This window comes from Tubulanus polymorphus, chromosome 5, assembly GCF_964204645.1.
Source record: "Tubulanus polymorphus chromosome 5, tnTubPoly1.2, whole genome shotgun sequence".
NCBI classification, from domain to species: Eukaryota; Metazoa; Nemertea; class Palaeonemertea; order Tubulaniformes; family Tubulanidae; genus Tubulanus; species Tubulanus polymorphus.
The window spans coordinates 13,441,349-13,510,085 of record NC_134029.1 but is presented as its reverse complement, the minus strand read 5'-3'; the positions used below and the strand labels follow the sequence as shown (position 1 = coordinate 13,510,085).

Here is a 68,737-nt window from a genome sequence, read left to right as displayed (position 1 = left end):
AATGGAAAAATGTTATTAAAATTATTTTTGTGGGGTTCGAGGTAATCTTTTTTGTGTAATAAATAATGGTTGAAAAGAATATAGTATAATTATATGATCATCAATACACCACAGTGTGGGGTACTAGTAAAATGCTTCACCGATTCATACACCGCACTGAGGCGGTTAGAGTCCCGACACAACGAACTGGGTGGTCAAATCTAACTCCCCCTAAGGGAACAGGGAGTCACGCATCGAAATTTCAGAGAATTCGATTATTCTTTCAAAAAACCTTAGCAAAATGATTAAAATTACAATAGAATATTAGAAAGAGTCCACAGGGGTCGAGTTTTGTTAGATTGCCTCCGCACAGCACAGTTTGAACTTACTTGCCGGGGTTGGGGCGTTTATTTAGAAATTGATTGTGGAGAAGAGAGGGAATAATTCGATATCTCTTCCACAAAAAGAAGAGAGAAATGTCGGAAGAAAACACAACATGGCTACTAATTGAACGAGGCCAAATTTTCGATGTTTACGGCTCGACAGTGATTGTATCGGCAACAGCGGTAAGGTAAGGAAGCCTTTGCACTTTTAACAAAAACTGAGTGGAAAAGGGGAAAAAATAATAATAATCACGCGAATCTCAATTTCTGTGAAGAATTAGAAAACCCTAATTATCCTCCAAAACGGTTCACAATCACGCTTATAGATTAGGCCTACCGAACCAATAAGAGACTTAATAATCTCCAGCCCCTTGAACAAAAATAAGAAACTATACGTTCCATCTGAAAAATTTATGTCTTTTATTAGGGTTTCTGCTGCCTTCGCAGAAACCCTATTGTATTCCTGCTGATTATTATTATAAGGGTTCCTGCTGATCATTATTCTAACATATTTTCCACTGAGTTTCGTCACATAAAAATCATCTTCTGTTAGATTTGACTACTAACAACTTTTAAACGAAATGTTAAACTAAATGGGTCAACTTTTTTAGAATCAACCAGACTTAATGAACAACAATTGCCAAGATATGATAGAAAAAAAGTACCCACAATGTATTTACGAGTATTTAAAAACTAGTGGGTCTCAATTTTTTTCGCTAATAATACCGTAGGTTTTTTCAGAAGTGGATAATAATAATAATAATAATAATAATATCAATGTTGATAGATTTGATATCAATGATATTTCAAAATTAACATTAGCAGTTACTTTATCTAATTTAACAATTGATTATTGAGAAAAACAAAAATATATTCCTCCTATTGAAGTTTAATTTTTTTGTTATATAAATGGCATCTGCAATTATAACTATTATAGGATCGGCAATTGTTAACGCTTTAGCATTTACTTGTGGTGGATATTTATTTAAGGATATTGATAAAAATGGCTCATTATCAGAACAAAAAAGACATAACTTAGCGTTAGAAAAATATAATAAAGCAGCTGAAGAATATAGAGAAAAGAGACAAAATTGTATGGATTATATTAATTATGAAAATATTATATTATGAATTATATAATCAAAATATTTTACATCGAGATTTTAAATCAGTCGGTGATGCAATGAGTTTATATAACGCAGTAACAAATAAAGAAAAGAAATACATCTATATAAACCTACAATATCGGATTATTATACCCCAAGTAATGAACAGAAGAAATATGAAATAATATGGATTTTAGGTGGGACAGTTATTGTTATATTTATAGCATACAAATTTACTAATTAGTAATTTTTTCATAATATAAATGGAAGATAACATTGATGGTGTTGATGTTATTCCTCAATATTTGAATAAAACAAAATTAAAAATTTATTTAGAAAAACAAATATAAGAATTCGAAAAATTAAAAATTAAAAAGAAAACATTTTTAACAAGTAAAATTATGTATTATTTTATTATTAGTGGTTCAGTTACATTTAGTTCGGTGATAACATTTTTAGCAATATTCAGTCCATTAACACCTTTAGCTATATCAATTGGCGTTTTAGGTTTAAGTTCAAGTGTTTTAACCGGAATAAGTTCAAAATTAAATATAAAAAGTAATCAAGAAAAAATAAAATCTAATATAAAAGAAATTAATAAATTGAACAATACACTCGATTATATTATTAGTTTAAATGGTAATATAACAATTGAAGAACAAGATAAATTATTAAAAGAATTAATAAATTATTAATTTTTTTATTATATAAATGGTAGATAGTTTTTCAATATAAAAAAGCTTTTCAATATAATAAATCAATTAAATATAATATTCCAGCAATAGATTTTAATATTATATATTACATACAAAAATGAAGTTTTAAATTCATTAATTAATTCAGATATTTATGTTACTGAAACTTATAATTTTAATGTAAAGATGGAAAATATATTTCATGTATACTTAATCTATTTTAAAAAATTGAATGAAGAAAAACAATGGTTATTAAAATCGAATATGATGTATTGGCAGAACCAATAATATAATCTAATAATAACAATATCTATAATAATAAATTAGGTTACGGCAAAATGGAAAACATGGATTTAAGAATATTAAATTTCAATAAATTACCGAAATTTCATGATAATTTCAAAACAAGAAAACAATAATGGTTGGATTTATTTTATTTTAAAAAAAAGTGAAGGATTTACAAAATCAGGTATACAGAGAATAAATCAATCTATAAGAATATATTTGATTTGTATATTAGGATCACAAATTGAAACAAGATTCCCAATAATTGGAAATTTGAATACACCATTTGATACACAAAAACCATTCAAATTATTATTTCAAAGTTCTATTCATAATGATAAAATAGATCGATCCCAGACAATATAGTAAGATATCAAAATTATTTAGATAAATCTCATGTAAGATTAAATTACTGTATAGGTCCTAATTTATTAATTATATCTGATGATTTAATATTAAAAATGGGAAATATAATTGGTTATAATAACCTAATTAAAACTGCAGCAATAAATAAAAAGTTTGGATAAAATGATATAAATAAACTAATTGTCACTGCTTCAAAACTAATGGAAGGTGAAAAAATTAAAAAAGAATAGACACTCAACTGAAACTAAAACTAAGAATATTAAATAAAATAATGATTCTAAAATCAAAGATTACAATACATCGGAAGATATAAAAACTAATAATATTCAACATTAAATAATTAAAAGTAATAGTGATAATAAATCACATGAAAATACTAAATCAGCTATAACTTGTATAGGAATTGTAACACGAGGAATATTATATTTAAAATTTTAATTTTTGTATTATATAAATGGAAGTAGATGGTGGAGAAGATTATTAAATGGGTACTTTTGATGAACCCAGTTTAACCGATGAACAACAACCTGAAACGAGTTTAGTAACGATAATGAAGCAGCATATAATTCTAATTTAGCAAGAAACACATTATTATTCGAAAATGGAATTATTAAATTCGTGGAATCAGTTGTAAAGCTGAAAAAAGAAATACGGTTATGATTGGGTCAGGATAAAGACAAAACAATAAGTAACCTGGCAGACTAGGTTGAGGCAAATGTATGATTCATCAGTGGAACACTGACCGAGGCTACAATATTGTAACCTAGGTCGGTTGACTTGCGCGGATTTATCTGCATACACCGACCGAGGCTACAATATTGTAACCTAGGTCGGTTGACTTGCGCGGATTTATCTGCATACACTGACCGAGGCTACAATATTGTAACCTAGGTCGGTTGACTTGCGCGGATTTATCTGCATACACTGACCGAGGCTACAATATTGTAACCTAGGTCGGTTTACTGCATTATATTTGCAGTATTCACTAATCCAAGATTAAGATCAGTCAGTTAACTTGATCAGTTTTTGAAGTTATTGCTGGTCCGATATCAGTCGGTTGATTTGTAGTTTTGACTGACGAGGAATCCAAAAGTGTTTCAGTCAAACGTCTCCTATCATTGAGGAATGACTTGAACAGTTAGGAATGTACATCGTACGCATTCCAAATTATGGGTTTAAAAGAAGTTTAAGTGCGAGCCTTATACTTATATTGCGCAATTGCCATGATTGCGATACGAAAACGTTTCTAGAATCGGATGACAATTTATATAGAATTGGAGTCAGATGTGCTTCGTTTTGGGGGTGTTCCGAACTTCGCTGAATCACTGAATCGTTGATTATTATATTAATTTCGCTGATTTGAATTTACGCTGAATCCTCGCACATTTTACATATTCTAAAGAAAATGTTTCATTTGACCGATTCATTGATAAATTTCATTACATATATTCTATAAAAATTCAGTTGGATTACGGTAACGAATGTATTTTGCGGAGAGCGGTAACGGCTTTCGGCTTACGTCATGATGATCGGTACTTCGATGTAGTCTCATGGCTTTAATAGTGACTCGCCCTGGGGACCCGAGTTTCAGATATGACAGAAAAATATACAAAAAATCGTGACGATTGTAAGTTGAGGCAGCGATTGAAATGAAATCATTTGACTGCTGGATGTAATCACAAATGACAAATAAATGACGCCGAAATAGTCTCTACCTTTCAATTAAAATTCTAAAAGTCAACTAGCGAAAAATTGACCATTTTGAGATGGCACAGTAATTTCCTGTTCAAAATAGCCACATCTGTTTAAGATTTGCTGTGATACGTGACAGGGTCAAAGGTACTGTTAAACCCCGTATGCTTTGTATACAGAACTCTAACGCAGTATCAAATGTTTTGTGACTTTCTCAAAATGTATCAAAAATTTAACTAATTTTTAGTTCATAAGTCCTCAAATATTCTCACACGCTCGAATTTATTTTTCATTTTTATGAGTTTCACTCCTAATTCAAGTAGAAATTGTAATTATTTTTATGTTTTTCATTTTTACTCACCCGCCCGTTCAACCTTTAGCTTGAAAGCCTATTATCCCTATTACTCTTAAAATATTCATATATATGAATAACATTTAAATCATTGAACTTCTAAAATCAATTTTAATAAAAAATATAGTATTAAAATGGAAGCAAATAAGTACTACTGCCCAACATGTAATATCGATATAGATAAATCCCAAAAAGCAAGACACAATAAAACTAGAACACATTTAGAGAATAAATTGAAACTAGAATATTTACAGTTATATTCAGAACAGTTAACAAAAGGAAAGAAATTTATTGAATTATGGAACACTGATCCAAATAATGAACAATACGTTGAGGATACGATGTTTATACTAGAAAATGATTCTATTTTAGCCTATATACATTCAATGTACAGAGCTATAGAATAAATCTATAAATTCACAGCTGTTACAGTTGTTACTATAACGACGAGACATTATGACACGTCATAATCAGAAACGTGTAGAATATTCTAGAACCGGAACTAGATGACGTGGCATAATCAACGACGTGTTCATTCTAGAAATCACCCCGGAAATGGACATACGCTGTAATATTGTGCTCAGGATATTCTATCTTTAGAAACGAAATTAGGAGTTTATAGTATACAATTATAAATCTAAATGTAAGTACTGTTTGTTGTAGTTATTAAGACTATTAAATATGAAACCTTTAGATATATTTAAGTGTATTTAGTATATCTTTTAGATAGCTAGAGTTACCGCTAATATCTTTTAGATTAATAAAACGTCATACGCATCAAGAAGTGATAGAGAAACTCAAGATACTCTTTCTGACTGAGGAATCAACAGCAATGGATATCGAACCAATAGAATCACCAAAAGATCGAAGAAGAAATATAATAATTTCAAAAACATTAAGACTCCAATGATTAAGTTTAACATTTGTTGATGTAGTTAAATATTTACCAGCAATTGAAAAAATGTTTGTAATTATAAATTGTATTTATAGAAATCAAATGATGTATTAGAAGAAATGACTGAACAACTTGTATAATGTATTGTGTAAATCTGATTTGTGAATTTTTATGTTCAGTCGTTTCAATAATAAATATATAATTATAATTAGCGCATGCGCATTAATCAAAAACGATCCTATAAAAGCGGTTTTACCTAGTGCGCATGCGTTTGAATTTTCTATGTTCAGTTGTTTCTATTTTACAGAATTTACAGAATGAATATATAATTATAATTAGCGCATGCGCATTAAGCAAAAACGCTCCTAATAGAGCGGTTTTGCCTAGTGCGAACACGTTTTGATATTTTATGTCGGTCGTTTCTATTTTACAGAATTTATAGAATGAATATATAATTAGGATTAACGCATGCGCAGAAGCCAACTCGCTCTCACCCGAGCGTTTTTGCCCAGTGGTATTATTTAGATATCAAGGAATTGAAACTTATCAAAAGCAGCGAGGAATGAAAAAGGATGACGTTGGTCGAAGAAATGGAAGAGGATTATAAATTATTAACCAATTTAGTAAAAAAATACGTATAATAAATGGAACCAGAACAACCACAAATTATCAATATTACAAATAACACTGGCGTTATAAACATATATTACAAGAAGTGTTCTAAATGTGAATTAGATAAATCATTAACAGAATTTAGTAAGCGTAAGACTAGCAAAGATGGTTTTCAATATTACTGTAAAACTTGCATTAAACTATATACCAAACAATATCGAGAAGATAATATAGAACATTATAATTATTATATGACAAAATATATGAAAGAAAGATATCAAACAGATCTTAATTTTAGATTGAAACAATGCTTAAGGTCTAGATTAACACAATTATTCAACAAAGAAACACATTCAGAAACACTATCTGATATATTGGGTTGTTCAGATGAATTTCTCAAATCATGGATTATATTTCAATTCGATGATAAAATGAATATAGATAATTATGGGGATCATTACCATATTGATCACGTGTTACCAATATCTAAATTTAACATGAATGATGAATACAATAAAAAACTTATTTGGGGTTGGAAAAATTTAAGACCTTTAGAAAAGAAAGAAAATCAAATCAAATCTAATAAACTAGATTTACAGTTATATTTAGAACAGTTAACAAAAGCAAAGAAATTTATTGATCAATGGAATAATAATCCAAATAATGAACAATACGTTGAGTCTTTAATGAGTGGTTAAAGAATAATAGATTTTAAATAAAATATAATAAAAATTACATACCTTCAACTATCTATTATTTCTATTTTAATTTTTAATATTTTCTTTTCAAAAAAGAATACTTTATATAACAAATAAAAAATACTAAAAAAAACAATAACTAATACTAGAATTCTTTAACTTTAACTAGCTAGTATCATTTGAAGAATACTTATAATACTATTCTTATTAAATTTCTCTAATATAAATGTCTAAGAAATCGAATAAGAATAATATTAAAGTTGAAAAAACTTTGGAAGATTTAGGTCTAACAGATGATAATGATAATGTGGCAACTAAATGTGATAATAAAATTGATAGTAATATTGATTATGAATACTATTTATATTGTAAGCATCATCTAGAACTATTGATTGCGAGTGGAAAAACTAAAGAGTTTATTGGTAAAACAATAACTTTTCAAGAATTAGATAATATGAATAAAGAAAAAGTAATAAAATATTTTAAGATTTATGAAGAAGCTCGATTAGCTAGAATAAATGATTCTATTTCAGATGGTATTGTCAAATGTTATTGTAAGTTATGTAACCAGTTAATACCAATTGATGATGAAAATAAATTATATAGTGATTTGAAAAATGACTACTTAGTTATGACTGAATTACAAAAATGGGTCGGTTATGCTTCATTCCAATTAGGATCGGTTATGACATTAATTTCTACTGGAGTTATAACATTTTCGAACATCAAACCTATGGAATATAAATCAGGTAAGAACGAAACAGATGTACTACAACAAAACAGTGAAACAGAAAATGAATCAGAACAAAAATTAACTAAAATAAATGAGTGATGGAGTTAAGAAAAAGGCTAGATCAGAGAAACAAATTAAATGGGCAAGAGAATTAGGTAAAAGATCTTCAGAATTAAAAAAAGCTAAGAAAAAGAAATTAACTGATATAAATGAATCACAGAAATTATCTGATGGTGCCGTACAGCACCCACACGGTAGTATTGATTCAAATAATAATCCATCTAATTCTTCTAATAGTGGAAGAAATAATTATTTATATATTACAATTGGATTAGTAACAGTTATTATATTATCCGGTGTAATATATAAATCAAAATTCAAATCTGATGATAAATATGATTCCAATGATGATAAACCTATTATACCAGAAAATAAGTCAAATCATAAAGTCATTGAAAATAAACCAAGATTATTATTAATGGAATAAGATAAGATGAAAAAAGAACAATATTTAAGAGCGTTATATTACAACCCAGAAAGTGAAGTTTCATATTCAAATGTTTCGGAATTATGGGATAAAATTAAATCTGATAAAGAAAAAATAAAATATAGTGAATTAAAATCATGGTTACAAAATCAACCCACATATCAAATTCATAAAAAGATGGATAAAAAATATTTAACAAGAAAAGTAATGGTTTCATATATCGATCAACAATGGCAAGCTGATTTAATTGATATGAAAAACTTAGAAGAATATAACAAAGGATATTTTTGGATACTAAATGTTATAGATATATTCAGTAGATACGCATGGAGTATCCCGATTAAAAATAAAACTGGTATAGAAGTTACAAATTCTTTCAAATTAATATTTAAAGAAGCTATCCCAGATAAAATACAATTTGATGAAGGTAAAGAATTTTATAACAAACATTTTAAAAAACTATTAACTGATAACGATGTAGAATATTTTTCAACACATTCAGATAAAAAAGCATCTGTTATAGAAAGATTTAATAAAACATTGAAAACTAGAATGTGGAAATATTTCACCGCTAATGAAACATATAAATATATCAATGTATCAGATGATTTAGTTAAAGATTATAATAATTCTAAACATAGTTCTATAAATATGAAACCTATACAAGCTAGAAAAGAAGAAAATTCAGAAATAGTTTGGAATAATTTATATGGTGCATTTGTTACACATGATTTGGAGAACCTAAATTTATAATAGGACAACATGTTAGAATTTCTAAATATCGAAAAACATTTTATAAAGGTTATACCCCTAATTTTACAGAAGAAATATTTAAAATTAAAAAGATAATATTAACTAAACCATTTGTTTATAAATTGTTTGATTTAAAAGATGAAGAAATATTAGGTTATTTTTATGAACAAGAATTATCATTAGTACCAAATCCAGATGAAATAGAATACAAAATAGAAAAGGTATTGAAAACAAAAACTCTTAAAGGAAAAAAGTATTCTTTGGTGAAATATAAAGGATATGATGATAAATTTAATGAATGGATTTTATCTAGTAAAATTAAAAGAATAAATGAATAAAGATTTATTTATATTTGAACCTCATAATATGTTAGTTACTGGAGTTACAAATTGTGGTAAAACACACTTCATATTATATTTATTAGAAACTATTTATAAGAATCATTTTGATAATATAATATTATTCTGCCCAACTTATGAAATGAATGAAACGTATAATAGAGATATAGTTTTTAAAGATAAAAAGTTTATTATATTAAATTCTAAAACAGTGAAAGATAATTTAGATAATTGTATAAAAATTGCATTAGATATTTATAAAGGATCAAATACATTATTTATTATTGATGATTGCGCAAATTTAAATGATTCTAAAATTAGAGAAAGTGAGTTATGTTATTTAGCTTTCTCTGGTAGACATTTTGGGATAACAACTTGGGTTTTAAATCAGAAATATAATTCAATTGTGAAAGATTTTAGAGAGAATATAAGATTTCTAGTTTTATTCTACAACAAAGATAGAAAATCTATGCAACAATCATTGGAAGAAAATCAAATTATACCTCCTGAATTACATGATGAATATATGAATAAATTAAAGAATAATAAAGGTTCCAAATTACTTATGAGATTACAATTTCCATATGAATATAAATTTATAAAATAATAATAATATTTGTATACCTATGTATTAGATATGTATTAGATATGTATTATATACCTCCCCCTAATGTCTTTATTATCTTTAGTACTTTAGTACTTTTAGTACATAAAGAATAAATCTTTATTTTATTAATACTTTAAAAATAAAATAGAACTACTAAACTACTAAAGATAATTAAGACATAACAAACACCATAGATTTATCATTACTGAATCAAATATATATAATAAATCTGTAAGATAAATAAATTTATGATATTTATTACATCTATATGTGTTTGTTATGTCTTTATTATCTTTAGTAGGTTTAGTACTTTTAGTACATAAAGAATAAATCTTTATTTAATTAGTACTTAGAAAAATAAATATATAAATAATTTTTATAAATTATAAATCTATGATATATATAATAAATATGTGTGATAAATAGATTTAATTATTGAAACAGTAATATATAAAATCCATCAGATGAATAAATATAATTATTGAAACAGTGTTATATATATATTTATGTCTTTATTGTCTTTAGTAGTTAAGTAGTTTTAAAAATAATTTTATTCACTACTAATAAAATAAAGATTTATTCTTTATGTACTAAAAGTACTAAACTACTAAAGACAATAAAGACACAAAGGGTATTATATTCATATTTTAAATTACTTTTCTGATTCTAATTCTGAAAACAATTTGCTCCATGCATCTCTTAATTCTTGCGATCTTCTTTCACCTAATAGTTTAAAATGATAACCATCAACCACATTCAAACCCTTAGCAAAGAATTCATAAGTTAAATAAATATATTGGTTTAATTTGTCTTCACTTATATTTTTATATTCATTTTTTGCTTCATTTCTTATTTTATTTATAACATCCTGTGAAAAATCTTCATAACTATAGTATTGAATTATTTCATCAAAGTTATCATTTATATTATCATTAGCAGCAACTTTTTTCAATTCTGTTAAAAAATCTCTCCTTTTAAATTTTATGAAATAATGTATACCCCAATAAGTTTTATTTGAAGATTCAATTTTTATACGCGTCCGACCAATTTTAATATCTGATAATACTAGTTTTGGATTATTTCTTACATAATCGATAAAAATTGATCTATATAATTTCCTATGATCATTATTTTCGATATCAAAAAATACACTTGGTACTCTATAAAGGATATTTAAATCAGCAGCTTTTATTGTATGTTCAAAAGAATTATCATGTTTAATTCTATCTTTAGGTAATACAACAACATTACACTTTTCACATATATTTCTTTCTATATTATCCAAATGTATCTGTGTTAATTTATGCTTTGAAAAATTACTACGACTTATATATTTATCACATTCTTCACAATATTTATCTTCTTTAACATTATCATTATCAATTTCACTATCATTATCCAATTCATTTAAAATCTTATTCTTATTTTTCTTATGCTTGAGTGAATTAAGATGAGTTGCCCAATTCTTATAACTTTTATACTGTTTACATACGTCACAATATTTTTCATTTGTCTTTTTTGATTCAATATCATATGTAGAGGGTATATTATAAGATATATATCCTGTTACATCTTCTATTTTATATTCAATATTATTACTATCTTCTATTTTAGTTTCAATATTATCTTCTATTTTATATTCAATATCATTCTTATCTTCTATTTTAGGTTCAATATTATCTTCTATTTTTGTTTCAATATTCTTATCTATTTTACTTATTCTATATTTGAATTGATTAAAGTAATCTCCAAAATACTTACTGTATTCATCATAAGGTAATATATAATATATATCTGATATCATTTCACTTGGAGATTGTATTTCATATATTCCACCTTCCATTTAATATAAGATTTTTTATTAAAGTTAAAATTTTAATACATAACACTATCTAATTGTGAATTTATAATATTTAATTGCGCGTCAGATATAATATAAATGTGCATTTTGAAATTTTTGATTCCCTTTTTCTTTGTCATGAATAATTGTATTCCATCTTTTGTATTTTGTAGTTTTTTTCCAGAACCGTGTAATGAATTATCTTCAGTTGTTCTAAAATCTAACCATAAAGCAAATTTATTACCGGTATAATAATCAATTTGATTAATATTACAATTTTCAGATGATTTTATTTTTTCATTCATAAAATGTTTTTTAATTTCTACCCATTGATCAATCATTCTCATTCCTTGACAAAATATTTTATTCGCTATTCCTTCGATAGTTATTTCTACTTTTGTTATTTCAGGATTATAATAATTGTCAACATTTATTGCGCCATTAGTATACGTTCCAATGGTAAAAAATATTAATATACCTTTAATAGATCTTCTAGGAAAGTTAATATTCTCATTAATTATTTCATCATTTGCATTAATAGTTACAGTTTTAAATTTATCAATATAATCATATAATAATGAAAATCCTTGATTGTATTGAGTTTGAATTATACTTGAAATATTTTCATCAGTTACTGTATCATATTCTAAACATATATTCGATAATTTATAACTCATATCTTTATTAACGCTAGATAATACAATTTCATTTACAGGAGCAAATGTTATCTCAAATATAATATCTTCTTGAATTGCGTATTTATATAAAGGTGCATTATTATTTATCAATTCAAAGTCTAATGGAATTTTATATTTGTTTCCATATATACTTTTTATCAATTTATCTACATCATTAGTTAATATTGCGCTATTAGCTTCTGATCTTAATTTATTTTGGTTTTCTGATTGAATTCCTTGAAATATCATATTATTTCTATTTTCTTTAGTTAACCATAAATCTTTATAATGCATAAATAAATTATAATCATCTAATGAAAAAACTGTTTCTGGACCAATCTTTATTGTTAACTTTTTAATCAAATATCTTCCAACATTATCAACGACATAATTATTATTATTACCGATTACTTTTATATCGGCTGATAAATAAATACTGTTTGGAACATAAAAAGTATTTTGTGTTAATCGAGGAATTCTAACGTATAAAGTTTCATCGGGACTAATATTTGAAGGGTTATGAGTAATTATATGATGTGATCTTTCTGCTTTAATAGCATTAGATATTCTATGATTCTTCGAAGGATTGATATAACTCCCACTCATTTATTTAACAAAAAAATTAATTATTTATTTTTTGATATCATGGTTTACTTGATATTTTTTGATATCATATTTACTAAACCAAATAGCACTTACAACTGTAATTAAAAATAAAATAATATGTTCAGCAGCAAAGTTAATAATGTTTCCTGCAGATTTCAATATAAAACCAACAATTGATGCAATAACTCCTGGCAATGCTGCAGCAGATTTCTTTGATAGTTCCCATAAATATTTTGCTAATTTCTTTAAACCATCTTTAACTTTATCTTGTATAGAATTATTGCTTGGAGGTTTATCTGGTTTATTGGGAGTGGGAGTAGGAGTAGATTTTAAAGCATTTGATATTGCTAAACCAATTGTTGTAAATAACATAGTTACAGCTGTTACAATTGAAAGAATTGTTATTCCTTCAAACTTAAATAATAATTTTATTCTATCTTTCAATGATATGTCAGAATTTGGTTTTAATATTAATGTCTGCTTAGGTTTATCACCGACATACCGTGAAAAAAGCAACAGTGAGTTTGGTGAACTGTGTAAACAAAGTGAACAGTAAATGAACGACGCATTTATAAGAAATCATTCCTTTGCGAAATAAGCATTGCGTTTATCAATCACGAAAAGTACAATTCATTGGCCATGTGGCCAAAAGAAAAAACGTTTGAGACGCTGAAGCAAGAGTTTCGGTGGGCTGCAATCAAACCCACGCAAGTATGGCGCCAGAGAGGCGATCCGATGGTTATTGGACAGTGTCTGTCATCGAGAGGATTTCCGAGGTTGCGCCAGACGTGATGACACGATCAACTGGGACTATCGTAGCTACGTCACCAAGCAATGATGCTGACCTACTATTTTGATATCGGAAAAGCTGACCGTGTGAAGAAATTGATATCTGTTATCACTCATCACCGCTCAATGAGATACGCGTGAGAATCCCACCTGTTGCTGACGCACTGTTGCCGGGGCACCGCTCCAGGGGAAATTAGTACGTATGATCACAAATGTGAAAATGCAGTGTTAAGTATTATAGCAATACAAGACGACAAGTTTATCGCTTTTCTAGCAATCAATAAATGCTCCCTATTGTGCGTACTGATCACGCCGCTTAAAGCGTATGTATGTTTCAATGCGCGAAATTAAATAGTTCCAATTGTCACCTAATTTTACTTTGCTTTCCGGAAGAAATTCAGATGTGTCGTTACTTTTACGCAAAGAGTGTAAACATGTAACAATTAATTATTGGAAATAATACGATAGTTTTGTGCTTGAAGATAAGATACTGCCCGCGCGCATCAATCGACCGCGCTTTACTACAAGTATTCAAATAGGCCTGCAACTGCTGTATCGAATCGATGATGTGTGTTGCATTGTATTTATCTCTCTCTAAATCGCAAATTTTTCTCTGGCTTTGCGCATAGTTTATTTCAAGTAGTGAGAAAAAATGGTACGGTTAGCTTTGGTGCTACTGATGTCGATTTCTATTCTTTTATCTCATCATTCCAGAGAGCAGTGGAAATATGTAGAGATTTAGGGGGGATGAGGGTTATTGAGGCTTGGGTCACATAATTTTTCTGAGATCGGTAGATCACATTTTGCGGCCGTAAAAGCGCTGCGAACCGTAAAAGCGTTCATTGTTCGTGTTTTCCCGATCTCCGTTTACCTTATGTTGTACATGTTTTATATATAAGTGTAACACGGAAAATCGCAATGCCGGGTATTGATGTGCAGTCGCGGCCATGGCCATGTTTCAGAAGGTACCAGTATAATACCACGGAATATAAATGTTCTAAACTCGAAAGGGGGACACCTTTAGATGTATATGAATCCAATGGGTAATATGTAAATAGTATGTTCCGTAAATAATGTTTGTTATGTTTTAAGATACGTTTTCATTTACCTCCTAAATGAATGCTGTTTTCCCTCCTCCATATACCATAGAAGTGATTGGAGTGTAATGAATATTCGTATTCGTATTAAAAGTATTGAGAGCAATCTGATCGAATAGTATTAAAACATGTGTGTAACTGAAGCTTATATATATATATATATATATATACGTAAAAACAAGAATTTATTTATTGAATCTAAAAAATTTTTATTATCCGTTCACCACGTTTGAGTGTGGTTATCGTTCTATCCTGAAGTGAAGCTACGGCTGACCGCTCTCGCGGTCGCATACGCAATCGTGTTTAGACGTCTGGATTGGCTCGCGCCATCACCTGGCGATTTGTTGTCAAGGTCGAGGTCGAGTTTGTTTATCAGCAGAGTAGACATAGTTACGTAAAATGTCTGGACTACGGCATAGTGTATACCAGCGCCACCTGGCGAATAAGTAACAGCGAGAAAATCTGACTTGTTCCTTATTGGGAGATGAATTCTCAATAAGTAACAAGAAAATCTGAACCGGTAAAGACGAAAATCTGAATAAGGAAGAAGGAAGAAGGAACATGTAACATGTTACTTGTTCCTTATTGGGAGACGAATTCTCAATAAGTAACGAAAATTGAACCGGTAAAGACGAAATCTGAATAAGGAACAAGGAACAAACAAGTAATGAACTTCAGTGGGGCCACTGAACGTGGCTGATTAGCATATCAGTTTAATTACGTATCGAATCCAGACGTCCGTCACCATTGCGTAACTGTGTTTGTTAGCTGTAACCTCGACCTTAACCGAGCTAGACAATTGAGACGTCTTAGCAACCACTATGTGTGATGTCAGTGAGATCTCAATGCAACTGTAGTAAATATGTAGTAGAATCTTGGATTAATCATTTGAATGTAGGGTTAGTATTTTTGTATGCAGGGAACATACTGTAAAGCTGAACATAAGATGAAGGCAATTCTTTATCTTTTAAAAATTTATTCTCTTTTGATTTCAAACAAACTTTGTATACCGTACTAAGAGTGGTTTGCATAGCTCTCAACGAGGACCGCATGAAACGTTATTGGTCGGTTTGAAATGTATTGCCATTTGTGGGAAATACAACTGTGACCCATCACCGTCAGCTCCATTTATTTAACAACCTAAATGTGAACACGTCTCTGTCGAATTATAATTCTGATTTGTTTTGTTGATGTCTGCAGCAGTTCGTCACAGTCGGCAAAACATGTTATTTGCTCTAGCAAAAGTAATAAGTTCAGTGTTCCAATTATTCTACGAAACATAGGCACAAAAGTACTTAGTAGAACCAGGGAAGTGTGATGTGTCATCACACTACCCTGGTAGAACCATGTCAGCAAGACCATATTCTTTCTTGTCGATTTCGTTTTCCCCAGGGTATCAACTCCATTGACTGTGTGTAATGAAAATCACAGCGCAAACGAGCTACCCCAGTTACACATACACCTTAAACCAATTTCAATGGAATCTGTTATACTCAAAAACCACAATCCGACATCTGTATTGTGTGAATATGCTACTAGCCTGAGGTAACGATGTACTGGACAATTGTTGTTTGAGATATTATCGCAATGAAATATGCAATGAATCAATGCACACTTGCTATAAAATAAAAATGCTATAATACTAACATTTCAAAATATCAATCATTCATAAACCTTATATAAAAAATATCTGAACATGTGGAATTTTTTAATTTGAAATATCTCGGGGTTAAGAAATGTGGAGGTAGTCGAAAATCGTGATTAGAAATGGAATTTGAACGTCATTATATAAACTACGTGTATTGTTGCTACCATGGTAATAAAATCCGACGATTTTGCCCCTATCTCATTTCTGTCGGAAGTTCGTCGTCGGAAAATCGTCGTTAATCCTATACGTCGGTAATTAGCCGGATATTGTTTGATATCGTAGGTTGTTTAGCGGTTATTTAACCGCTAAACAACCGACGATATCAAATAGACAATTTACCACTTAATTACCATCTAATTACCGACCAATTAACCGCTCATTTACCGCAAGGGACAATACTGAGCCCTAGTAAAATCCAACCAACAAGACATCAATCTTCGGGCGGCCATCGGCATCGGGGCATCGCGATAGATATAACGGAATAGCTCATTTGCCGTTTGTTTCCATGCATTACAAGTTCGTGTTATTTTGTAGTAAATAGTCAAGGCTTTCATCTGAGATAGGCCACCAAAATTCCTGAAATAGAGCACTGAAATAGAGCACTATAAACCTGAAATAGAGCACTATAAACACCAGTGCATATACATCGCTTCTTAACCTTATATATAATCGAGTAAATATATAGGTGACTAAGTGACGGTCATTATAGGCTTCTACGGTCACCATGGGAAATAAAAATATTTCTAACGTCAGGGATTGATTCGAAACCCGATCAATAATATTCAATACAAACTATTTAGGAAATCGGGTCACAATGAAAACAAAACCACCTGATATGTTCAGGAGGAGCCTCATTGATTGGAGCACATTTCCAATGATACCATCTATGGCAATTATCACATTCAATTGAGAATGTGGACTTTTTCTTAGGATTAGCATTGCAGTTTTTGTGGCAGACAGGGCAGGTTTCAGCAACTAACTGAGAAGGGGTTTTTTCAACTTTTGATGACAAAAGATTATCTAGTTTCAATTTTGCTAGGTTTTGGAGGCCTGCATTTCCAGGTTGATCTATAAGAATTTCTAATTCTTTTTCAGAATTGGAATTATTGATTTCTGTAATAGGAGAACTGTTGAGATAATCATCTCTATTATTATAATCGATTACAATAGATTTTTTCTTATGATGATTATGTTCAATACGAATGTGCTTTTGAAGGAATGTTTCACTTGCATATGAATTAATAACCCCATCTGCCCAACAAATAGCACATGAGATAGGTTTCAAAGATGAATGAGAAGTGGATATGTGCCTATCTAGTTCCCTGCGACATGAACAAAGATATGGAGGATTTATTTTGTCTTTAATACAAAAGGAACAGACAATACTTTTTTCAAATAAAACAGACTTCGAGTCATTTTTAACAACTGGTATTGACTTAATATCTTTTGGTTTGGTATCTTTTGATTTTTTCGGTAAGGATGATTTATTCTGACTTAAAATATCTGCTGAAAATTCGATATCATTGCCAGGATCTGGATCAGTGGAGTCTATGGTTTCAATTTCTGATATTTTAGCTTTTTTACCTAGTTTGATAGCAGCATTTTCAACCATAGCAGAAAAGGATACACCTCTGTTAGCAGGTCTAATTATCTTTCGCCCTCCGTGTCTTGCATTCTCAGCATCTTTAGGCATTGTAACCTTAGGGCAGTAAGGGTCTATCACTTCAAGTTCAGGAAGGTTTATGGCAACCTGATTGTCCTTGATTGGACCCTCAGCACGCCTATGAGCCATATTGTGAGGTTGTCGTTTGGCAGGTCGTCCGCTTATTAACTTAATTCCACAGTGGCTTTCATTATGTAAAATACTTAGAATGTGCCCTTTCCGAGCAGCATTGATATCATTCGAGCTAGCAATGTGGGAATGATCTTTTAACTTATCAATGAGGGTAGATGAAACAGAACTATTTTGTCGAGTAAAATTGTAAGTTGGCAGAGGCTCCACAATGTGGAATTTATATGCATCAATTAAAGCCTTCGTTGTGGTTATATTGTTTTTTTGGGCAAAACAGGCAAAAAGATGTTTGCAAAAATATGGTTGTCCAATCATTATAAAAGCTTCACAAGTACATATACCTAGTTTCAAATTGATTAAATGGCAATTACCATCTACGTATGAAAGACAATTTTCAGGAACGATTGTAATAACGTAATTGAATAAGATACGACTGGATATTGAATCTAAATTTCCTATGTACCTTCGGCATTTTTTTGAAATGTCATATGAATGTTCCTCGGATATTGATACTTTATCGGGGAATCTTTCTTCTAAAACATCAAGCTGATTGAATGTATAGTGAGTATCACCATTGAAAAAATTATCATTATCTTCTAACCTATTTAAGTTCTTTCGTGAAGAACTCTTCACAACAAACCAATTAGTTTCTTCATCATATTCTAAAATCTCATTATTCTGTAATAAATCAAAGGCTCTTTTGCAACACTTTTCTATCTTTTCAAGGTGACGTATATTCTTAACTCGTTGGTCAATTTGCTTAAATTGGAGATTGTTCATATTTGTCGCTTTGATCTCATCATTAAAAACATTTTCAAACAGTAATCGTACAAAAGATGATATCAGTTTATTTAGGTGTCCACTTAAGTAGACATCATCTATTTGTTTGAATTTGCGCTCAGTAATATTATCAGTTAATAGCAAAGGGTTATTTCTGTTAGATTGGTCTGACTGATAAATTGATTCAGCATTGAATGCATCAGACCAAATTTGGGAATTAAACCAATTCTTCTTTAGGTAATCAATAAATAATGTTTTGTATCTTGCGACATAAGGTCTAAAGAAATATCATTCTCAATAAAACTAATAAATGAATTGGCTATATCAGTTCTAGAGGAAGCATCCCATGATCTCATAATGCATTTGAAACCAGTTTCTAGAGGCTTGCAAAATAAGCGAAGTTCTTGATTTTCATTCATGAAGCGACGAATACACTGCAGGTCATGAAAATTACATAGTACTGATTTAAGATTATTGTCAGATGCTCCTTGCTTTAGACTTGCATCTTTATCATGTTGTACAAAAGGACATAATCTAGATGTTGATGAACATGGCTTGATTCTGAAAAAACCATTGCCATCATTAAATATATAGAATTCAGATGGATGATTACATTTTTCGTCTTTACATGGTGTATTGGCTAGAACTAACTGGATGGTAGTTGCATGAGTAGCCCCCCTTCATCACTACTAATTGATGCAGCAGCAATACGTCCTTCATTTTTGTTGTCTGCAAAAGTTACAAATGAAGTTTTGAATTTCCACGAATTGAAATCATGTTTCACGTCAATACCAATGACAGATTGTCCAAAGTTGGATAAATGTTCCAGAGAACGAGGATCAGAGAGAATAATGTGATAATTACGTTTGAGTGTGGCATCCCCTCGTTGAAATAAAAGGACATATTCATAGTTACCCTCTAATAATTTTTCAGTATTTCTCCAATCAGAACTTAGAATAGGTATTTCGTCTTGAGATTTCATATGTAATTTTATCGAAGATTTATCAATATATTTCAATCTATTTGAAATTTGATCTAGGGTATGGTCATGACCGGCGCCATCATTTACATTTGATACATGAAGGTTATTGTGAGCATTGGTGGCAGAAAGAACCTTCATTGCTGTGGCTTTCATCATGACTCTATTTTCATCCCATCTATCTCTAGTAGATAAATTAGGTCGCTTTTTAATTTGTAAAGGAATATTGTCATGATATTGACCATTAAGTGGTTTGCTGAAGATTCTCCACTTGGATAAATCAGTACTAAATAATACAAGTTTCGTTGCCCAATAACACATAAAATGAGGGTGAATTAATTTTTTTGGCTCAAACTGCTGCCTTAACTTCACAGGACGATCACGTTTATTCTTCAGCTTATAGTTGTAACAGTTGGAACAAAGTGTTTCACCATCAGCATTTTTCCTCCATTAGTTAGACATGGTAATGGAGCAATGAATACATTGTTTATCATTTAAAACAACGTCAATTTGACATGAGGGACAATTAGTGATGTTACTGGACATATTCATCTTTGAAAGATAATATCCACATGATGATTTACAAACTGAAGACTTTGACGAACATTTTATGAGCATTTCTGCAGCCACAAATTGAGAAGTATCCTCAACAATTGGCTCAATAAATTCAAATTTATTATCTAATCTATGGGTTTGCCAATTCTTTTTTAATGTTAAGGAAGCTTTCATCGTTGTCTGGTTACCAACAAATGAAGGCCGCACATTCTTATGCAGACGAACTGTTTTTGTAAAATCAAAAGTGAATCTATCGAAATAATATTTTGTGTCAGCACCAGTCATTACTTCCCCATTTTCAACCCATTCATCACTAAGTGGATTCTGGTTGTTGAGGTATTTCTTGATAGTGTCAATGGCTACCTGGTCATTTGTACCTTGGTCTGTACAATGAAAACTTTTATACTTCGTCTTACTGCCAGTTGAATGAAAAGCAACTTCAAGATAATGCTTTCCTCTCCTGATGCGATGGGAGATAGTAGTTTTAGAACCATTAATATGGGAAGTTAATGGTTCAGCTGAATTTATAGTTAATGAGGATTGAGGATTCAAAATTGAGGATGTAGATTCAGGTGTAGATTCATTATTCGAAATTGGTGTAGATTCAGGTGTAGATTTAATAGTCAAAATTGGTGCAGATTCACTATTCGAAATTGGTGTAGATTCATTAGTCAAAATTGGTGCAGATTCACTATTCGAAATTGGTGTTGATTCAGGTGTTGATTCATTAGTCAAAATTGGTGCAGATTCACTATTCGAAATTGGTGTTGATTCATTAGTCAAAATTGCTGCAGATTCATAATTCGAAATTGGTGTAGATTCAAGTGTTGATTCATTATTCAAAATTGGTGTAGATTTAGATTTGGCTGTAGTTAAGACTGATTTGCTTTTTTTAGGGGCAATATAAGAGTCTGACATCTTTAATTCAGAACTAGCTAGTGTATTATTTGACTCAGTTGATCGTTTATGTCTCTGTCTGCGAGATAATCGTGATATCTTAGAGAAAGTAGTACTATTAGCAGTAGGTTGAGATGACTTTGAGAAGAGTTGAGTAATATCAATTAGATGTTTCATAAGCCAATTAATCAATATCAATCTAACAAAATCAGAATAGTTAGAAATGTTCTTAAGATAAGATAATTCATTGGGAGATGAAAATACACTTGAAATATCCTTTTCATAATAGGTTGCAATGCAAGCACCAATTAATGTAGCAGGGCCACAGACAGATGAACATGATTCAGGGGTTCCAGTGATCTGGTCCATAAAAAAAATAGGAAGAGTGTCCAGAAATAGGAAAATTTCATAGAATATATAGGATATCCATCAGAAAATAGGACTTTAATATATCAAGAGAGGATACAACCTGCAGCATCATATTCACAGATGTCTTTGAATGAACTTCAGTAATCTGAAACTAGAAAATAAAGTTTATTTATTACATTTTTTCATTTCTTTTTTTCGAAAAAACATTTTACAATAAACTGAATGACAGCAGCAACTCATAATAAATTGCAGTGAGGTACCCGGTAGATACAAAAGGTATCAGAGTATTACTATTTAAAATCTTAACTACAGTGGAACCTCGTTATAACGAACCCTGATATAACGATTTATCAGTTAACTATATATTTTGTCCCGATTGGTGGATTTATTACAATTATCACCTGATATAACGAACTATCGGTTAAATAGCGAACATAGATTTCAGTCCCATCTACGAGCAATCATATGATTGCTCCATCTACGAGCAATCATATGATTGCTCGTAGGTCCCATGGAGTTCGTTATATCGAGGTTACACTGTATAAACTTACAAACATAATGCTAAACTTTTCATGAACTTATAAACATTATATAAACATTATTAACTCGCAACACTACAAACTATATCATAACAAACTAAACACTGATGGTGCATTATGTTTTTTCAAAACTGTTTTAAAACACCATGAAACTGGTAAATAGTACAAAATGATTAATTTCACTTAACTATAAGACAAAATTACACTTTAATAAAAGAACAATGACCAAGGGCTTATACAGTACAACGATGAATGTGTCTACACACCGTTCATATCTTAACATTTTAGCTTTTTCATGGTTTCAGCATGGTCATCATTTAATTTTCTCTTCCTTTTCTCAATTTCACCTATTCTCTGTCGATTGTCTTTCATTTCCTTCTCAAGTTTATCAAATTTATTGTGTGCCACCTCAATCATGCACTGTGCAACTTTGATTTGTGTAAGGTCCTTTTCCTTGATAGCTTTGGCCAATTTTTCATTGCCTTCCATGAGTAGTTGTTTATTTGTCGTCATTGATTCCATGGATGAATGATCAACTTCCAACAACTCTAATTTTCTAGTTTCAAGGATTTTTCTTGTATTTTCATATTCTGTCTCTACCTGCTTTGCCTCCTCGGCTCTTTTTCTATCTTCTAGAGCTTTCTTATTTGCCTTTTCAGCCATCTCTTTCTCTTTCTTAAGTCTCTCTGTATAGTTTTTATAAGACCGTCTACAGCATGATAGTAGCTCAGGTGATAATGTCATTTCACATGGCTTCTGTCCAGTGGTCTTTAATTTGTCCTTGATCATTCTCAAACCTGTAATTGCTTCAACTCCAAGACTTGCCCTTGAACCAGTAATGGTGCGTGAATTGGCAGAGAACCCTCTTTCAACCTCAGCACTACCATGAGATATAGTAAGGCATGCCATTACCAATTTGGGCAGGACAGTATATTTGCTATCACCAGAAGCAGTCTGGCGAACAAATATTTTCTCCCATGCTTTATCAATTCGTAACCTTATTCCATCTGAGTCTTTATACCAATCATCTTCAAGCAAGTCATTGCTATATATCTTCCATTCGTCTACAACTGTGGAGACTTGTGATGCAGGTATGATAGTCGGCAGATCAACCGCCAGAGCCTTAATTGACAACCCAAATCGATGAACAGACCGACGTTCCGGTTGTAAACACCTCACGTTTCGTAGGAAATTATTTCCAAGGGGAAGTTTCTGTTGGAGATATGATGCTATTTTAACATAGAATGCCCGAATGCCTTTTATTATCAGTTTTTGTTTCGAAGAATCTAGAACAGCAAGTTTATCCTTGGTGAGCTTACAAACCACTAAACAAGCATCAGAGAGCTGCTCACATTTTTCAATATCAGCAGCCAGCAACTTTGCTCCAGTCTTTTCTGGGAGAGAATCAGGCTTAATAAAGCGTAACAATATTTTATGCATTAACTCGCACATTTCTGTATACAAAATGTGAATCATCGGTTCACGCTTTTGGAAAAGAGTTTCATACCGTTGAAACATATTACCGATATCTAGGATAAATTGTATCTTCACAGGAACAGTTACGTCGAGTAGTACCTTCTGTATTCGTTTACAACATGCAGATTGAGAATCATCATTCTTAGTATTCTTTTTGAGATCACCAAAATATGCCTTCAAAGCTGGAAACTGTTCGCTGATTCTACAGAGTGCTGGAATTAGTGTCAACCAACGCGAATCAACATGTTTGAGGAATGTATTTTCCTTTACACCAACCTTTCGCTGGAACACTGCATAATCTTGTCGCCTTGTGGCATACTTGAAGAATGTGTGTATATCTCCTGCAAACTCTTCTATGTCAGCGCCAAAAGATGCTAAGCCTTTTCTAAACGCATTATGAACCATATGGAGGCTGCATGATCCAACATCTATCATCTTTCCGCCCTTTTCTATTACTTTTGCTGACATCTTACGCCAAGTTGATATATTTACATTTGGGCCATCACTACACAAAGCTATGATTTTCGATAAGTCAATGTTGAAGTCATTCATGGCACCGAGAAGCTCCCCGAGTACCATTTCAGCTGTTTTGTGACCCATCATTATCGTCTTAATGAATCGAGTTTCAATTTTCTTGGATATAGGTGAAAAATACCCCACATATATATCCAACTGGTTCAGTTTCTGCTTGTTTGGTGTTTCATCGTATGAAACACAATATCCAGTAGTACAATCCTGAATATCATTCATCAACTCATTTGTCAACTGTATTCTTATTCCATCGCTTATCGTATAAGACACTTTCCCATTTGACAACGTCATTTCATTTATAACAGCTGGATCTTTGAAGATGCATCTGAAAGTTTCACACACATCGTTGCATGACAAGAAGCTGTAGTCATTTACAGCCACATACATGGCCCATATTATTTCTGCCTTGAGTACCTTATCACTTAAGCTTTCACATTCTAAAGTGTTATCAACCGGGAAAAGTTTTTTCTGATTTTTGTTCAGTTTTATCTTGCTATTATTTTGATGCATCATTTTTGAGGCATGTTGTATTAGTTGGCCTAAACCCTGGTTATCAATAGATAGTTTTTTTTCACATATAAAGCAATATGCCTTATAAATATCGCCTTTCACTGGTTGGCACCATTCATTTATTTTGTGTCCTTGTTTATCATCTTCAATCAACCATGAATCCGAGAACTTGGTCCGGTTCGGCATTGTTCCTGTCTAAGGTTACAATATTTAAAGCAGTGGCAACAATCAAAGCAATCCATAATTGCTTTCAGTATTGTCACTGCACACAGCTAGATCACAACAGAGCATCCCTGTGGTGATACTTGGCAATGTATACCTGAGGCGGACCCAAAAGAATTAGCATTATAATCAAGAAATGTTTGGATGAAAAGATATTGACTTCTCGACCACCTCTGGTTTGTAACCCTCATATAGCCAAAGCCCAGTTGCACTGCAACATGTGACATTTGGAACAAAATCATTGGGCATGTTAGGATATAAAGATTAGAAAAGAAGTTGTATAGCCAGAACTTACCGAACATGAATGCTGCAGGTTCTACCAAACACTCAAAATGGTGTTTCACATCATATGAAAAGATATAAAGAACATTTTTGTCGATAAAAAGTCGTCGACGAGCTGGAAAATGAGAGAAAATAGGACAAATAGGACTTTTTCATATAAAAATAGGACAAAATAGGACAAGCACTAAAAAATAGGAAAAAATAGGAAAATAGGACCACTAGAAGCCCTGATGATTGGAGTGGGTAATAACTAGTACAATTATTACTACATACATGCACTGAATTTTCAGTAACAAAATGAGGATCATGGAGGTGGATATAAACAGGATCAGGGCAATTCAAACCTTTCAAAACAGATCTTAAATGATTTTTAAATTCCCTTGGACAATCCCATGCTAGTGTACCAGCATAACACAGTTTGTTACTTTTTGGGTAAAAAACTGCTAGTGCATAATGATTGGCAACAACATGTCCATAAGAATTTAGAAATACGAAATCGTTTTGGGTGCCAACATGCAGGAAAAAAATTAGTTTATCACAACTTATGAGTGGATTAGGACCGAATCTTTTATATAAATTTGAAACATATTTCTTAGCATCAAATGTAAGTGGCATCATAAATGCATGAATATTACAGTACTGTTCATTTATCATAGATGCAAAAGCATTTAACACAGATCCTTCAAACCATTTTTGATTAGTCATCGTCTGAAGTTCTGATACAGATACGCTATTATTATTACCAACTGGAAATTGTTGAGAGGGTTTTAAGGAAAAGAGCATATTTGAAAATGCTTGAATCTGTTCCCAATCGACTGAATCAGTGGGGCTTAAAGGCTTACTATTTACCCAAAGATTCATGGCAAAAAGATCTTGTTGTTTGGTTTTAGCATAATGTAAGAAAAGAAACCTATTAATCTGATCAATAGAATAGCAGCCTGTATCGAGTCTCACATGGATATTAATGGAAGGGTCACGGACAATCCTTGACTGCATCTGTGCTTTTATGTCCTCCAACTGATTTTTGTGGGGCATAGTGGGGGCATCATCAGCCAAATGACATGAATTAGACATGTCACAAATTCTGAATGACGTGACCTTTGATGGCATAACAGGTGGAATTTTCAAAAACTGATAGTCATTGAGGCACATTTCTGTTGGATTGTAACTAAAATTTCTTCTACATACATGTTCATCATCAGAATCATTCTCATCACTATCATCAATTATGATTGGTTCGATACCTCCACCACCTGTGATACTTAGCTGTTTTTTGTTTTCCATCCAGCTATCTTCCTGCATCTTTAATCTTTCTATCCTTTCTTTCGAACTATCTTCCTGCATCTTTTCTGCTTCCTCTATCGTTCCTTCCGAGAAATTGTCACAAGCCGCGTCCTTTCCTTCTTCCTCCATTGTCCGCCTGAAATACACATTATCAACTCACTTTTTTTAGACATATCAATAGATAGAGTATGAAATTACCCATATAGGCCTAACATAAAACATGGGTATCTCTGAGTCATTTGCATTAAGTCATTTAGATTTGTAGGTACTAAATTAATTGAATTATGTTGTACTTACATTTCAGTATGGTTTAAACTAACATGGTCTAGAAGATCTTTCCAATTGGTGAATTCAACTCCGCAAAAACATGTCGAGTCAGCAGGATCCGTCTGTGGATGAATAACCTAATGTGGGAGAGCACATTAATCTGTTTTTGCTTCAACATCTAAGCAAAAATAACAAAAATGAACCCGCGTCTCGCAGAAAGGGCATCAAACTTACATGTTCCACTGACTTCCTTTTTCTGTTAAATCTTTTAGTATTGTGACAACTTCTATTGTAGCATCCCTGAATATGAAAACAAAGCTTTACAGCATAAATCATACCAATACCAATGAATTTCTATAATTTCATTTCGAGAAACATATTACTCACGTTCTTAGTCTGATAAAAAGGAGTAAATAATTTAGGCTTTAAACAAATAGCAACACCAGCCACATCAATTTTAGTCATGTACTGGAAAAAAAAGACAGATTTGTGCATGCACAGCCTTTAGGTAATTGTGAAATAAAAGTGACCAAACTAATATTAAATCATAAGTTCTTGAGATGATATGTACCTGGTCGAATGTGAAAAAGGCTCTTTGATCTACACAACAGAATTGTTTCCTTGTATGATGCGCAACGTCAAAACTGCTATACTGGATTGAAGGATACAAAAAACTGTTAAAATATATCTAACTTTATAAAGATAAATCACGTACAAATCACTTAGGAAAACAACTTTACCACTATTGTTGAATCATCCCATGCTCTTGCTTGATCATCCTTCAATTTGTTTTTTGCTATCAGCTATCAATATGATTCATTAATTCAATGCAAGGATTTTGAATAAAGTGGTTTCGTATTCAAGTTATAAAAACTAATTGCAAATCATTCATTTTCTAGGGTATCAATGCTAAATGATTACCTTTCGTCGATGGACTGCTCTACTTCTTTGCATCTTTTCAATCTCATATGGAAAGTATTGAGGGCACCTGATTAAGAATCATTCATTATTTCCAGTACAATCATAAAATTTATGTAGTTTGCATACCTGGTAATTGGATAAAATAATGCAATTCTACGTACATTTCATCTTCATTTTTCAATAGCAGTAGTTCCATTATCCTGTTATTTATGAACTGATTTCCCTTACGGCTGGGGTGTAATAAGTCAGTCCTAGATCACAAAATTTAGAAAAAAACAAGTTAGTTTAAATCGCGAAAAAATGCACATAACCTACTGGGCTTATTAAAATTAAACGATTACTTATGGTGAAAGGAGATCTCTTGAGAAGTGAAAATCAACGAACTTTACACCAAGTGTAAAGCATTCGCGGTGCAGCATTTCATTGTAATGAAATATCTTTGTGTCAGCATCGAAACTTTAAAAAAGAAAGAAATTTAAAAATCATTACATCGATCATAAATATAGTACTTCAAGAAAAATCTATTCTTGATACTTACTCATCACATCGAGGAAAAAGAGCTGGTACAATGATGGTCCCAGTACATTTATAGAGCAACAATCGAATTAATTCAACGTGTCTTCGCAGAACAATCTCAAGCGGGACATCACGCGTCATATTATTTGTTCCAACATGGACGATTAGTTGTTCCACATTCAGCATCTTCACCTTTTTCAATTCTGTAATATACAACTAATCAGTTACCCAATGAAAATGAACAATATAAATCAGTACTGAACCGAGAAATTACCTTCCATCAATGTTTCAATGGTTCCTCCGGGGCACACGATCCTTGTCCATTCAAATAAGCCTACACCATCTAGCCCAGCATACTTTAAAATGCTGTCTGCTACGAGAACAATACGCTACAAAAAAGATTATTTGTCAGTCTCAGGCCAATATCACAGGGAGGTGTGAGAGAGCACACTGGTTACTGTAAGACCCTACTATATGCAAAAGAAGTGACACATATATGTATATCAATGTGATAGATTGATTGTGCATAATAGTAGCTAGTGCCCAAAAATAGAACACAGTGTTATTGAAGTGAAAATTTCTAAAATCCTCTGAAGCGGTGCTTATTTGGTAGCTACATGGGTATTCTAATTGAATAAGCATAAAGATAAGCGTGCACACACAGTAGCCTATGCATAAACAAGGGCCAGTTTCACCTTCACCTAAAAGTCCTGCAGTGTGAAGACCAACTTGTTCACCTAAACCACCTCTACCAGGCTGTGGAAGGCCTAACATCAGGCACTAAATTAAAAGATTCCTCTAAATCAAATTATCTATAAACATCCTCTTAATTGCAGGCAGACTGATTCAGGGAGGGGTGCAGCCAAAAATAGGGCATACGTATCAGTATCATATATAATTAAAAATCAAAAGGGCACCAGATCATCAGAAAACATAATACCTATATTTTGGAAGTAGGCCTACAGAGAACATGTTTTGGAATATAAGCTTTTTAAAAATACTTGTTGATATTTTTAATTTTTCCTTTAAATTTCAGTGCAACTTAAAAGTTTTAAGGGGTGTACACCCCTGTATACTCTCCTGATCTGCCCCTGAATTGCCACTTAACAAAATTTCTCAGCTTAATTGTTGGCTAACTAGCTCAGTGAAACTGGGACCAGACCTAATGCATACACCCTCAGTGGCCAGGGCCAGGATTAAACAGTTAGGCTACGTATATAAATAAAGGAATGAAAAGTACTTATCCTGAAATTGGTTAGGCTATCTATCTGCAACAAGAAATACATTTTCATTGACTCTGAATACAGGGAACTACCATTCTTCTGTTTCGAGGCCTTAAAATTTATTGTTTATTTTTTGTTGCTGGATTTGGAATGGTTGTTGGAATATTTAAGGCCTAGTAGGTGGTGACTGTGTACGGGCAACATAGGCCTATACCCAGTGGCATGGCAATGGCATGCCACTGGGTACCCACTACTGCACTATAGTATACTGCCTACGGCTACTGCGACTGGTGGTTCGGTTGGCAGAAATTACTTGTTAACATGGGGGGGGAGGGGGGAAGTATGCGTGGATGAAGACAAATTAATTTAGTCGAGTAAGTAGCAAGTAAAGTAGTGGCAGTACAGTAGGCCTAGCGACAATGTGAGTGTGGTGGTAACGTGGCCGTGGCGGCAATAACAAGACTCCAAAACTGGCAAAAGCCAAAATTAAAAAGCCCTGCCGCCGCGCGGTCGCGACACCTCGCCTGCACCACCGTGTACGATGCTCGCGGCGTTCACCAGTGTTACCCAGTGAGATTTTTATAATCTTGCAATCTACCTCTTTTTTCAAACCAATATTCCCACCAACTGGTCCGGAGACAAGCTTAACACGTTCGGAAAACATGATTCACAATCTTTTAATCAACAGCCAGCAAGAATACACTTGACAGCAAATTCAAATTCAGCGGTTAACCGTTAAAAGTGAGTTGTTTAGCTGTGGGAGTAACAAAAAGGCGATCTTGATGATGTCACTAGCCATCGACCAAAACAGGCTTTCAACCTTTTGCGAAATAATATTCCGGAAATTGAAATAGGAGGATGTTGATTTCTGTTCGGTATTTCGATTACTTAGGTGTCTAGTTTATCACAAGCTATTGGGTTCGAATCCCACTATAACCATTTTACGCAGCATACGAAAAAAGTGCCATGGCGGATACAGGCGGCTTGAGTGTCTTACGTTGCATTCATTCTCCTATCACTGGGGGTTGCATTGCTCGTGCACTAAAAGCGTTTTATGACTGGGAACAATCAATTAATTTGTTTGCGCTCGGGAGGCAGTATTCTCAGTTCATCTACGCGCTTGTAGATTGATGTTTAACAGAAGCGCTCTGGTCACGCTACATTTACAGCTTCTCATCATTACACACCTGGAACCCTGTGGTTTCTATGGACTCAACCAGCGTAATCTTGGTTGGAGTTTTTTTTTTTTTGGGGGGGGGGGGAACACGTCACAGTTATTTGATGGGTGTTCATGTAGATGTGACAATTCAAATTTGGTACTTAATAACCCTGGCCAAAATATGAATAATTATTAGAATTAGGCATTGGATTAAGTATAACATATAAAATCATAACAAACTGAAATATAGCTGCAAAGCAGCGATAATGGGTTTTCTGCACAGTCTTAGAATCCTGTTCAACGGTGGATTTCAACAAAGCATTTGATAAGGCTCAACATCAGCCATTACTAAACAGGCTATTAGGAAACAGTATCAATGATAGGTCGCCCAAATTGCTCAGCAGTTATCTCTGAACGGAAACTTGTAACCGAAATCAACGGAACGCCTCATCTTGGAATGAGACGGTCTAACTAGTGGAGTCACGCAAGGTAGTATCCTAAGTCGTCTTCTGTTTAATCTCCTGACAAATGACATACACAGTAATCCAAAATATACCAGACCGAGTAAACTCCAAAACGACCTTAACACACTGTTCGACCAAAAAACTTAATGTTCCGACAAAACCACGGGCAACAAAACCAAAATTATGAATTGTCGCGGGTGACAAAACCAAAATATTGAATTGTCACGGGTGACAAAACAAAAATAATGAATTGTCGCGGGCGATAAAACCAAAATAATGAATTGTCGCGGCCGATAAAAACAAAATATTGAATTGTCCCGGGCGATAAAACCAAATTAATGAATTATCGCGGGCGATAAAACCAAAATATTGAATTGTCATGGGCGATAAAACCAAAATAATGAATTGTCGCGGGCGATAAAAACAAAATATTGAATTGTCCCGGGCGATAAAACCAAATTAATGAATTATCACGGGCGATAAAACCAAAATATTGAATTGTCGCGGGCGATAAAACCAAAATAATGAATTGTCGCGGGCGACAAAAACCAAAATATTGAATTGTCGCGGAATGTCGCGGGCGATAAAAACAAAATATTGAATTGTCCCGGGCGATAAAACCGAATTAATGAATTATCGCGGGCGATAAAACCAAAATATTGAATTGTCGCGGGCGATAAAACCGAATTAATGAATTATCGCGGGCGATAAAACCAAAATATTGAATTGTCGCGGGCGATAAAACCAAAATAATGAATTGTCGCGGGCGACAAAACCAAAATATTGAATTGTCGCGGAATGATGCAATCGTGAGTTGAAATAATACCTGAACAAATCGATGCACAGACATTTACTTTATATATCTACTTGAACAATCGAGCCTATTCAGTAATATACTCAGTTTTTACGAAACCTGGAGTTTTTGTTTCAGAGAAATTTGAGTATCAGTATCCGATGCTATATACTAACGTTAACGTTAGTTATCATCGCTCCGTCATGCTAAGTTATACATTTCATGTCAACCAGTATCTAAAGGCAGCTGTACAGTGTGTACACACTATATCTGAATACGAGGCTGGAATAACAGGCTCACTTCACGTAGGTTCATGATGAGGAGAAACTCGCAGCTGATCCCCGGAACGACGATGGAGTAACACACGTCGAATCGTCGATGTTTACGGCTCGACAGTGCTTTTACAATCTAAAGTAGTAAATGTCCAGTGTATCGGTAATATGATTTGACGAGGAAAATGGGCTATTGTTAAAATCACTGTTTGAAGACCGCGACTGAATGTGAAGTCTGCGGTAATAAATTAGTTCATTTATACTTGAATTGATAATCGAAGTGACAGTCGGCCTGCGGGTTGATTTCGGGATGACGACTCGAAAAACATGTCGCCCCATTGAATGGGGCTAAATTTTCGATGTTTACGGCCCGACAGCGCTTTTGTAACGATGATTCGTGAAAAAACACGCGGGCTATTTGTAGATCTCAGTGAGCTGAACGATATTATATGGATTGTATATGAAACAGCGGTAAGGTAACAAAGCCTATGTTCTTTTGGTAAAAATAGTGTGGAAGAAAATAATAATAATAATAATCACGCGGATATCAATAGGGTTTTCTGTGAAATAACAGAAAACCCTAATAATAATCACGCGGATATCAATAGGGTTTTCTGTGAAATAACAGAAAACCCTAAATATAAACACATCATCAGCCATTTCGCTGAAGATATCTCCCTCTGTGAGGAAATGTCCCGGCACCAACATGGTTCTTCAGAGAATAAAACATCATTTCTATTATTCTATTGATAACTATTTCCATGGTATGTGCTGGCCAAATTTCGTTTACAAATATTCGGCAGACATGCAGAGAAAACTAATATCATTTTGAAAACTAGATTCACAATATTTAATAGAGCACGGGGCAATCCGATTGATATGCTTAAATAAAAGGACACCTGGTTTCTTACGACCGGGCAAGCGGTGTCACTTAGGTCGATTAGCAAACTGACAAATAAAATCCATCCGATCGGTCAAATCATCCTGTGAGTCGCGATAACTGAATACATTGATGTGTTAGAAAACAATGGATTTAATTTCACCATTTCACCCAACATTTCAATGCTTGAGGGAGGATAACATTATTTACAATTACATGTTCAACTCAAGGAACACACAATGGGATTCACCAAATAAAATATTTAGAGCGGGGCATAAGAATCAATGACAGACATATTTTCTTAAACTGGTCACGGAAATTATGTTTTAATCCTTTAAATGTTTGTCATTAATTGGTTAGTCATAAATTGATGTGTCCAAATGTTTCGTGTTAAACCACAATCAGCAGACATTTTCATTATTGCCAAAGACTGAAAATTTTCCGTTGCAAACAAATTAAACAAATAAACAGGTATTAAAAAAAAAATTCATTCAGTTAAACATGTAATTTTAAATAATTTTATCCTTCTTCAAGCATTCAAATGTTGGGTGAAATGGTGAAAATAAATCCATTCTTTTCTAATTCTGTTCTGATCAAATATTTACTAGAGTTGCAGACATCGGCACGCACGTGGTGTTTGTTAAGACGTCTCCATTGGCTTCCACTTTGTTACGGTGGTTGAGGTAGAGGTTAACTATAGCTCTTATCAGCAGACATGTTTACGCAATCGTGTTTAGACGTCTGAATTGGCTCGTGCCATCACCTGGTGATTTGTTGTGTCCAGGTATTAGACTTCTATTTGTAGATACTTCTAATTAGTAAATTCTTCCCTAATTAGCGTTTGTGAAATAGATTTAATCATCGAATTCACTAACTAGAATAAAGCACTTTCAATTCGAATTATCACCTAAACCGGGCCCAGGGCATTAACCCATTTGGCTGTGGGAAAAACTACATATCACAAGTCACGCGTACAATCTATCTCGTAGCTTCATACATATCGGAATGATGACGTAGTAGCAGCAGCTGGCAGTTTTTAAAAGGAAAGAAATTTCCGAGGATTTCGCTTATTTCACAAAACCTTCAATGAATGAAAGAAGATATTATGAGTTGCCGAGTCAAAATGCAGGTCAACGCTCCGGGCAACGCTCGCGGTCAGCACACCTGGTTGCGCGATGTGTTTAGACGTCTCGATTGGCCTCGTCTCGACTGGTGGTCAAGGTTGCGGCTAGCACTTGAGAGCAGACACCATAGTTACGCAATCATAACATTTACCTGTCCGCAATAGAGTCGAATCGAATAAGTAACCAGCTTCACATTTTGAATCGGGAGCCGGCTACCGGTTCCCGGTTCCCGGTTCGGCTCCCGATTCAAAATGGTTTTGAACCGGGAACCGGGAACCGGGAGCCGGCTACCGGTTCCCGATTCGGCTCCCGATTCAAAATGATTTTGAATCGGGAGCCGAATCGGTTCCGGCTCCCGGTTCCCGGTCTTTTTTCTATGGAATTTGATAGATAGGAAAATATTAAGTTTAATAGAATATTGAAGTGATTGTTTTTTCATCTTCGACAATGGATTTACCCTGCATGAAGGGTGATTTAGTAGGCAGAAAGCGTCTGTTTATTTTATATCTTACAATTTCATGGGCTTGCAGATATTGTTGTCTTGGGGATTCGATAACTTTCGTTAGAAACTTTCTCTCTTGTTAACCCTTTCAGTGCTGACTAATCAATACCCTATAGCTCGGGAACAATCGATGGTTTATTGATTAAATGATTAAAGAGGCGAATAACATATGAAGAAGTCGATTCGGTGATGAGAAAAACGACCGAGCAATACACACGTTCTTAAACCAAGTTATGTTATTAATAGACGCAGCTTACTGACGTATAGCGACCGCGAGTCTCGCGGTCGCATACGCAATCGTGTTTAGACGTGTTTAGACGGAAACAAATCCTTCCCGGATAAAAGGAACACCTTAAACGGTCACCTAAAACATATTCATAGTCTTGGATAATTACATGCCACATAATCATTTTAGTTCAGGAATCGAAATGCTTGAAGCTCGGCTTAAAAATCCTCCGATATTTAACAAGTGTTTTAAAGAACACTGATATGTTTGATAACAGGGTCGAATGGCTTATTTTGAATTTGAACATTTCATCCAATTCCAAATTGGCTACATATTTCTAGGTTTCATACTAGTAATAGGGGTAATGGGCTTTCAGATCAAAGGTCGAACGGTCAAGCTCATTAAAAAACAAAACATTAAAAGTAATTTAAAACTATAATATATTTTCATAACCGTGTGTATTTTATATTATAACTAAATATTTATTCTAAGATATCAATAATTTAAAAAGCATATTGTATTAAATCAATTGGTCGCTCCACTTCGCTACCGCTCCGCTCCGCGACCAATTGATTTATTTACAATACACAAATTCATATAATCAAATATATTCAAATAATAATAATTATTCTATTATTCAACTGAAATACACACGGTTATGAAAATATATTATAGTTTTAAATTACTTTTAATGTTTTGTTTTTTAATGAACTCGACCGACCATTCAACCTTTAACCCGAAAGCCCATTACCCCTATTACTCTTAAAATATTCATATACATGAATAACATTTAAATCATTGAACTTCTAAAATCAATTTTAATAAAAAATTTAGTATTAAAATGGAAGCAAATAAGTACTACTGTCCAACATGTAATATCAATGTAGATAAATCCCAAAAAGCAAGACACAATAAAACTAAAACACATTTAGAGAATAAATTGAAACTAGAATATAAAGATGATATATTAGAAACTAAATTAGAAGAATTAAAGAATGAAAAAGAAACATATAAATGTGATACATGTAATCAATCATTCAGTGATAAAAGATATTATAAAGAACATTTAAAATCCTAAGTCATATTAGAAATAAGAATAATGATATTTTAGGTGAAGATTATTTTGATAATGATAACGATAAGAAACAGAAGACAATTAAAAGCATAAAAAATAAATTAAACAATAAAAGACCATACATGGAAGATGTAAGAAATTATATTAATTCATTAGATAATAAAAAAGATATAGAGATAACCGAAGCATTTAAAAGTGATATTGGTCCAGCAGCTATCGAGTTTAAATTTCATAAAGGAAAAACATTAGAAGAAAATAAAAAACATTTAGAAAATATGAAAGAAATAATAAAAATAATAACTGATGTTGAATATCCTAAAATTAGTATATCTTCTAAAGTAAAGTTTATAAAATCTGAAGATAAACCAATATATAATATAAATTCTCATTCACAACATATTATATCTAAACAACATATAGATGATAAATTAGATAAATGTTATAATGAAGTAAAAACTAAAATAGAAGAGAAATATTTTGAAGGATCTGGTTTAATATTTGATGAAATAATATTTATGACTTTACATTTTTATAACACAAAATATAATAAGTTAACTAAATCAAAACCAATTGATGAAAATAATGTATCATATTATAAAGAACCAGATATTGAAGCATCAAGTTATATTAAACTACCATTTAAAACTAATGCTGTAATAAATGTACAAAATTTTGATGATAAATGTTTACTATGGACTATAATAAGTTGTTTACATCCTGCAACTTATAATATTTGTAGATTAACTCATTATAAACCATTTGAAAATAATTATAAGATAGATAAGTATCCTGTTAGAATTAAAAACATCCCAAAAATAGAAAGAGATAATAATATAAAGATAAATGTATTTGATTTAATCAAATTACCAAATACAAAAGGTAACAATATAAAACATTATACATTAGAACTTTTATATCTATCAAAAGATTATGATTCAAACGACATTATAGATATACTATATTATGAGAATCATTATATGTGGATTAAACAAATCGATTTATTTTTTAAATCAGAAAATGATCACCATAAAATATATCTTTGTAGAAAATGTTTACATAGATTCAGTAATGAAAGTACATTATTAAATCATAAACAATTATGTGAAAATCATGATTATTGTAAATTAGTTTTACCAAATGAAAAAGATAAAATATTAGAATTCAAAAAATATGATTACAAAAATAAAGCACCATTTGTAATATATGGAGATTTTGAATCATTAAATAAAGAATTAACTGATCAAGATAGAAAAGAAATATATTATAAAAGAAAGAAATTAAATTCTAATGAAAATGATTTTTCAGATGAACCACCAAAAACAAATACAATTAAAAAGATTCATCAATCAGCTGCTGCTTTCGGGTTATATATAAAATCTGATTATCCAGAACTAATTGAAAGTGAATATTATGATTATAGAAATGAAAATGTTATCAATCATTTTTGTGACTTATTAATTGAATATGAAATAAGATTTAGTAAATTATTGAATACAAATATAGAAATAATTATGACAGAAGAAGATAAAGAAGCATTTGCGTTTGCAGATAAATTATTATTGTGTTATTATTGTGAAAAGATATTTAATTTTAGAGATAAAAAAGTAAGATACCATGATCATTTGAATGGAAAGTTTAGAGGCGCTGCACATGAGAATTGTAACTTACAAGCTAAGAAAATTAACTTTGTGACAGTTATATTTCATAATCTATCAGGATATGATGCACATTTATTTATCAAACAGTTATGTCATAAAATAGAAGAAATTAATAATGAAATAGAAAGATTAAATTCAAATAGATCAAAAGATAAAATACCAACTTATAAATTTAGAATGTTAGCTAAAACATCTGAGAATTATATATCATTCCAATTTGGGTGTTTAAGATTTATAGATTCATATAGATTTTTAAATAGTTCATTAGATAACTTATCAAAATCATTAGTTGATGATGAAGTAAAGATATTAAAACAACACTACCCAAATAATGATGATTTTAAATTAATGAGATATAAAGGAGCAATTCCATATTCAATTTATAAGAATCATAATGATTTCAATATAACTGAATTATTGAAAGAACAATTCTCTGATGAATTAAAAAATGAATATGTTAAAGATGAAGTCTATAATAGAACATTGAATATTTGGAATCATTTCAAAATAGAAAATCATGGATAATTAGTAGATATATATTTAAAATCAGATGTATTATTATTAACCGATATATTCGAAAGGTTTAGAGATGTAAACTAAAAATATTTTAACATTGATCCTTGTCATTGTTATTCAAGTCCAGGTTTAACATGGGATTGTGGATTAAAATTTACAGATATAAAAATGGATTTGTTAACAAATATAGATCAATTACTATTATTTGAAAAATCTATAAGAGGAGGAGTTTCAGGTGTATTAGGTGATAGATATTCCAATGTAAATGATAACACCGTATATAAGTTATTATATATAGATGCAAATAATTTGTATGGTTGGGCAATGATGGAACCACAACCTTATGGAGTATTTGAATTAACTGAAGTTTAACAGAATGAAAATAATGATAAATTTGATTGGAAGAAAAGAATTCTAGATATTGCAGATGATTCAGATACTGGTTACTTCTTTGTTGTAGATTTAGAATATCCTGAACATATTAAATTTAAATCTAGAAATCTAGCATACTGTCCCGAACATAAAACTGTAACTCATGAAGAATTATCAAATTACCAAAAAAGAATTAAACCCGAAAATCATATTCATACAGAAAAGTTAATGGTAACTCAAGAAGATAAATATAATTATGTAGTACATTACAGAATGTTAAAGTTTTATCTAAAACAAGGAATGGTTCTAAAAAAAGTACATAGATATATTTCATTTAGTCAATCTAAGTGGTTAGAAAAATATATAGATTTTAACACCAAACAGAGAACTAAAGCTAAAACTGATTTCGAGAAAGATTTCTTCAGGTTAATGAATAATGCATTCTATGGTAAGACTTGTATATTAGAAATAGAAATGATATTGAGTTAGTCAGTAATGGTAAAAGAATTAGACATTTACAAACATATCCTAAATTTATAGGTAACAGAATATTTGATGAAAATTTAGCTGCAGTTAAGATGAGAAGAACATCAATGAAATTTAATAAACCAATCTATGTTGGCGCTTCAGTTTTAGAATTATCAAAATTACTAATGTATGAATTCTATTATAATGTATTACAACCACTTTTTGGAGAAAAACATATAGAAATATTATATTTTGATACAGATTCTTACATATTAAAGATAAAAACTGATAACATAACTGATGATTTAAAAACATTAAAACATCATTTTGATTTTAGTAATTATCCTAAACATCATGAATTGTTTAGCAATGATAATAAAAAAGTTCCCGGTAAATTCAAAGATGAATTAGGTGGTGAATAAATGATTGAATTCATAGGTATTCGATCTAAAATGTATTCATATAAAACTAAAGAACATGAAGCTAAAAAGTTAAAAGGAATAACAAAAAGTGTAGTAGAAAAGAATATTCATTTCAAAGATTATATCAATTGTATATTCAATGAAGAAGTTAGAAAACATAAGATGAGATGTTTAAGATCTGAAGATCATGAAATGTTTATTGAAGAAATTGAAAAGATAAGTCTAAACCCATTTGATGATAAAAGATATATTTTAGATGATGGAATTCATACAGTTGCTTATGGTTGCAATTTAGATGAATACTTAAAATTTAAAAGAGAAGAAACAAAAGAGAACGAGATAATGAAAAGAATTCTAACGTGTTAATCAAATTTTAATAAAAATATGTTATTAAAATGGAGAGTAAACAAGCAAACAGTGAGAACAACAAATTATTTCTAGATAGAATTAAAGATATAACAAATGTAAAATCTGTAGATTATAAATTCAAAAAGTTAACAGAATTAACAATCCATAAGAAACATCTAATTACAGATGTTGATACAGTTACTAATAACTATGGAGATAAATTAGTTATACACTTAGAATATGAAGGATTAAAAGGAAATACATATAAATTCAGAACATATTTACCAGATAGATTTCATAGATTATCAAGTGAAGATTTAGAAGAATTATGTTCTGGAGATTTCTATTTCGTATACAAAGGTAAGAATGAAAAAGGGCACCATGAAATAGATTTCGAATGAGAAAATATGTAAAATAAATGGTAGAATTAAAAGAATACAGAATATTTGTTGATTCTAGAAGACTTACAAATTATAAATCTCATAATTTAATAGTTCAATTAGATAGAGAATTCAAGAATTGTGTAGATTTAAAATTAGTTAATATAAGTTTATGTAATTCTTTTTACAATATATCGAATAAAACTATTGAACATAGAGCTTTTTTAATTTTTAATAAAAATAAAAATGAATGGGTCTATATATATTTAAAACCGGGGTTATATAATTTAGATACATTAGCACAAGAAATTAATAGAAAAGCCTGGCACAAATTAGGTAGTAGTTCTGGGTTTAGTATTAGATTTTTAAAAAGTGAGAGTTCTGATAGAATAAAGATAAGGTTGTCTAATAGTGAAAAACATAAATTTATGGTAAAAAAACCTATAGCTAAACTGTTAGGAATTCTTCCAGATAGATCTTTTACAAATATTGACGCTACTACACCAAACTTAATACCTTACACACATTTTTATATTTATTGCAATTTAATCGATCCTACAAAAACATTCGAAGCAACTAAAGATATAACTTGTAATTCTGGTTTACTAAACATTTTACCATTGAAGAATGTTAAAGAATTTGGAACGCAAATAAATTATAATTTAACAGAATGTGATTTCAAACCATGCATTCCTCGTTTTAATAATTTTAGATTAGAAATTAGAAATCATAATGGATACTTAATTGATTTAAATAATTTCCCTGTAATTTATGAATTAGTTATAAGATGTAGAGAGTAATTCTTTTCACTATATAAATGAATATAACTGTTGGACCGAGTATATGTTTTGGGTTTGATTTTAAACATGGTAAAGAAATGAGAATTAAACTAAATGATGTAATTACTGATATAAAAAGTAAATCATTTAACAATGCATCAATGATTGATAAAGAAAATTATAATATAGAAAAAGTAATTGATTTAATTAAAACGCCTTTAGAATATTATGAATTAAATGAAGATGGAATTATTGAAGATATCAAAAACATATTATCCAAAATATATGATAATCATCAAAGTAGTAATGAAATAAATGTTGAATTAATCATCACTAAGATAACTAAATATTTTGATGAATTTGTAATTTTTTTGATAAATAAATGAGTGATAATAAGTGGATAATAACTGGATTATATAATGGAGCATTACTATCAGTTGGAACTGTTGGTTATTTAATGGTATTAAAAAAAGTATTTAAAATGGGAAGTGTTAATGTTGATAGATTTGATATAAATGATATCTTAAAATTAACATTAGCAGTTACTTTATCTAATTTAACTATTGATTATTTAGAAAAACAAAAATATATTCCTCCCATATAAATGCGTAATTATTTTACTAAATAAATGGCTTCTGCAGTTATAACTATTATAGGATCAGCAATTGTTAACGCTTTAGCATTTACTGGTGGTGGATATTTATTTAAACATATTGATAAAAATGGTTCATTAACAGAACAAAAAAGACATAACTTAGCATTAGAGAAATACAATAAAGCAAGAGAGAAAAGAGGCAAAACTATATGGATTATATTAACAAGGAATTATATGATGAGAAGATTTCACATAGAGATTTTCAATCAATTGATGATGCAATGAGTTTATATAACGCGGTAACCAATAAAGAAAAATTACATCTATACAAACCCAAATTATCAGATTATTATACCCCAAGTAATGAACAGAAGAAATATGAAATAATATGGATTTTAGGTGGAACTGTTATTGTTATATTTGTTGCTTATAAGTTTACTAATTAGTAATTTTTTTTTGCTAAATAAATGGATGATAATATTGATATTATTCCTCATGATATAAATAAAACTAAATTAAAAACATATTTAGAAAAACAAATATTAGAATTTGAAAGTGACTTAAAGATAAAAAAGAAAAAATATTTAAAAAGTAAAATTATATATTATTTGATTATAAGTGGTTCGGTTACAATTAGTTCTGTAATAACATTTCTAGCAATATTTTCACCATTAACACCTTTAGCTATATCAATTGGTGTATTAGGATTAAGTTCAAGTGTTTTCACTGGTATAAGTTCAAAATCAAATATAAAAAGTAATAAAGAAAAAATTAAAACTAATATAAAAGAAATTAATAAAATCTCAGGATCTGGTTTTTAGAGAAGTCGCATGGAAAGAGTTAAAGAACACACTAGATTATATCATAAGTTTAAATGGCCATATAACAGTTGAAGAACAAGATAAATTATTAAAAGAATTAGTTAATTATTAATTTTTTAATTATATAAATGGCAGATAGTTTTCCAAAAGCTTTCCAATATAATAAATCAATTAAATATAATATTCCAGCAATAGATTTTAATAAAGATATTACATATAGAAATGAAGTTTTAAATTCATTAATTGATTTATATATTTATGTTACTGAAAGTAATAATTTTCATGTAAAGATGGAAAATATATTTCATGTGTATACAATTAATTTCAAAAATTTAAATGAGGCAAAACAATGGTTATTAAAATCTAATATGAAGTATTGGCAGAACCAATTAAATTTTGCTGTTTATTGTGCAACAACAGGATGTGGAATAAGTTGTAATGATCATTTAAACAAACCAAGTTTACCATTGATGTTATCACTTTTTAGATTTCATACATATTTTCAAATAAAATTAATATTAGATGAATTAGAATGTCCTTTACCAGGTTCAAAATATTTTAAAGAATTGAATAATAATATTAATTTTTCTAAGTTTTATAAAATATGTAATGAATTTAATATTAATTCAAATAAAGATTTTAGAGCAAAAATTGGAACAATGGGCGGATTAGGAATATTATATACTAAAGAATTTGGAAAAATAATGACAAATTCAGATATAAGAACACTAAATTGGAATGAATTACCAAAATATTATAATAATATACAACAACAAAACAATAATGGTTGGGTTAATTTCATTTTAGAAAATAGTGAAGATTTTACTAAAGCCGGAATACAAAGAATAAATCAATCAATTAGAACTTATTTGATATGTATTTTAGGTGCGCAAGTTGAAACAAGATCCCCAAAAGTTGGAAATGATAACACTTCATTCGATGCGCAGAAACAATTTAAAGTATTATTTGAAGATTCAATTCATAATGATAAAAATAGATCGATTCCAGAAAACATTGTAAGATATCAAAATTATTTAAATAAATCACATATTAGATTAAATTATTGTATAGGCCCTAATCTATTAATTATTTCTAATGATTTAGTATTAAAGATGGGAAACATAATTGGTTATAATAATCTAATTAAAACTGCAACAATAAATAATTCATTTGGATTAAATGATATAAATAAAAAGATTATTGCTCCAAAATTAATGGAAGGTGAAAAAAATAAAAAACACATTCAATCAACAGAAACTAAAACTAAGAATATTAAATTGGATAATGACTCCAAAATAAAAGATTACAATACATCAGAAAATATTAAAACTGATAATATTCAACATGATATAATTAAAACTAATGATGATAATAAATCCCATGAAAATACTAAATTAGCTTTAACCTGTATAGGAATTGTAATCGGAGGAATATTATATTTTAAATTTTAATTTTTTTATTATATAAATGGATGTAGAAGGTGGAGAAGATATTCCATTGGATCCTTTAGATGAACCCGGCATAAGTGATGAACAACAACCTGATTTTAGTGAAACAAGTTTTAATGATGGTAATGAGCCAGGATATAATAATAATTTAAATATACCCGATTATGATGATGATGGTGATGATTATGATTATGAAACGCGTAAAGAATTTAAAGAATATATGACAGCTACCGAAAGGTTAGTTATTAGAACCGCAACATCTAGAAAGGATTTAATGGAAAGATTAGTAAATACAACTGATCCTCTTATGAAATATCAAATAAAATTAATGAAAAATAGAGTAATATATACAATTGTTAACGTATTATTACCAAAAGATGAAATAGATGAAATTGGTTCCGAAGGTGTTGTAGAACAAATTTTAAAAGATGACCCATTTTTCATGAATAATTTAGACTTTTAAAATGATGCATGGTATTATAATGTTGAATTAAATAACAAAAATGTATCAATTCAATTATCTAGAATGGGTCAAGAAAATATTTTTGAACCTGGAATGCGATCAAGATCTACAATTGAAGGTTCAAAAGGCGGTAGAGAATTTCTCAGAATTATATGGAATGCAATCGATAGAATAAATAAAGAAAAACCAATTCCTAAAATTGATTATAACAAATATTCACCATTTAAAAATCCAAATCCAAATCCTACTGATTTTGATCCAGAAATGGAAGAGAATAGAGATCGATCAGATAAATTAAGATCTTCAACACCCGAAACATCGAGAAGAGATATTCAACAAATTGATGATGATTCAAGTCAATTACAATTAGTATTAGAAAAACAAATTGATAGATTAAGAGATTCAGAAGAAGAGATGAATAGTACTGGAATAAATGGAATACAATCTTTACTAGAAAAAGGATTACTTGATTTAACTGATGATGAATTAGAAGCATTTCCTGAACAAGCACGTAGAGAAATTAAAGGTATGCAAGAATCAGCTGGTGAAATTGCTAATATTAAGATGAGATTTTCTAAAATAACCATGTTAGAAAAAGAATTAACTAATGCAAATGAAGAATTAAAACAATTAGAATTAAATAGAGATCTTCAATTAATCGAGGAAGCTGATTATGAAAGCAGAAAGTTAGCTTTAGAAAAAGAAATAGATGATTTAAAATATAACAAACAATTACAGGAAAAAGAAAGAGATACATTATTAAAATCATATGATCTTAATCATATTAAAAAATTAAAAGTTATTTTTAAAGATTTGTTGATAAAATCAGATTCTAAAATATCATTGAAAGATAGAATAAAATTATTATTTAAATTAGAAGGAATAACAATTCTTTCAATTCTAACAGCTGTAACTATGTTATTTACAACAATTGGTTTAGCAATATCAAATTCTTTGAAATCTACTCCTACTCCCAATAAACCGGATAAACCCCCGAATGATAATAATTCTATACAAGATAAAATTAAGGATGGTTTAAAGAAATTAGCAAAATATTTATGGGAACTATCTAAAAAATCTGCTGCAGCTTTACCAGGAATTATTGCATCAATTGTTGGTTTTATATTGAAATCTGCAGGAAACATTATTAACTTTGCTGCTGAACATATTATTTTATTTTTAATTACAGTTGTAAGTGCTATTATTTTTGGGTTAGTAAATATGATATCAAAAAATATCAAGTAACCATGATAAAAAATAAATAATTAATTTTTTTTTGTTAAATAAATGGGTGGGAGTTATATAAGTCCTTCTAAGATTTCTAGAATATCTAATGCTATTAAAGCAGAAAGATCACATCATATAATTACTCATAATCCTTCAAATATTAATCCCGATGAAACTTTATACGTTAGAATTCCTAGATTAACACAAAATACTTTTTACGTTCCAAATAGTATTTATTTATCAGCCGATATAAAAGTAATCGGTAATAATAATAATTATGTTGTTGATAATGTTGGAAGATATTTGATTAAAAAATTAACTATAAAGATTGGTCCAGAAACAGTTTTCTCATTAGATGATTATAATTTATTCATGCATTATAAAGATTTATGGGTAACTAAAGAAAATAGAAATAATATATTTCAGGGCATTCAATCGGAAAACCAAAATAAATTAAGATCAGAAGCTAATAGCGCAATATTAACTAATGCTGTAGATAAATTGATAAAAAGTATATATGGAAGCAAATATAAAATTCCATTAGACTTTGAATTGATAAATAACAATGCGCCTTTATATAAATATGCAATTCAAGAAGACGTTATATTCGAAATAACATTTGCTCCTGTAAATGAAATTGTATTATCTAGCGTTAATAAAGATATGAGTTATAAATTATCGAATATATGTTTAGAATATGATACAGTAACTGATGAAAATATTTCAAGTATAATTCAAACTCAATACAATCAAGGATTTTCATTATTATATGATTATATTGATAAATTTAAAACTGTTACCATTAATGCAAATGATGAAATAATTAATGACAATATTAACTTCCCAAGAAGATCTATTAAAGGTATATTAATATTTTTTACAATTGCAACATATACTAATGGCGCAATAAATGTTGATAATTATTATAATCATGAAATAACAAAAATAGAAATATTTATCGAAGGAATAGCAAATAAAATATTTTGTCAAGGAATGAGAATGATTGATCAGTGGCCAGAAATTAGAAAACATTTTATGAATGAAAAAGTGAAATCATCTGAAAATTGTAATATTAATCAAATTGATTATTATACCGGTAATAAATACGCATTATGGTTAGATTTTAGAACAGCAGAGGATAATTCATTACATCGTTCTGGGAAAAAACTACAGAACACTAAAGATGGAATACAATTATTCATGACAAAGAATAAAGGAATCAAAAATTTCAAAATGCACATTTATATTATATCTGACGCGCAATTAAATATTGTGAATTCACAATTAGATAGTGTTATGTATTAAAATTTTAACTTTAATAAATATATATATAATAAATGGAAGGAGGTAAAGTATATAAACATATTCCATACATCGATACACATGAAAATAATGATGGTTTATATTATGTAATACCTTGTAATATAGCTTTGATATTTGATCCTATTTTCAAAATTTATAAAACTCAACTAATAGAAATCGATAATAATAAAAGTGGTGTTGTTGATAATTTAAGTAATGTAATTGATAATAATGTAATACCTACTACAGTAATACCTACTACAGTAATACCTTCTACATCTAATGATGAAATAATATTAAATGTTAGTGAAAATAGAAATTATTGTGATTATTGTAAAGGTGAATTTTCAAACGCTCCATCAAATTGGAATAAACATATGAATACAAAGGTACATATTACTAATGTTATAGAACGTGTTGGTTTAAGAGAATTTATAGAACACCCATTTAGATATGTTAAAAAATTTGTTTCAAATAAAAAAGTAAATGGTAAAGAATTATATGAAGATTTTTTATTAGCAACACCTAATAAAGATGAATTAGATTTAACTGATGCTAATGAAATATTAGGATCAAACACTGTAAATGAAATATTAGGAGCAAACACTAATAAAGATTCTATGAAACATAAAGTAGAAAATAATGATAAATTTGATTGGATGAATAAGCATAACAATGAAACAACTATTGATGATTCGGTAAAAAAGGTGAAAAATAAGTATAAAAATAATAGAGAATTTGAAGAAGAAAATTCGGTAGAGAATTTGAGAAAATTGTTAGGGTCTGATAGTGAAAGTGATTCAGAAAGTAATTATCTAACAATCAAATAATAATAAAGGTTGAAAATTGTATAAAATAATAGTAAATAAAAAAGGGGGTTTTAAGTATTTAAGGTATTTAAGGTATTTAATACATATTTAATACAATCTAATACAATCTAATACATAAAAATATCTTATTCTATAAACTGATACTCATATGGAAATTGAAACCTCAGTAATAATAAATAACCTTAATTATTTTCAAACTTATTCATATATTTGTTGAAAAAATGAAAATAAATTGGTTGAAAATTGTATAAATAATATTTATTTTAAAAAAGGGGGTTTTAAGTATTTAAGGTATCTAATAGGGTATCAGGTATTAGGGTATGTAATACATAGGTATACAAATATTTATTTTATAAATTTATATTCATATGGAAATTGTAGTCTCAGTAATAATTTTGAACCTTTATTATTCTTTAATTTATTCATATATTCATCATATAATTCAGTAGGTATAATTTGATTTTCTTCCAATGATTGTTGCATAGATTTTTTATCTTTGTTGTAGAATAAAAATAGAAATCTTATATTCTCCCTAAAGTCTTTAACAATTGAATTATATTTTTGATTTAAAACCCATGTTGTTATCCCAAAATGTCTTCCAGAGAAAGCTAGATAACATAACTCACTTTCTCTAACTTTTGAATCATGTAAATTTGCGCAATCATCTACAATGAATAATGTATTTGATCCTTTATAAGCATCAATTGCTATTTTTATACAATTATCTAAATTTTCTTTTACTGTTTTAGGATCTAATATAATAAACTTTTTCATCTTAACTATATCTCTATCATATGTTTTATTCATTTCATAAGTAGGGCAGAATAATATTATATTATCAAAATGATTCTTATAAATAGTTTCTAACAAATCTAATATGAAATGTGTTTTACCACAGTTTGTTACTCCAGTAACTAACATATTATGAGGTTCAAATATAAATAAATCTTTATTCATTTATTCTTTTAATTTTACTAGATAAAATCCATTCATTAAATTTATCATCATATCCTTTATATTTCACCAAAGAATACTTTTTTCCTTTAAGAGTTTTTGTTTTCAATACTTTTTCTATTTTGTATTCTATTTCATCTGGATTTGGTACAAGTGATAATTCTTGTTCATAGAAATAACCTAATATTTCTTCATCTTTTAAATCTTCTAGTTTATAAACAAATGGTTTAGTTAATATTATCTTTTTAATCTTAAATATTTCTTCAGTAAAATTTGGAGTATAACCTTTATAAAATGTTTTTCTATATTTAGATATTCTTACGTGTTGTACATTTTTAAATTTAGGTTCTCCGAAATCATGTGTAACAAATGCTCCATATAAATTATTCCAAACTATTTCCGAATTATCTTCTTTTCTAGCTTGTATAGGTTTCATATTTATAGAACTATGTTTAGAATTATTATAACCTTTCACTAAATCATCTAATATATTTATAGACTCATCGATATATTTATATGTTTCATTAGCAGTAAAGTATTTCCACATTCTAGTTTTCAATGTTTTATTAAATCTTTCTATAATAGATGCTTTTTTATCTGAGTGTGTTGAAAAATAATCTACATCGTTATCAGATAATAGTTTTTTAAAATGTTTGTTATAAAATTCTTTACCTTCATCAAATTGTATCTTATCTGGAATAGCTTCTTTAAATATAGATTTAAAAGCATTTGTTACTTCTATACCAGTTTTATTTTTGATTGGAATTGACCATGCCTATCTACTGAATATATCTATAACATTCAGTATCCAGAAATATCCTCTGTTGTATTCTTCTAAGTTCTTCATGTCAATTAAATCTGCTTGCCATTGTTGATCGATATATGAAACCATAACTTTTCTTGTTAAATAAGTTTTATCCATTTTCTTGTGGATTTGATATGTTGGTTGATTTTGTAACCATGATTTCAATTCACTATATTTTATATCACCATTTTTCTTATCAGATTTAATTTTATTCCATAATTCTGAAACGTTAGAATATGATACTTCACTTTCTGGGTTATAATATAAATCTCTTAAATATTGTTCTTTTTTCATTTTATTTTAATCCATTAATAATAATTTAGATTTAGTTTCAATGGCTTTATGATTTGACTTATTTTCTGGTATGATAGGTTTATTGTCATTGGAATCATATTTATCATCAGATTTGAATTTTGATTTATATATTACACCGGATAATATAATAACTGTTACTAATCCAATTGTAATATATAATTTATAATTACTTCCAGCATTAGAAGAATTAGATTATTATTTGAATTAATATCAGATAAAGTCTGTGATTCATTTATATCAGTTAATTTATTTTTCTTAGCTTTTTTTAATTCTGAAGATCTTTTACCTAATTCTCTTGCCAATTTAATTTGTTTCTCGGATCTAGCCTTTTTCTTAACGCTATCACTCATTTATTTTAGTTAATTTTTGTTCTGATTCATTTTCTGTTTCACCGTTTGTTTGTAGTTCATCTGTTTCGTTCTTACCTGATTTATATTCCATAGGCTTGATATTCGAAAATGTTATGCCGCCAGTAGAAATTAATGTCATAAACGATCCTAATTGGAATGAAGCGTAACCAACCCATTTTTGTAATTCAGTCATAACTAAGTAGTCATCTTTCAAATCACTATATAATTTATTTTCATCATTAATTGGTATTAACTGGTTACATAACTTAGAATAACATTTGACAATACCATCTGAAATAGAATCATTTATTCGGGATAATCTTGCTTCTTCATAAATCTTAAAATATTTTATTACTTTATCTGGTTTCATAACATCTAATTCTTGAAAAGTAATAGTCTTAGTTAAAAACCCTTTAGTTTTTCCACCGGCAATCAATAGTTCTAGATGATGCTTACAATATAAGTAGTATTCATAATCAATATTGTTATTAACTTGAATAGAATTAGAAACAACTGTATCTTTATTATCACTTATACCCAAATCATCTAATGTCTTTTCAATATCAATACTATTCTTATTAGATTTCTTTGACATTGATATTAGAGAAATTTAATAAGAAAAATATTATAAGTATTATAAAATGATACTAGCTAGTTAAAGCTAAAGTTTTCTAGTATTAGTTATTGTTTTTTTAGTATTTTTTATTTGTGATATAAAGTATTCTTTTTTGAAAAGAAAATATTAAAAATATAATAGAATTCACAAGCTAGTTGAAGTTATTGTTTTTTAAATACTTTTTATTTAAAATCTATTTGATATCTCACTACTTTTGTTTATCTATTAGGAGCAGTAATTATAACTGTCCAGATAAGTCATTTCGGATCCTTGATATCAAATTCCTCAACGTATTGTTCATTATTTGGATCATTGTTCCATTGATCAATAAATTTCTTTGCCTTTGTTAACTGTTCTAAATATAACTGTAAATCTAGTTTATTAGATTTAATTATGTTCTCCTTCTTTTCTAAAGGTCTTAAATTCTTCCAATTCCAAATAAGTTTTTTATTGTATTCATCATTCATGTTAAATTTAGAAATCGGTAACGTATGATAAATATGGTAATAATCCCCATAATTATCTATGTTCATTTTATCATCGAATTGAAATATAATCCATGATTTGAGAAATTCATCTGAACAACCCAATAAATTAGATAGTGTTTCTGAATGTGTTTCTTTGTTGAATAATTGTGTTAATCTAGATCTTAAGCATTGTTTCAATCTAAAATTAAGATCTGTTTGATATCTTTCTCTCATATATTCTGCCATATAATAATTATAATGTTCTACATTATCTTCTCGGTATTGTTTGGTATATAGTTTAGTACAAGTTTTACAGCAATATTGAAAACCATCTTTGCTAATCTTACGCTTACTAAATTCTGTTAATGATTTATCTAATTCACATTTAGAACACTTCTTGTAGTATATGTTTATAACGCCAGTGTTATTTGTAATATTGATAGTTTGTGGTTGTTCTGGTTCCATTTATTATATGTATTTTTTACTAAATTGGTTAATATTTTAGAATCCTCTTCCATTTCTTCGACCAACGTCATCCTTTTTCATTCCTCGCTGCTTTTGATAAGTTGTTTCGATTCCTTTATATCTAAATAATACCACTGAGCAAACCGCGCATTCGTGCGCGGTTTTGCTTAATGCGCATGCGTTAATCATAATTATATATTCATTCTATAAATTCTGTAAAATAGAAACAACCGAACACAGAAAATATCAAAACGTGTTCGCATTGGGCAAACCGCGCATTCATGCGCGCTTTTGCTTAATGCGCATGCGTTAATCATAATTATATATTCATTATGTAAATAGAAACAACCGACATAAAATATCTGAATCATACCACTGAGCAAACCGCGCATTCGTGCGCGCTTTTGCTTAATGCGCATGCGTTAATCCTAATTATATATTCATTCTAGAAATAGAAACGACCGAACATAAAAATTCACCAAACAGATTTACACAATACATTATACAAGTTGTTCAGTCATTTCTTCCAATACATCATTTGATTTCTATAAATACAATTTATAATTACAAGCATTTTTTCAATTGCTGGTATATATTTAACTACATCAACAAATGTTAAACTTAATCATTGGAGTCTTAATGTTTTTGAAATTCTTATATAGTTTCTTCGTCGATCTTTTGGCGATTCTTGTGTTTCTTGTGCTAATTCTTATTGGTTCGTCGATATCTCCATTGCTGTTGATTCCTCAGTCAGAAAGAGTATCTTGAGTTTCTCTATCACTTCTTGATGCGTATGGCGTTTTATTAATCTAAAAGATATTAGCGGCAACTCTAGCCATCTAAAAGATATACTAAATACACTTAAATATATCTAAAGGTTTCATATTTAATAGCCCCAATAACTACAAAAAACAGTACTTACATTTAGATTTATAATTGTAAACTATAAACTCCTAATTTCGTTTCGATAGATAGAATATCCTGAGCACAATGTTACAGCGTCTGTTCATTTCCGGGGCGATTTCTAGAATGAACACGCCGTTGATTATGCCACGTCATCTGGTTCCGGCGCGCCTTTTATAGAATATTCTACACGTTTCTGATTATGACATGTCATCTCTATTCAGAGTTCCAGCACACCTTTCTAGAATTTTCTCTACACGTTTGTAATATTATGAGTCATAATGTCTCGGCGTCATAGTAACGGCTGTAACAGCTGTGAATTTATAGATTTATTCCATAGCTCTTTAAATAGAATGTATATAGGTTCAAATAGAATCATGTTCTAGTATAAACATCGGATCCTTGATATCAAATTACTCAACGTATTGTTGTTCATTATTTGGATCATTATTCCATAATTCAATAAATTTCTTTGCCTTTGTTAACTGTTCTGAATATAACTGTAAATATTCTAGTTTCAATTTATTCTCTAAATGTGTTTTAGTTTTATTGTGTCTTGCTTTTTGGGATTTATCTATATTGATATTACATGTTGGTCAGTAGTACTTATTTGCTTCCATTTTAATACTAAATTTTTTATTAAAATTGATTTTAGAAGTTCAATGATTTAAATGTTATTCATTTATATGATTATTTTAAGAGTAATAGGGGTAATGGGCTTTCATATCAAAGGTTGAATGGTCGAGTTCATTAAAAACATATATTAAAAGTAATTTAAAACTATAATATATTTTCATAACCGTGTGCATTTCAGTTGAATATTATTATTATTTGAATATATTTGATTATATGAATTTGTGTATTGTAAATAAATCAATTGGTCGCGGAGCGGAGCGGTAGCGAAGTGGAGCGACCAATTGAATTAATACAATATGCTTTTTAAATTATTGATATCTTAGAATAAATATTTAGTTATAATATAAAATACACACGGTTATGAAAATATATTATAGTTTTAAATTACTTTTAATGTTTTGTTTTTTAATGAGCTCGACCGTTCGACCTTTGATCTGAAAGCCCATTACCCCTATTACTCATACTTTTTGAGACAGGATGATTTGATATTGTTTTAACAATCAAGAGAAATCCCTCAAGAAAATCAAGACGCGGCGAATATATTTAAAGCAACGTTTCGCCTAAAAAATTGAAAAGCTATATTGTATTTCTAATATAACACATGTGCATGATCAGGCCTCATGACAGATAGGCTACTACTCATCGGTGAAAGCCCTTAAATTCTGCTGACCATTATTAATTTGTATTAGATAACAAACGTGACTTAAGCAAGGGGACAAAACGCGGACAGCGATTTTATTGTCTGTATCAATGAAATACATGATTAAGCATATATAGCCTTGGTATTTTTCTGCGCAGAAGTGTGTTTGTTGTTTGAGCTAAATGGATGAATGCCATATGTATAACTGAGCAATAATGTTTTAATGCGATAGAGCTACCCCTCCCTCTCCGTAACTTTCAATCAATCTACGGTCCTAAAACCGTTTCGTATCAATAGATACATTAGATGTAGATGTTGATTTAATTTCCGATAACAGAAACAATTAGTAGTCGTACTTTTCGGAAATTCAACTTAAGTCAGACTTTTCTAAGTCTGAGGATTTTTCTTAGTTCCAAACGATTCGACTTGTCACCGAATAACCAAGACCTCAATTCTTGTTATATCTTTGTGTTCATTTGTAAAATCTTATGTATATATTCAAGCACGAATCAAGGACTTCGATAAGAAACAGATTTTTTATTCAATATTTATTCAAACAAAATATATATTTAACATAAAACCAGACAGGAGAAAGTTAGACACAATTGTGTATATATGTTGATATTTCCTCTAAGTTTACAACTGCTTACATCTGTTTTTATAAATTATTTAAACCGTTGTTGACTCCTGACCATCCAACTTGAGTACGTCCACTAACAACCGTCTTGTTTGGTTCTCGCGTGGGAACCACGCATCCTTTTTTAGTCTATATATACTAGACACGACGTAATGATTGACAGTTCAGATAACAGTGTGTTGTTTTGCTGCTAGCAGAAAATTAGTCCATTGTAAATAATTTCTTGATTCATAAAATACTAAATCACCCTAAAGTAAGGGAATATTCTCCCAACTGGACTCAATTTAAATTTTTTTGCGCCATCATTGACCTCGAACGATGAATTCAATGTAATTTTAAAACGCACTGAAAAATAACTTAGATATAGCGGTAAATTTCCGTCAATAAGATTTTATTAATTATGGTATTTCATTGAATTTTAACTGAATTCGGCGAAGTTCAAACACCCTTCAACCTAGCAAGACAGCTATATCAGTGCGATTATACATTCCTCTGTCAGGAAGAGAATTTTGGGCAAGCCCTTTTTCATGTATAGTCAATTAGCACACTGTCCTTTAAAACCAAGCAACATGTGATGCTCACAGTGTGCAGACTATTTTTGATCAGCGCGCTAAGTGACGTCACACAGAGCTCCTAAACTATAATGATCAAAAAATTGAACTAAACTCAATGTATCGGTACAAATCCGAACATGTACCCGGCCGATATTTTACATTTGATACCAAAAACCCGTTCATGCAGCGCACAGACCGCACCAACCCGTGAAGTTTCGCCGTTAGTTTCTTAAAGTAATCATTTGCTCGGACGAAACTTATTTAGTTAACATTCTAACCGTGTGAATCCCTAGTTTTCGGAATTCTGACATTTTCGGAATCGTGCGCATAAACGCCGCTTTCCAAATTAAATTTGGAATTTAAAGATAATTGTCGTTTTCTAATACGTGAATTTGAACCTGTCGTAGGTTATCACTATAATTGCTATAACATAATTATCCTTCATGATTAAAAGCATAACTACAGTGTCGGGAAAGGAAACTAACTCCATCCTTTATATTTCAATTCATATTTTGACACAGAATAGCGAACAGTAGGACCTTCTCAAGACGAAATAAAAACAGATTCTCTCTGTCACCACATCTTCAAAATACTGTTTATTTATGGTAACATCCAATTGGCCAGTACTTCAAATACTGTAAAAACAACCGACTGGGGTTGGGCCAGTAATCGCAAGCAAAGTTCATGCAGTGAACCGACCTAGGCTACAATATTGTAGCCTCGGTCAGTGAGGTTTGATTTTAAACATGGATAAGAAATGAGAATTAAAGTAAATGATGTAATTACTGATATTAAAAGTAAATCGTTTAACAATGCATCAATGATTAATAAAGAAAATTATAATATAGAAAAAGTAATTGATTTAATTAAAACACCCTTAGAATATTATGAATTAAATGAAGATGGAATTATCGATGATATTAAACACATATTAACTGAAATATATGATAAACATATAAGTAGTAATGAAATAAATGTAGAAATAATTATCACTAAGATAAGTAAATATTTTGAAGATGGTAATTTTTTTGATTAATAAATGAGTGATAATAAGTGGACAATAACTGGTTTATATAATGGAGCATTACTATCAGTTGGTGTCACGACCTTGCATTCATAGCTTCTAATATTCATGCATTCTGGATGCATGCATAGCTTATAGCTAGCTGTGTGTTGGTTGGGATCAGCGCACCTTTCTCAATGTGACCATTCAACCATAGCGGTCAATTCTATATAAGATTTGGTTTAAGCGTCGTTTCACTAGACACGACAAACCCGTCCAGCTGTTAGGACACCGTATTGGGTGTAATATATTAACACATGTGTGCTGTTCACGGGGTAAGTTAAACTATTCTAATATTTATTCTTAATAATCATTCCAAGCAAATTGCTTGATAGATAAACCATTGTATTGTACTATCTTCGGATAAATCTTTGTATTATAATCAAATAACGTTACCATTGAAACGCACGTTTGGTTTGCAGGGTTTATGACCCTCATAAATGTCGTAACAGTAACTGTTGTTGTCTTTTAGTTTGTGGATTATGTCCACTCAGATACGTCAATTGTGTGTGTGTCTCGAAACCTCCCGCACTCAAGCTACGTCAGTTAGTGCGGTTAACTTACGGTCATCAACATTCACTATATCCTGGAAGGCTCGTCATACGTTGATCAGTGTGCACACATCAAGATCGCGATCTACTCGGATACCACCACAGCTCACTACTGGAGAAGTGTGAACGAACTTTACTCTAATTAACTGTAGAAGTAACGTTAGAATAAATTTGTAACGCGTTTTGTTTTAAGAATTCTTGTTGTCCGTTGTTGATTCTCTGCTGAACAGTTTGAAATAAAAAGAATTGATTATATGCATAGAGTTGGTGCTTATCATAATTATAAAATTGATAATAATGATGGTTGGGTTTATTTTATTTTAGATAATAGTGAAGGTTTTACTAAATCAGGTATACAAAGAATAAATCAATCTATTAGAATATATTTGATTTGTATTCTAAGTGCACAGGTTGAAACAATATCCCCAATAGTTGGAAATGATAACACTTCATTTGACGCGCAGAAACAATTTAAAGTTTTATTTGAATATTCAATTCATAATGATAAAAACAGATCGATTCCAGAAAACATATCAAAAGATATCAAAATTATTTAGATAAATCTCATGTGAGATTAAATTATTGTATAGGTCCTAATCTATTAATTATTTCAAATGATTTAGTTTTAAAGATGGGAAATATAATTGGTTATAATAATCTAATTAAAACTGCAACAATCAATAATTCATTTGGATTGAATGATATAAATAAAATGATTAATACTGCTCCAAAATTAATGGAAGGTGAAAAAATTAAAAAACATATTAAATCAACAGAAACTAAAACCCTAAATTGGATAATGATTCTAAAATAAAAGATTACAATACATCAGAAAATATAAAAACTGATATTATTGAACATGAAATAATTTAAGGTTATAATGATAATAAATCACATGAAAATTCTAAATTAGCTATATCTTGTATAGGAATTGTAATAGGAGGAATATTATATTTCAAATTTTAATTTTTTATTTTATAAATGGAAGCAGATATTCCAATGGATACTTTTGGTGACGCCCCTGGTATAAGTGATGAACCACAACCTGATTTTAATGAAACTAATATTGATAATGATGAAGGATCAGTATATAATAATAATTTAAATAATGATGAAGATGATGATCCATCATATAATTCTAGTTTAGCTGATGAAGATGATGGTGTAATTGATTACGAAACGCGTGAAAAATTGAAAGAATATATGACAGCTCCCGAAAGGGAAGTTATTAAACCCGAACCATTTAGAAAAGATTTAATGAATAGATTAGTAAATACAACTGATCCTTATTGGAAAGGGCAATTATATGGAATGAAAAGTAGAGTAATAGATACAATTGTTAACGAATTATTACCCAAAAGATGTAATAGATAAAGTTGATACAGAAGATATTGTAATGCAAATTTTAAAAGATGATCCACATTTCATGAATAATTAATTAGAATTTAAAAATGATGCATGGTTTTATAATGTTGAATTAAATAACAAAACTGCATCAATACAATTATCTAGAATGGGTCAAGAAAATATTTTTGAACCTGGAATGCGTGTAGGATCTACAATTGAACGTTCAAAAGGTGGTTCAGAATTACTCAGAATTATATGGAATGCACTCGATAGAATAATTGAAGAATAACCAAATGTTGGTATCGATATTAACAAATATTCACCATTTAAAAATCCAAATTTAAATCCTACTTATGTTGATCCAGAAATGGAAGAGTATGGAGATCGATTAGATTAATTAAGAACTTCAACACCAGAAACATCGAGATATTCAACAAATTGATAATGATTCAAGTAAATTACAATTAGGAAAACATTTAGATAACTTACTGGATACAATGAATTCAATTGAAGAAGATATGAATAGTATTTTAGATACACCTGGTACTGAAACTGGAACAAATCGAATGCAATCTTTATTAAAAAAAGGATTACTTGATTTAAATGAAGAACAATTAAAAATATTTCCTGAACAAGCACGTAGAGAAATTAAAGGTATGCAAGACTCAGCTGGTGAAATTGCTAATATTAAGATGAGATTTTCTTAAATAACCATGATGTTAGAAAAAGAATGAACTAATGCAAATGAAGAATTAAAACAATTAGAATTAGATAAAAATCTTGATGAAGCTGATTATGAAAGCAGAAAGTTAGCTTTAGAAAAAGAAATTGATGATTTAAAATAAAACAAAGAATTACCAAAGAAAGAGACATATTATAAAAATCATATGATCTTAATCATATTAAAAAATTAAAAGTTATTTTTAAAGATTTGTTGATAAAACCAAATTCTGAAATGTCATTAAAAGATAGAATTAGATTATTATTTAAATTAGAAGGAATAACAATTCTTTCAATTCTAACAGCTGTAACTATGTTATTTACAACAATTGGTTTAGCAATATCAAATTCACTGAAATCTACGCCTACACCCAATAAACCAGATAAACCTCCAAGTCATAATAATTCAATACAAGATAAAGTTAAAAGATGGATTAAAGAAATTAGCAAAATATCTATGGGAACTATCTAAAAAATCTGCAGCAGCTTTTCCCGGAATTATTGCATCGATTGTTGGTTGGATATATTGAAATCTGCAGGAAATATTATTAACTTTGCTGCTGAACATATTATTTTATTATTAATTACTGTTGTTAGTGCAATTATCGGCGCGAGTAGATAAAGCGTTGAGGTTTCAAAAGGTGTAGCCAAAATGCTTGTATCATCAGGGGTAGACAAATTATCCGAAGATAAATGAAAACTTCACCTCGTTGATCGTCAGTTGATTTTGCTGTAATTATTTTGCCTGGATAAATCAACAAACACATCATACATTTCAAAATCTGTGTTCAGTAGAATTCTTTCAATAAAATGAATATTTATTTGACTTATTTTTATGTATTCAAGATTGAATTTGAATTGACCTTAAAACCAGAGCAGAAAGCATTCAGCAATTTAGAAAATCCTAGACTCATAATAAAATTCTGTGAAGACAGTTAATTTTTTTTTTGCTTGAATCAAGTTGAGGGCTCAGGTGCCTAAAATTCAATTCCTCAATGCCCCTGTATACCTAGTACGATGGAGTTTACACAGTGAAAAACATTGGGCAGTATAAGTGATTTAAGTGAGCAATATAATGAGCGCCCAGCCCCGCTGCAACTGAGACATAAACAAGTAAGACTGTATTGCTTCCGTGCTTTGACAAACTGACTCCTAAGCAAGATTACCTTCCAAATCAAATGTAAAATATAGCTGTTAAGCGGCAATAACGGGTTTTCTGACATCTTACATACATGTGACCTGAAGCGATTCATTGCTTGGGATTCCATCAGTCATTAATTTATAATAATATTGATAATAGTGCTTTATTGGCGATCTACAACTTTACATACGTATGTATTCAAATATTTCAATAAAACAGATATCTTTTATCGAATTAACAGAGATATATTCTTATCTCTGTTTAACGTCAACTCATCAGAATATTGAGTTCTTGATAGAACAAATCAAGATATTTTATTATCAAAATGCTTCACGAATACATGTTGAAACTAGCAATTAGCATCTACTGAGTACAGGTGGTTTAATTCAGTTTCAAAGCTAGATCACATAAAAAACATGGTAAAAGTACATACACACATAAGCACCACATGCCAATGGGTACGATTAGTTCATGCAACTCCCAGCGAACTATGAAAGCGCCAAACAATTAAGGTACATCACTACTTTTTACGTGGTAGCCCTTGTGGATCCACATATCCCGGATATGTGTCGCGCTCATTCAAAATAGTCGCATGTTATACATTGATAAGAATTATTTGGTGAAATCTTTGGCTGCGACATGATGTAAATTAGAATTAACTTTTCGTCTGTAACAAAATCGCATAAATGAGGTTTAACAATACAGCGTAGGCTAAATCGTTCGGCAAAAAAATGAAATTTATTTAATTCTTGAGCCTGTGGTCTTCCCAATCAACATCTCCATACACGGTGTTGTCATATCGCGGAAAGACGGAATCGCGGAATTTTTTCCAAAAACGCGGAATTTCTTCATTTTTACTTTAAAAAGTAAACGGGTTTTCCCACGGGGATACCCACTGTCGGACAGGGCACCGGACCGATCGATACAACGAGTTAGGTTCGAATCCCATTATTTGCAGGCAATTTTATATGGAATTATTATATTACGATACCGTTGACTGGGCCAAATTCGGTTTTCGTATCTAGTCAACTAGTGGTCGGAACTAATAACCGAATGCGCTTGATTTTCGAACTATTTCCGGAATATAGTTCCGACTACCGGACATTCGGTTTCGTTTAGTTCGACTATACTCGACTAACTCAGACAACCGAAGGTGGCCCTGGCTGCCACCTGTAGAAGAAGTCAGAATCAATTGGGGTGAAAGAGACCAGGCACCTATTGTCTATTTCTACTAGGCAAACTTCGGTTATCGAAGTTCATCGACTTTTTGAGAACTTCAGAAACGAATATTATCAGATAAATATTGAGCACGTTCGCGGTGTCGGACCGTAGTTGTAGATGGTTGCAAACATGAAATCCTACGACCAAACAAGTACCGGTTCAAATTCCTTCGCAATTATTATAATTTTACGGCCGTCCAGTACCGGTACCAATAAGATTCTTTTGATCCAAATAATCAGCATAGGGACATATATGTTATAGCAGTCACAAAGTTAACATTAAAAAAAACGAAACCATTTTATAATCTTTCATATCATTTAATTCTAAAAGATAAACCACATTCGCTTATAACAACAATGTAGACACACAACACGCATGAACAATCCTAAGCCAGAATGAAATATACATAATGTCTATTTATTTTCGTCTGACATCGATCCAGTTCCACAGTTGTGAGTTAACTCTCAGTTACTTAGAATCAATTCATTTCCAATGTTTTAAATCCAGAGACCAGAGTCAAATCTTAACTCGGAAATGAGTCCTGGAGAATGACCCATGGTGTCATCACAAATCCTACGTTTACGTACCATCGATTTGTATTCCTTCAGTTAATGCAGCGATACTCTGTATCACTGAATTCGCAAAGCACGTATTGCCTAGGTTCTCCATTATTTGGAACAGTATCGTTAAGTTGTTGACTGACGATATAATAAATTATCAAATACTAATTCCCGGTGTTGAAAACCTGGGTCCGGTGCCCTGTCCGACAGTGGGTATTCCCGTGGGAAAACCCCGTTTACTATTCATTGTAAAAATGAAGAAATTCCGCGTTTTTGGAAAATTCCGCGATTCCGTCTTTCCGCGATATGACAACACCGCTCCATACAACATATTCCGGCAGATGTAAAGCATTAATTCGTGAAAAGACGAGTATTTTTTTAGCAACGTTTCGGCTAAACACTATTAGCTATCATCAGGCGTACCGAGGCCAAAACGAAATAACAGAACAGTGTTTAGCCGAAACGTTGCTCAAAATATATACTCTACTCAGTAGACTCCTCTTAATGCGGATCCCAGTTTTCAAAGTCACATTTTTTCGTGTTCAAATCCTTTATAAATAATTCAGTTAATCCGTATGAAATAATCCGTATTTTCACTTTATCAGTACAAACATTTTGGTCCACTCATGCATAATCAATGGTTTCCTTGTCACTTATTCCGTATCGAGTTCGACATGGTGTAGGATACGTACTTCATGCTGAGATGCTGTACTAAAAGTTCCCCGGACACACATTTATTGATTTTCTGTCATTGAATGTGAGCATGTGGTTGCGCTGTGTCTTCTTTTTCGCGCCAAAATAATACACGGTACATGTAATAAGATTCAAGCCGCCGTTTGTGATTGTTAATTTTACTTTGCACCAAGTTAATTTGATTATCCAAACAAAGTGAGAGTGAGAAAAAAAAACTTCGTTGATTACTTTTTTACCCTTTGGGAATTAATTCCCCACTTTCCTCAACCAATCATTTAACGCGCCTGTCTAGATTACCCTCACAAACGATTGGATTATGGAAAAACGATGTACCGTACCTATAGCATTCAAGTTGCGTTTTTTTTCTGAACTTATACAAATCGATGCAAATGCTACAGTAATCAATTTACAAAGTGAAGAAATTTATGACTACGGTGTAATACACCCCTTGAGTGCTATTTCCTGCCTATACTCGGCTAGGTATTAATATTCTTAGAATCTTCAAGTAATCCGTATTTTCAGTTAATCTGTATGATTTAGCCAGGTCCGAATTATACGGATTAAGAGGAGTTGACTGTCCTCTTCTATTCAAGAATGAATGCAGATAATAGTCTCCAGCAAGTTGAGAGAGAAAGTAAACCAGGTTGTACCCATACCCGGGGAAGACCCTTTAATTGACTCCTCCTCCTTGTATTGTAGAAATATTACACCCAATCGAAGCTATGCTAAGTACAGTATACTATGACGGTTGAATCTTTATTTACGAACTTCAATGACACCGAAAATAAAATCAAAATCATAAGTTCGGTGCTAGCACCTAATTTGAGTTACCAGGTTCAGCCTTAAGTACTGCACTTTCATTCATCTACTACTTGTATGAAACGTGGAAATGATAAGCTGCAAGGAACTATCAAAGAAAAGAAAAATATTGAGAATTAGTGTGATTAAGAATTTATTCAAATGAAGTGATAACTTCATTGTTAGCTCGTACCGGTACGTGCACATAAAAAAATAAAAACAATTTATATCATAATACACAGACAAATAAGATTTAAATAAATGAAGAAAATTTATTAGGGTTTCTGCTGCCTTCGCAGATACCCTATTCCTGCTGATTATGATTATGATTATGATTATGATTATGATTATGATTATGATTATGATTATGATTATGATTATGATTATGATTATGATTATGATTATGATTATGATTATGATTATGATTATGATTATGATTATGATTATGATTATGATTATGATTATGATTATGATTATGATTATGATTATGATTATGATTATGATTATGATTATGATTATGATTATGATTATGATTATGATTATGATTATGATTAATGATTATGATTATGATAATAATTATGATAATAATTATGATAATAATTATGATAATAATTAAAATAATAATTATAATAATAATTATAATAATAATTATAATAATAATTATAATAATAATAATAATAATAATCATAATCATAATCATAATCATAATCATAATCATAATCATAATCATAATCATAATCATAATCATAATCATAATCATAATCATAATCATAATCATAATCATAATCATAATCATAATCATAATCGTTGTTGTTGTTGTTGTTGTCGTCGTCGTCGTCGTCGTCGTTATTATTATTATTATTATTATTATTATTATTATTATTATTATTATTATTATTATTATTATTATTATTATTATTATCATTATTATTATATTCTTTTTCACACTGGATCTTACTGAAAGGATATAAACAACTGCAATTTACTTTCACTGTCGGTGAAACCATTCTGTATCACAAGTACTACGCTGCATTGACAAATACTGTATATAATATTAATTAGAATTGCACTGTTTACTCACTGTGAGCCTCTAAACATCGAAATTTAAGCCCGATTCAAACAGTTTCCATATACGTATATGTATTGTAAAAGTGTCTTATTCCCACAGCGACTCCTAAGTACGTGTGTTTGTGTGTGTATCCTTATATTGATAGAGCTGGGTTGTTCTAGTTTTGAAGTAAATACATAAGCAGTAGTGATATTTTTACCTCCTCTTAGAGTCGATTGTTGAATTAGGACATTGCTCGACTGAAAGCAACTGAGGAATTTTTATAGCTTGTTTGTGTCGTATGCACAAGTAAGAGGGCATCATATATAGCTTCGAATTCGGCAACACAAGATAGATAGCATCATATATAGGCTTTAATACTTCGAATTGGGCTAGTAACAAGAATATTGCGCAACGGATTTACTTAAAACTTACGTGAGATGTACGGAACACAGGTACCTTGAGGTAAGTCGAAGGGATCTTTGATTGGGGACCCCGTTCACCCACCAGGGGCGTTTTACTTTTGAAAATTCAGACATCGAAAAGTTACTGTGTGAGAAAAATTTTTGTCTTTGAGTTTTCAGCTTTGGCCGAGCACGAAAGTTGTTCATGACTGCCCGGGGCTAAAAAAAAGTCATTGGCATGCCCTATCTGCGATTAACGGTTTGGGCTCTACGGGCTCGAAAATGGGACCCCAAATTTTTCAAAGAGATTTTTGCTCCTAGCACCTTAACCGGTGGAGATAGAATTGTGGTTGCAACGAGTGATCAGTAGCCCTTGACAAGACGCTTGTATTGATGTATGGTATATTTATGTAACTCATATGATTCTCCAGTAGCGCCACCTATAAGACGCAGGAAAACACATTTTCATCTATATCGGGTATCATTGGATTTCTATAAAAGTTGATACACATGTACCTGGTTAGTAAATGCAATGAACTCCTCACATGATTAGTTCCTGTTTTAACCACTAGGGGGCGTAAATTTTGAAAAATCGATTTCAGCATCCATACTTCGTATGTAATGCGGTCTGTTTATTATTCGTATAACAAAACTTGGTATAAGTACAAAGACATGTGTGTGATATGCCATCCTGCATAAATAGTTCATACAACTGCCACCAGGGGACTGTGAAAACAACGATTTTTGCTCCTAGGTCCTTAACCGTTGGCGATAGAATCGAGGTTGCAATGTTGGTTAGCAGCCCTTTTCAAGATACTTGAAGTGATGTATGGTTTAAGTAGGTAACTTATATGGTTCTTCAGGAGCGCCACCTACATTTTGCTGGAAATACATTTTTATTCATATCTACTAAGCGGATAAAGGGATTTCTATAAAAATTGATACACGTATACCTGGATATGAGGTACAACGAACCCCTCACATAATAAGTTCCTGTTCTAACCAGTAGGGGGCGTACATTTCGAAAACTCATTCTAACATCCGTTTCCTTACGTGTAATTCAGTCATTTTATGATAGACCTAAACAAAAACCTGGTGTGAGTACATATACATAAGTGAAAGGCTGAATCCAAGAACATGTCTATCTCACTTTTGAGCCCAAACGTCTACTTTTACTTAGTAGCCACTTGAGAACAATAAGCAATTAACGATATCAGCTACTTTTCCAGTAGTATACATTTCAAAACAGTCACTCTGAAATAGTAATCCTTTCAATTTAGTTGGTTTTCTATAGTGGCTGTTTCGAAGAGTCTATTATTGAAAAGTGACCATTTTGAAACATCTGGTTTCGATAGTGCACACAAGCAGTAGAGGTGACTGTAAAACCACCCGCCTGTTAACAGTGACTTTGTGATAGTAACTCTTACCATCAGCTACTCTCAAAACACATCGTTTCTAAAAGTCAACTATTGAAAAGTGACCATTTTGAGATGGCATGGTTATTTCCTGTTCAAAATAGCAGCATCTGTTAAAGATTTGCAGTGATACGTGACAGGTTCAAAGGTACTGCTAAACCCTATATGCTTTGTGTACAGAACTCTGTATGCTTTGAATACAGTTCTGTGAATAGAAAATCAAAGTTTTTGAGATGCTAAGAATCCCCTAAATTATATTACGCTCAACAAAATGGAAAATTATTCATTCATATAACATCATCATGGATTAAATCCATTAATACTAAAATATAGTGCCAGTCCTAGAATTCTTTACATTTGCGATTATAAAACATTCTGGTGCGTTCATAAATCTTTGATTTTGTAGAAAAGAAAGACAAGACAAAAAAATAAATTTGTCTTTTAGGCTTAATTTGTTTTTAAGGGTATATGAGAGAGGAATATACAAATAAAATCATATGTTCAAAAAATGAATTACGAAAAAAATGTATCTAAAATACTTAGAATTAACCTTGAATTAATTGTTTATTTCGATACAAACGATTTTTAAATAATCCATGTGATTTTCACTTTGTCACGCTGTTCTCTGCTTGTTCGTTAATGAATATTGAATCATTTTATCGCTTGCTAGAAATGATACCATAATCAAAATCTTATTTCGTAGTTATACAGTTTGGTTGAAATGAAATTACCAACTTATTATAAAAGATCAAACGATTAGCGTATAAAAGTGCAGTGTTGAGATGTTCACGTAATTTTGTCAGCAATATGCTGCAATATCAGCAATTTCATTTGATAGAGAAAACTTCTTTTGGCTTAAGATGTGAAAGAAATGCAATATGCTGTAATTCTAGTTTCACATACTTTCCCTTTTTGTTGAGTAAATTGTTTATATAGGTTATCAAAAACCCAGCAGCAGCTATCGGTCAGCAGGTCAATTACACTGGCTAACTAGACAGTGATTGATGAACGAATGAACAAACTGCATTGGCCACCAAAAGACCACAAACCAAAAGTAATTACCTCTTAATATTGATAAACTTAGCACCGCAATATTTCTATGAAACTTTATTTCAAGGTGCCAATACAATAACAAGCCAAAATGTACGGTGTTTGAACTTCGCTGAATCGATGAACCAATGATCGCTGAATTATAAGATTATCAGTTAACTCATTAACTGAATTATCAGTTTTCTCCAACTAAACTCTTTTTCTCAAATTATCGTAAACCAACGTTACCAATACTTGAATTTGGAAGTGAATGTGAGCTAGAACTAACAAAGGTACCGGTTTAAGGTGCAGATATACAGGGAATCCCTCTTCTAGCGACCAACACGGTTTTATATCCCTTCTTTGCCGATTAGTAAATAATTTTCGATCTAAACGGCTACAGGACCCGAAGAAGTCGAATAAAATACTCTAAAGCGTGTTAACTGTAGACAAATGAAGAAATTCCACAATAGAATTTTGTATCATGAAATTTATTATAGTTAAACCACAACGTTTCAGCTGTTGACTGACAGCCATCTTACTAAAAGCCCTTATCACTAGGAATGTCTACATTCCACCTGATGATGGCTGTTAGTCTACAGTCAAAACGCTGCGGTTTCACCTTAACAAATTTTATCATATTTAAAATTCTATTACGGGATTTCTTCATTCATGACTCCAGGGACGATCACCAAAGGCCGTTACCGTAATCCAAATGAAATCTTGAATACCATACAAAGTTTCTTCTATTGAATTCGATCAAATATGGGCACAATTTAGATGATTTCTTTAGAATGTTAAAAATCCACATGGATATAGCATATTTTGTTTGAAAAAAATCAATGATTTCGCCAAATTAGAATTCAGGGAAATTCGAACACTCCGAAATGCACATCTTAATTTAAGATGCAAAGACATCCAGGCCCCCGTTAAAGATAAACCACCATTTCAATAATGAGAGGTTAGCCTGAATTTTTGCGCTTTTAATCTAACAATTTAAATCAAAAATAAATGCAGACCTATGCTTGAAAATAGCTGCATTTGTTCAAATTGAATTCTTTATTCAATTACATCGCCATGAAAAGAAGGAAATTTTGATTTATCTTAAAACTACATAACTATTGACAATTTGTAAACAAATTTAACTCCAATTGAGAGTTGGGAATCGCTCATTACATTTCACATCCTCAAAGATAGTATCTACAATATCTTCAGATCTCAACTGAGTCACTCTTTAATAGAACTATACCCCAAACTATAGCGTGAGTAGAGTTTCTCAGTATGTTTATATTGTCACGTATCACTGCAAATCTGAAGCATATGTTGCTACAGTGTATTTATAACAGGGAATCTGGCAAGCGATCTCAAAATGGTCACTTTTCAATAGTTGACTTTTAGAAACGATGTGTTTTGAGAGTAGCTGCTATGGTAGGAGTTACTATCACAAAGTCACTGTTAACAGGCGGATGGTTTTACAGTCACCTCTACTGCTAGTGTGCA

General features: G+C 30.6%; 1 protein-coding gene across 1 annotated transcript; it reads right to left on the bottom strand.

Annotated features, from left to right (window-relative positions):
* Positions 1–26,184: 26,184 nt before the first annotated feature.
* On the bottom strand, positions 26,185–29,332 carry LOC141906255 (uncharacterized). The gene is made up of 13 exons (XM_074795500.1): positions 29,254–29,332; positions 28,833–28,931; positions 28,581–28,761; positions 28,427–28,498; positions 28,204–28,293; positions 28,043–28,109; positions 27,862–27,924; positions 27,693–27,773; positions 27,509–27,589; positions 27,356–27,421; positions 27,152–27,258; positions 26,259–26,990; positions 26,185–26,209 (listed from the first exon to the last, which is right to left on the bottom strand). Exons 1-13 carry the CDS (start codon positions 29,330–29,332, stop codon positions 26,185–26,187), a joined length of 1,743 nt encoding a protein of 580 aa, XP_074651601.1.
* Between the last annotated feature and the right edge of the window lie 39,405 nt (positions 29,333–68,737).

Bases quoted from the DNA above. Each gene is read 5' to 3' on its own strand.
- LOC141906255 (XM_074795500.1), bottom strand. From the start codon at position 29,332: ATGTTAGGCCTTCCACAGCCTGGTAGAGGTGGTTTAGGTGAACAAGTT. The intron at 28,932-29,253 runs GTGAAACTGGCC...TTGTTCTCGTAG, and splicing joins TGCAGGACTTTTAGGTGAAG to CAGACAGCATTTTAAAGTAT. The intron at 28,110-28,203 runs GTACGTAGAATT...ATTCTTAATCAG, and splicing joins TTGAAAAATGAAGATGAAAT to GTGCCCTCAATACTTTCCAT.